The sequence below is a fragment of the Triplophysa rosa genome, unplaced genomic scaffold, assembly GCF_024868665.1.
Source record: "Triplophysa rosa unplaced genomic scaffold, Trosa_1v2 scaffold97_ERROPOS115763, whole genome shotgun sequence".
Taxonomy (NCBI): domain Eukaryota; kingdom Metazoa; phylum Chordata; class Actinopteri; order Cypriniformes; family Nemacheilidae; genus Triplophysa; species Triplophysa rosa.
In genome coordinates, this window is record NW_026634960.1 from 30,415 (window position 1) to 102,503 (window position 72,089).

Genomic DNA, 72,089 nt, shown 5'->3' on the forward strand with positions numbered 1-72,089 from the left:
TGTTTAGTGTCTGCACTTCCCTCATCACACCAACTGTATAAAGACTCACTCTGTTTGCCCCATCTTTGTCCGGTCTCGTCATTATTATTACGTCTATTTATGTGAATGTTTGGTATCTGGTTTTTGGCAGCAATAACTCAAGACACGTTTGGTGCACACAGAGATAAAAACTGCTCCATGTCCACAGTTGAATATATCAGCAGATCTTCATTGTTGTGGACCTACTTTATACCAGAGGTCCTAGACGTGTTGTTCAGATTCATGGCGTCATGTTTTATATCAAATAAAGAAATCAAAACCTGACTTGACAAACATCCAAATCATCAAGAAACGACTCACTGAACACAAAATCAAGATCCTGCCATAGCCATCCCAGTTCCCTGATCTGAACACTATAGAGAATGAGTGAGTGAACTGAAGAAGAGAGAGCGCCAACATTTGAAGGATCTGAAGAGATTCTGTATGGAGGAATTGCCATGTGTTCTCAAACCTCATCAGACATAAAAGAAAAGACTCTGTATTAAACACAAGGCTGTCAATCATTGTGGCCAACATGAATTGGAGAAAAAAATCCACAATGTGATTTTCCCCCACTTACAATTGTTTTACTTCAATGAAATGTTGGAATTTTATAGATTTTTTTCAAATAAAAAATCAAAATGTGAAACAATGCAGATTTATTTTTACAGCCTTCTTCGCTCATATTTCATACCAATATTTCTGCTCATGACTGTATGACTATAGTTTGACATTTGATTTGATGATTTATTTAGTTAAATAGATGAGAAATTGTTAAGAAGAAATTTGATCCTCATTTTCAATGATGTTCACAAAGAGACACACATTCATAAAATGTCATTTATAAACTCAGAAAGACTCTACAGGATGAAATATAATCAACATGTCTGTGGAAACACTTATTTAAATTGACAATATTAATATTGAAAATATGAAAAGATAACACATGCTTTTATTTGTTGGAATACAGTAATGAACTGTAATGTGTTGTGTGTTATAGATCAGTTGATCAGATGAGATCAGATCCAGAGTTCAGCTGTGTGTCCATGAAGAGTGACTGGTCTATGGATCCGCCATTAAACTTTAAGGCCCAATCCCAATTCTACCCCTTACCCCTACACTTTCCCCTACCCCTCCGTTTGGCGCGTTCACGTGAAGGGGTGTCTCAATTCTCTTTTGGTTGGAGGGGTAGGGGTAAGGGGAAGAGCCAGATAGCCCTTCAAACGAAGATTTTTCGGGACCTCACTTCAAACGAAGGGCTAAGAGAAATGTCCAACATGGCCGCTCACTCGAGCAAGCAGACCCAAATGTAAGTATTTTTTGCCATTAATAAGAATTTTTATGACAATTTTTCATTTTATGTATGTTACATTCAATCTTGTGTTTGCATTTACGGTGATGTTCTTTTAAGTTTGCAAGCGGACAGAACTGATTGCACGATATTAGTAAATATCTTTTTATGTCATATACCCGGTGCATCGGCGCTTGTCCTCTGACGTAACGTTAGGAGCTAGCAAACGATGTATGATGACGTATACCAGTAGTAGTGGTGTCCCATTTCTTAGCGGAAAATTTGTAACCCTTCCCCTTGCCACTTTGTTTCAAGGGGCATGTGGAAGGGGCGAGGGGTAGAAAATAGAATTGGGATTGGGCCGAAGAGTGGAGATACATGGCCTGATGTCAGGTATAAAATAGCTTTAAAATGTGATTATAGTTTTGATTTGATTTATTTGGCAAAAGAGATGAGAAATTGTTCTTATGATGATTTGTTTCTCTTCATTATTATACACGCTCACACAGAAAGAGCATGAACATGAATTCCCTCATACATGACTAATGTATGTCACATGACTAAACCAGAAAACAGGTTGTAAGAGAAAGTGTTAGCAGCAGTATGACCTAACAGTGATATCTGTGGAGTTTTGAGCTAATCAGCAAACCGAACGAGTTTATAGCAGTTAAATGTCATTTTTATTATTCAAATGTTAGTAAGAGGACGATCAGTTTCAGTATTCAGTTCAGTATCAATCTGGACATGTGATGGACATGTTCATTTGGTCGCTCCTTTGAAGTCCTGTTGAGTAAAACAGCTCTATGTGTAGTGAAGCACATACAAAAGACCTGAACCGCTTTCTGCATGTGACATTCGGCCTAAAGCCTATCAACACAACGATCAGAATTAGGCTTTATTAATAACTTACTTTCACAACAGTGTAAAACCTGTAGAGTTATTAAAGTAATGAGAAAACCCACTAATATCAAAGTGTCTGATTCTTGCTTTTTATTCATCCTGATCAGACCACTCGTAACAGAACCCGTCTGTAAGAAGATGAAGTTTGATCCGTCTGAGAATCAACCACAAGACTTCAATGAAGACATGTGTCCTGCTTTCAGGTAAATCATAAGATGAAAGAGTTCCCAGCATACATCACCCAATGGAACAGATCGTCCAAAAATAAAAACACTGTCATAACTTACTCACCCTAATGTCATCCCAGAATGTGTATTCTTTCCTTTAGATGAATTATTATAAACATATACGTCACTGTATAGGTCCCTACATCAGTGTTTTAGTGTCGTGTTAAAAAAATAAAAACAATCATATTACTAGATTAAAGAAAGTCAAAATGATGAAGAAACATGTTGGTTCTCATGTGTCTCTATTGTGGCTCATGTGATTATATCAGTGGTCTTCAATATTTTTTCACGAGAGCCACAATAATAGGACAAAGTCAATAGGGGAGCCACGGTTTTTTTCCCGAGCCAAAATCCACGCGATCTCAAAAGAAGCCTTGGTTAAACGTTCAGCTGTAGAAGTTGTCATGTGTATGAGCCTTTGTTGTCCATAAAGAGAGGAAGAAAGCTGTTCTATTTTTCTTTTCCTCATTTCACTTCCAGGCGGGTAACTTTTATTGAAATTTGGATGCGTTGTTTAGAAATGGCGCTCCCAATTACTGCGCTTGAAACCAGAGCGGGTTTGTTTGCATAGTAAACACAAAGGGTTCGATCCGTGGAGAACAAATAAAAATTCATCTGTCCACTTTTCTTGAAATTTTCTATGCTCATCTTGTATGATTCGTACCTTTCTCTTTTTAGCAGGTGCTGACTAGCCACAAACTCCGTCTCCATGTCATCTTTCTGTTGATTTGCGGTTGTTGCATGCTCCGAATCTTTAGTTCCCTCTTTTGTCATATTCACATTGCTTTGTTGCTGTCCACTTGGTGCAAGTGGATAAGAAATCGATCCATTTGTAGTCCGTGTATAACACAAGCTAACTAGCATGAAATGTTGGAAATAGCAGTAGCTAACGTCAAGTGTTAAGAGCTGGAAAGAGCGCCAAAAACCGGCAGCTGCGCAGTCAGTCAGTGTAACGTTAATGGACGTAACGGGAGAGAGAGTATCTTTTTTTATAAGTCTATATTTTCATATTTTATTCCGCTTTTTTTGGTACTTTTATATAATGATTTGTTATAGAGCAGACACAGAATTTTCTAATAGGTTATTTCTTGCTTATTTTTGTTTTTTTATGAATTATCTATTTTGATTGCGTGATCATTTCACCATATTATTTACTGCCATACGAGCCATGAATTAAAGCTTGGCGAGCCGCGGGAGGCTCACGAGCCGCGCAATGAGTAACACTGGATTATATGATGGATGCGTTTGTTTTCTGGTTCTTCGACAAGACGAAACCTATATAAGAAGATATAATGACAACAGTTTAAATGTGTTTTATACTGTTGTCTGAGGTCTACTTATGACGTTCGTGTGGGTTTTACATTAAAAAACATCAAAATCGACAAGTAATAGGCTGTTTTCAACCCGGGTTTTGAGGCCAGCTTGACAAACGCTGGGTTTTAATGGGCGGCCGCATTGAAGACTTGAAAGTAAACGCCCTCTGCTATGATTGGATAGAAGTTTGCGTAGTAAACTTAGTTGGAGCCTTCTGTGAATTTGGTTCGAGACGTAACGTTAGGTTACACATTCGCCCTATTCGCAGTTTTCGCACGGTATTAATATTATCTGGGGACCTCGTGTGATTTATAAATGACCTCCCCACATCTGTATTTCATGTGACGCATTCGCACGGGATAATTTAAGCCTGTGATTTTACTCAAATTTCCCAGATGTGATTGCAAGGCTTTGCGTATAGTTTGTATAGCCTATATGGTGTTTAATGATGTTTGATAATACCTGTCAGCATTTGAGACCCGTGGACAGAAGATCACCGCGATCGCGAGTCTCAAATGTTACGAGAGTTTCCATGATAAATAAACAAACGGGAGACTCCTGGTAACTTATGGACATCACGCAGCACCCGAAATAATACCAAAACACTTCAAACAGCCTCCATTATTCACAAACGGTGGCTAAAACCTTGAAAAATGATATATGAGCCCAGCAAATCACAGAGATGCCGATTCGCACGGGACTAATATTATCACAGGACCTCAGTGTTCGTCAAAATGGTAGGTCATTTGTGGGGGAATTTTTACTTTACAAATTACAGACATGGCCGATTCGCACTGGATTAAGATCACAGACAACCTCTGCAATTATTACAATTGACTAGAGGTCCCCAGGTAATACTAATCTCGTGCGAATAGTGCTCAGGGCACATCAAACGATCTCTAACAAAGCAATAGTGACGCATAGTACAAACATGTTTTACTCACATAAGATGAGTACTCACACTGCTTTTTTATTTTGTGATCTTTAACGGCAGTGTTTATTGCTTGCTTGCTCGCTCGCTCTATCTGGTTCTGTGCAACTTGTGTTACTTCAGTACTGTCATGCGCAAACCAGTGGGCGGGGCTAGAGAAGTAGTCGTTGATATTCTTCTGTGGAGGCGGTGTTCAGAGGTGCATTCCAGGACCTGGCGTTCGCTGGACCTGGTGTCAATAACAGCTGTAATCTCAGTAACAAGGGCGTTTTCAGTTCTGACACTTAATATTTAACTGAAGAAGTGATGTACATCTAAGATGACATGAGGAAGAGTAAACTATGAGAGATTTATCATTTATGTGTGAACAATTCTCTTAAACACATTATAAATAAACAGCATTTTATAAACCCTACAGAACAACACTGTATAGCCCTGCACGGGCCTTAAATCCAGGCCCTAGCCCGGCCCTGCCCCGAGACACTCAGGCCCGAGCCCGGCCCGACAAGCTTATCAGAATTCTCGGCCCGAGCCCGCCTAGAGCCCGATTTTTTTTGGTTTATTTTTAATCCCATTACACAGCCAATGCTACTGTTGCAGCCATTAAAATAGTTGACCAAGTGGCTAGCGGCCGATGGTGAGTTGACTACGTTTGATCAATTTAGTCTGTCAAATCAACACTTGGCTTGCCTGCAATAAAATCCGAAGATTTTTTTAAATAAAGAAAAAACTCAACAATTTAAGCATATCACAATGTTAGTTTAAACGTTTATTATCACCACAACAGTAAAAGAGCACTTTTTTATAAACTGAGGTGCTTGCAACGGCGAACAACGTGCTGAAAACAAACGAAAACGTGTAAAATCAAAACAATTTAAAATAAAAATAATAACAACAACATGCAGATTGTTTTACCTTACACTTAGGCAACAATTACTAATGAAAAAGTCTAATCCCAAACAGAAAACGAGACAGCCTCCTAACACAGGTACAGCCACAAGAACAAATCTCTTAAAGAACATCGTGTAGAAAAACAGCCCAGGAGTTTGCCTTTCCTCTTTGTTTTTCTGTGTTTTAAGTTCGCCATTTGTGATTTTTCTCTTTATGTTCTCCATTGCATGTGAGGTGAATAGTGGACGAGGGAAACCTGTGTGAACGCGCGTGCGCAACTGCACGCAAGCAGAATGTGTAATGTGTGTCAGCGTGATATGTAAACGTGTTCGATGTTTTAAATTGACCATCATCAACTTCTTATCACTTCTTCATTTACTGAATTTCTAATATATATTAGAAATATTAATGAATGTCTTATATATAAAAAGGACAAGCCTAAAACAAGCCCGAAGCCTGGCCCGCTTGTGAGCTATGACGTAAAAATTGGCCTGAAGCCTGGCCCGAGGGGCGTAAATAAGTCGGAACCTGTCGGGCCTGGGCTGAAATGCAGGGCTCTACAACACTGGTCCAGAAGCACTTCCTATTTCAACTTTTAGTTTTTCATTATTTTGCATAAATAGCTCTTTAAGATGTTTGTTTAACGTTTCATTTCAGTTTCTGAATGTTATGTTGGATGTATTTTGTGCTAACATTTGATTTGTTTTAAAACACTGAAACAGGAAGTGCTTCTGGACCAGTGTTGTTTTGTTGACATATTGCAAAGTGGTCTATAGATATGGTCTGTGTCTTATGATACAAAAACATAAACGCTGATTTGCTTCAGACGTTCACTTCTCTTACTTTTCTAACTGTAATAATCTGTTATTTTACAGCCATGAGTCTAAACCTGCTGAAGTCCTCGACACATTCAGATCAAATCTGAGGAAGAAGTTTGAGTGTGTGTGTGAGGGAACATCAGGTGAGAGAAACCCAACACTGCTGAATGAGATCTACACAGAGCTCTACATCACAGAGAGTGAAAGTGGAGAGATCAGTAATGAACATGAGGTGAGACAGATTGAGACACAATCCAGGAGAACAGCAACAGAGGACACACCCATCAAATGCAATGACATCTTTAAAGCTTTACCTGCACAAGACAAACCCATCAGACGTGTGCTGACAAAGGGAGTCGCTGGCATTGGAAAAACCGTCTCTGTGCAGAAGTTCATTCTGGACTGGGCTGAAGGGAAAGAGAATCAGGACGTCCACCTCATATTTCCACTTCCTTTCAGAGAGATCAACTTGATAAAGAAGAAAACACTCAGTCTTTTACATCTTCTTCATCTTTTCTTCCCAGAGACAAAAGAAATGGAAATCTCCAGCGGTGACTATAAAGTGTTGTTCATCTTTGATGGTTTGGATGAGTGTCGTGTGTCTCTGGATTTTCACAGCAGTGTGAGGTTGTGTGATGTCAGTGAATCAGCCTCAGTGGACGTGATGCTGACAAACCTCATGTTGGGGAATCTGCTTCCCTCCGCTCTCATCTGGATCACCTCCAGACCAGCGGCAGCTGATCTCATCCCCTCTGAGTGTGTGGATCGAGTCACAGAGGTACGAGGCTTCACTGACAAACAGAAGGAGGAATACTTCAGCAAGAGAATCAGCGATGAGAGTCTGGCCAACAGAATCATCTCACACCTGAAGTCATCCAGGAGCCTCTACATCATGTGTCACATCCCAGTGTTCTGCTGGATTTCAGCCACTGTTCTAGAGAGAATGTTGAGTGAAGCAGAGAGTGAAGGAGAGATCCCCAAGACTCTCACTCAGATGTACACACACTTCCTGATCATTCAGACAAACATCAAACATCAGAAGGACTATGAGAAGAAGGTGAAGAATGATGAAGACATGATCTTCAAACTGGCCAAACTGGCATTTGAGCAGCTCGTGAAAGGCAACGTGATCTTCTATGATGAGGACCTGAGAGAGTGTGGCATTGATGTAGCAGAAGCATCAGTGTACTCAGGATTGTGCACTCAGATCTTCAGAGAGGAGTTTGGCTTGTATCAGGGGAAAGTTTACTGCTTTGTTCATCTGAGCGTTCAGGAACATCTCGCAGCTCTTTATGCTCACATCTCCATCACAAACAACAAGAGAAATGTGTTCAAGAAAACTAACAAACTATCTCAAGGAAATAAGCTTTCAATATCTGAGCTGCATCAGAGAGCTGTAGACGAGTCTCTACGGAGTAAAAATGGACATCTGGATCTTTTTCTTCGTTTTCTTCTGGGTTTGTCGCTGGAGTCTAATCAGAATCTTCTACGAGGTTTGATGACACAGACGGTAAGAAGCTCTCACAGCAATGAGAAAACAGTCGAGTATATCAAGAAGAAGATCAGGAGCGCTCACTCTCCAGAGAAATCCATCAATCTGTTTCACTGTCTCAATGAAGTGGGTGATGATTCACTAGTGGAGGAAATCCAACATCATGTGAAATCTGGAACATTAAGTCAAACCAAACTCTCTTCATCTCAGTGGTCAGCTGTAGTTTTTGTGTTGTTGACATCAGAACACGAGCTGAAGGAGTTTAAACTGAGGGATTTTGTTAGAGGAGGAAACAAAGCTGAACAACTGAAGGTTCTTAAGAATCTGGTGCCTGTGATTCGTGAATCCAGATCAGTTCAGTAAGTGTGAACAGTCACTTCACTCTTTAAACATTACTCATGAAGTCTCACAAACTGGCGGCTGGTACACAATCTCTTGAGGGGACACAACAAACCATTTGACATGTGATGTAAACGTATCATCACTGCTTGGCTAAAAAAAGGTTTAACTATCAAAGCATGACGGTGTTTATTAACAGTAATAAGGTGCCAGTCCAAATGGAAAAAATATTGCAGTCTACTTTATAATGTATTACAGTAAACTGTAGTTAAATTCCTAGATGCTACAGTGTTTTTGAACCGTACCATAGTAAATATTAAGGTATAATACAGTATTTTCTAGTTTATCAATTCACTATTGTAGTGTATGGAGTGCTCAGGAAACTCTGGAATTGTCAATAATGACCATAGAGAGCGAGAGTAACCCTGTTCAGTGTTTTGTTGGCCATTCATCTCTTCCGTAACAAAATACAGAGTAACTTTTCAGATAGCTTTAGTTCAGTAAAGAATAATAACAGTCCATCTGGTTTCTCGTCATTTATATGTGTTGAGCTCTACAAGCACAACAACTATAGTTAGTACTGCTGAAACCTTTATAAAATCTATATGTAACGGAGGCCAGCGAGAGAGAGCTGTGCGAGTAAACCTCACGCTAGAAGCTGCGGTCTTTAGCAGTCTCCCATCCGGGCTGAGCCGGTTTGAGACCCGCGCAGAGCGGGGCGAGTAGAACCGTTAACATATATAAAGCTATAACGTATGTCAGCACCTTAGTTTACTAGTGTAAAACCAAAAAGTGTACTACAGTATTATAGAGAGTAAACAGAAAAAACAACAGGGATTTCTAACGCAGCGCAGAGCATTCAATGCAAATAGCATCACTGATTTTGTTGCGCTGCTCGCGTGCGGTCATGAAAAGGGGCCAGAGAACCCAGGTGCAGGCAACAAGGGGTTAACAAACAATATTTTGATTAAATAAAAGCACAAAAGAAAACCCACAATGGGGCAAAACAGGGATTCTTAATAAAGAAACAAAACACGAATAAGGGAAAGTCCGAACAGGAACACAGTCTTAAACAGGAGACACGAACGGGTGTAACAATGGCGTTTAACAAACAATGAACCGACACGGGACAGAGGGAACTGGGACTAGATAAAGGGAACGTTAACGAGGGAAGATTGAACGGGGACGGTGACGGACAGGTGAACAGGATAAAACACTAATGGGACACTAACGGATAACAAGGGGCGGGGCTAGAGGACGCGACACTGGAGAGAGAGCATGGCATTACAAAATGAAAACAATGCCATGCCCTTTTCCCACATAAAACACATGGGTATGTCATGATCCTGCCACAAGACCTGAAAATCATGACAAGGAGAGGCAGGATCATGACACGTGCACTGTAAACACTTTATTATAATAAGGGCGAGTAAAGATCATTATAATAAGGGCGAGTAAAGATCATCCGTTATCACTATTGTGGTAAATTTGTAAATCACGTTCATGCAGTCCACAGGATACTTCTAAACTTGTATTTAAACTTCATAATGTTCCGTACCGAGGTTCTGGGTGAGTAAAGGATTCTCTGAAACGGTTGAAAATTGTCCAATCAGATGAGGTCAAACATGTAAAACTCAATATTGATACGCTATCAGCAAAAGTAGGAGGGTCTGGGGCACACAGGCGAAGTTCTGACGCGAGCCAATTAGAGAGCAGCCTCAGGTCACCTGCCTGCCAAAAGTTTGTGTATCTATATAAACTCAGAAATTAACCAAATACAATTTGAAATAATACTTTTAATGAATGTGAACACAACTTCCAGACGAGTATAGTGTAGTAAATCTTGTCTATTTCAAAATTATTTTGCAATTTATAATATATGTTGAACTCGCGTTTAACAGTCTACTTCTCTGGATCATTTGGTGGCGATGCCACTGCTCACAAATGTGAAGTACTGCAGATGTCAAACAGAGTTTAGTGTTCAGTGGTTTCTGTCTTAAATCACTAGATGAAGAACATCATGTTACTGTATTTAAGTGTAAATGACACAAATCCACAAAACTTTTCTTCATTTCTCTACAGGTTGAGTCGGTGTAAGATCACAGATGAAGGTTATGTTGCTCTGACTTCAGCTCTGAGATCAAACCCCTCACACCTGACACATCTGGATCTGTCTGATAATAATGTAGGAGATTCAGGAATGAAGCTGATCTGTGATGTACTGGAGAATCCTCACTGTAAACTGGAGACACTGAGGTAAGATTATCTCTCTGATAGTCACACATGTACTGATTCTTAGTGAATCATCTTCTATATTCATGTTCATGGGTTGGTTGGGGGGTATTTGGGATGTCATAAAAAACACAAACACAAAAACCTTACATTATAAGTGTATTGTGATTGTCAAAACATTTGATAACAAAAATCAACATCATTTTATTACTTTTAATTTTAGGTGAACTGTCCCTTTAAATGTCGAGCACAGATCAGACATGGACCTTTCATACAATGGTTGAGAGATCTTGCCATAAAGAAAAACACTACAGAAATAAAGACAAATAAAGAAAAAGAGTTTCTCTTCTAGAATTTATTGTCAAATGATGCATTTAAGTATTATTAGAATTAGTAGAATAGATTAAGCACAACCAATAAACAAACTTTCAAAGCCACACAGTTTACTGGGACTTTCTAAAATGCTTCATGTGAAAACCTCTTAACGTACCCAAACAACGACCAGAAAAACTACATTTCTGTCAAATCTCACTTGTAATAAACACAAGCTGCTGTCAACAGAAGGAGTTGTTATTCCACAGATAAAGTGAATAATGTCAGTTAAGTGTTTTCTCCTCCATAGAAGTCCATTATAAGGACACAGTTTAATGTGGGACATTCACACACGCTTAACATGAAACTTTACTTGTTGTGTTTATATTCTGAGCTCATCACATCATCTGCACATGAAACACTTGATTTACACAACCGCTCGGCTCTGTCAACAGTCACTCTCGTCTTCTTTCATTTGATTGGTCACCTCACTTATTTAGACATTGAGGAGCGCTGTTAGACCACTGAGACGTTATCAGATGTTTGCAGCATTAAAACACAGTTCTGCTTTTAGACAATTCTGACACACATTTGATTACACACTATAGAAACAATGGTGCGTACGGTCCTGTGTGAGGAAACAGATGTGTGGTGTGAGAGCGTGAGAACAGCATTTTAATGATGAGGTCCAGATTTAACATGATGATGAATGTGATTCAGTGTAATATGTGTTTCATTCATGACATTCTGCTGAAGTGAGAGACTGAAGTGTGTGTTCTTGTTCTCTACAGGTTGAGTCGGTGTAAGATCACAGATGAAGGTTGTGTTGCTCTGACTTCAGCTCTGAGATCAAACCCCTCACACCTGACACATCTGGATCTGTCTGATAATAATGTAGGAGATTCAGGAGTGAAGCTGATCTGTGATGTACTGGAGAATCCTCACTGTAAACTGAAGACACTGAAGTAAGATCATCTCTCTGATAGTCACACATGTACTGATTCTTAGTGAATCATCTTCTACAGGCGTGGAAATAACATTTCTGTCACTTCAGACAAAAAGATGATTGTCATTTATATAACATGTTTATTTATTCATGACATTCTGCTGAAGCGAGAGACTGAAGTGTGTGTTATTGTTCTCTACAGGTTGAACTGGTGTGAGATCACAATCACAGATGAAGGTTGTGTTGCTCTGACTTCAGATCGTAATGTAGGAGATTCAGGAGTGAAGCTGATCTGTGATGTACTGGAGAATCCTCACTGTAAACTGAAGACACTGGAGTAAGATCATCTCTCTGATAGTCACACACACTGATCACACAACATTAATTCATCTTTATCAGTGTGTACTTTTAAAAGATAAATAAATAATACTGTAAACGGTCCATTAAATTCAGTTCTTTGACTAGACATCAAGCGATCAGTCAGTGCTTGAAGTACATGTGATGGAAGCAGAAGAATCAGGCGGTGAAAATATCTGAGTGACTCTGACAAGGGCCAGATAGAGATGATAGAGACTGGGTCAGCTCATGTTTAAAACACTTTGACCTGTCAGTGTCCCTCATTCCTGGTGAATGGACGTCAGGGTCAGAAGTGCCCAAGACTTACTGATGAACATGTGGAGTGAAGCCGAGCATGTCTGATCAGATCAGATGTGAAGAGCGTCTGGAGTTTAAAGTCATGAAAATCTTAATCACATTTGTTTAAAGAGCACGTTAAACACGATCCCATTTTTCAACCTTTAGTTAGTGTGTAATGTTGCTGTTAGAGCATAAATAATACCTGCAAAATGAAAAAGCTAAAGTTCAGTGCCAAGCGAGATATTGTCTTTAACAGAATTGGCTTTTCAAGGACTACAGAGAACAGCTGGATCGGACTACAGCCCTATACTTCCCAGGTACATGATGTCACTATTCTGAGTGCTTTTAATAACCTCCGCCCAAAGGGATACGACAGAAAATGTGCGAGGTCTTCCTTAGAGAAGAGGAAGAGCCGCTGGAGTAGTGTTTGGTTCTCAGAGATGGTGAACATTTGACTGAGCTGCGCGCTAAACTACTTTCACTTTCATCACAGTCCTCCAGCTGGTCATAAGAGTTCAGCGACACACATTCTAAGAGAACCAACGATCGAATAACAGCTTCATGACTTTACCATCGGCTGTGAAAGCTGTTCTGTGTAACACACTGATATTGTGTGCGTGTGCGCGTACCTCTAAAACACTTCTATCAAACGTCCTTTGAAGTCCTGCTTGCAAATGTCTCCTGGTCAATCTGCTTGTTTTATTATCCAACTCGGGTCTGATATAAAAAAGCAAAACTATTAATATGTTAATTAATATAACCGGTCTGACGCCATTCAGTCCGGTGTCATTCCCCTCGCCATAGTAGGAAAAAAATGTGCGATCTCTAACAAAGATTGACGTTTGCTCATGCACTAGCAGACCTCCGTTACACATCGATGGATCCGCATGTGTTTAACTGATGAAGTGAAGTTGACGCCATTGTTACTGTTTATTGCTAAAAGCCAAAGCTTATGAATACACGTGAGAGGGGCACCGACCAATCACAACAGCCTGAGAAGCGGAAGCCAATCACGAAAGACTTGGTCAGCTTTACCAATCAGAGCGTTTCAGAGGGAGGGACTTTATATAGACGGAAGAAATCCAGTCGTTTTGTTAGAAGTGGGACAGCAATGAACAACAGACTTGAAATATGTGAAATATAAAGCGTTTTTTTTTATTAGTAACATGAACACCCGTTGTTAAACACCCAAAAAACATCATCAAAGCCTCAAAACCAGCCAAAGACTGGGTCCTTTACTATCAGGTGGATGATGGGTTGGTCGGAGGCAGTGTTGATGTTCTGGATAATGTTCTTTTGGAAAGTCTTGGGTCCTGACTTTCATGCTGATGTTGTTTTCACATGAACCCCTCACCTCAGACCGTGTACATCCCTCAGTGACAGTGATGTTCTCTGATGACAGTGGGGTTTGTTACCAGGATATATAAGTGATCATTTTCTCTGCTATTTTAAATGTTACTCAAATTAGAAACCTACCCAAATTACACACATAGATGTTGTCCTAGCACTTTAATGATGAGATTCACATTTCTCTTACTTTGAACAAGTGAACGAGTATAATTTTGTGTCATGTTTGTTAGGGGTGTGTGATATATATCGTTTGTGATAATATCGTAATTCTTGTTTTAAAGATGTGGGAATTCATATAATCGAGTATGTCACCTGCTTTCAAGCACCAATAAAAACAGCGTTCATGAATACTGCAGTCAAGTACCGCGTGTGCACATTCAGAGCGTGATGTGTTGACTGCTGAAGAAAGAGTGGGATTAAAGGAGGAGTTCACCTTCAACATGAAGTTCTGTCATCATTTACTCAGACTCTTGTCATCTCAGACCTGTATGACTTTCTTTCTTCCGCGGAACACAAAAGAAGATATTTTGAAGAATGTTGTTAACAGCCCCCATTCACTTGCATTGGTTTTGTGTCCATACAATAGAAGTGAATGAGGGGCTGTGCTGTTCTATTACCAACATTTTTCAAAATATCTTCTTTTGTGTTCTGCAGAAGAAAGAAACTCATACAGGTCTGCCCACTGGTCCAATGACGGTATCCAGAGGCGTGGCGAAGGCTTCACACGTGTTCTTGTCTTCCTTTGTTTAGTGAAACAGTATTTGAATGAAAGCATATTTCATTTAATTACCTCTATTTTATCTGACTCCAATTTAATAATATCTCGACTTCTCATTTAGTTTACATTTAACTTTTATCATTAATAATTGTGAGATTTGACGGATGTCTGATTCCTCTGTTTTATTCAGAATAACACTCCTTCATCCGATTCTCAATGTCACTTAGAGTCTCGAGCCGGCCGGGGGCCGTTAATTTAACGTTGGAATCTCCACGGGGTTTCACAAAAAAAAACCTCGCCCAGTTCTTCCGGGTCCCACTGCCAGGAGGTTCTATTGACTAGTAATTTTTTCAAGAATGGGCCCGGTCTCCAAAAACCCCAGCATCTTCCTGGAAAAAACATATTAATTTGAAATCTGGTCCCCTTAGGATTTATTTAAAAAAAAACCTTAATTTAAAAGGAATGATGTTTTTCAACCAGAGGTCATTTTGACCCACTCCATAAAGAGATAAATAAGCGGGGGGAACCCAAATTTGCTTACTTTCCGTCTTGACGTAGCTTTAAAATAAAATCATGGCCATATTAGTTTTCCTATTTAAAACCACTTAGTTAGAATTTTAATATTAACCAATAAACCAGGAAGGGTTTGGGTTGGGGGGGACTTGCCCTAATTTTTAGATTGGTTCAGGACAAAACCATATGTTGCTGTTCTTAAAAAAACGGAGGACGATAAGCCCCCTACAGGTCTTTAATTTTACACTTAAAAAACTAATGGCCCAAGACAGTTTAAAAGGCCGGAGCTCTAAAAATAATCTCAGGCTTATTGGCCAATGATTGCTTTTTTCCAACCTAATACAGGAATTTCTAGGTCCGCTCACTAACGCCTGAAAAACATAAGATTTCGGTAACCAAAAGGGATAATTGCGTGACTTCTTTACTGTTAAAACCGTTTTATTAAAAACTTTTCAAGGGGAAATTAATTTTTACAGGAATTGAATTCCAAAAACAATAAAACAAATTTATTAAAGCAGGTTAAAAGCGCATAAAATTTTCAAAATCCCAATTTTCAAAGGTTCAAATTCCAATAATTTCAAATGGCAATTCCAATATAATTTCAATACAAATTAATAGAAAATCAATAAAGGGGGAAATAAAGGGGCCAAAAGAAAGGAAAGTTCAAATGTTTGGGCCATTACCTGGCGCAAAAGGAGACGGGACACACAGGAATTTGTGGGGGAGATCTGGCTACAGATTCCCTGATATTTTTGTCAACCTCTCTTAAATACCAAACCAGAACAAAGCATTATGTAAATATTCTTTAGAGTTGGGAATTTGGCTGTGATTGGGTCTTGTGATCCCTGGGGCTGTAATTAATCTGCATACAGTAGGTGATTGGTGAAAGTCACCAAATGTGTGAGAAATGTTCCAGCACTGAGGGAAGTTTGTTAAGTTCTTACAAAACTTTGTCATTACATTGTTGTTATGGGAGTGAGACCATTGTACCAGTTGCACTGAGACCTTTTGGATGATACCAAACATGTGTGTTTTTTGCGTATGTGCCGTGTTCTTTTCTTGTGTACGGTCCTTAGAGCTTTTGGGTGTCCTGCGTTGAGTTTGAAAGAGGGAAGGGAAAAAGGAAAACAAGTTTGGGTGGCAGGGTTTGAGGTCTGGCATTCTTGTGATTCACTGGTATTTTTTGCGTCGTTTTGAGATGGGGTAAGGTGGTTAGGGCTCGTAGGGAGTTTTGCTGTACTCAAACTCAAAACTTTCAACTTTATTTATATAGCGCTTTTACAATTTTCATTGTTACAAAGCAGCTGTACATGAGACATATTGACTATAAGCAAAATAATTAAAGTTGTACCTGCAAAAACAAGAAAAGGTTGAAAACACAGAAGACAGACATACCCACATACAAAACACTCCACACACACAATATGCACACGTACTAACACACATAGACATAGAGACACACACACACACACGGATGCGCACGCACACACACACACACACACACACACACACACACACACGTACGTACACAGACAAGTACGCACACACACACACGCTCAGTGAGAGCACACATTTAGGATAAAGGAGAGAGAAGCACAGGTCAAATATAACAGATAATAAATTCCTATATGCAATATTAATTAAGTAAAACTTTAAGATTCTAAAGCAGCCCCCCCGGTCAGGCAGATAGTGCAAAAACAGTATGCAAACGGTGGCGAGGAACCCAAAACTCTAATCGAGAAAAAAAACCTCAGGAGAACCCAGGCCCAACCAGGGGATTCCAGTTCCCCTCTGGCAAAAGCTGCTGCCTCTGCACAAGCTCCAGAGAACTTGCACAACAAGGCTAAATAAAATAAATAAACTTAATAATAAAATAAATTATAGTTTAAGATTATCATTAATAATCTAATAGCATTTGAAGTTTTGTGGTGAAGACATGTCAAGAGACCGCGTCCTTCTTTATCCAGCTCTATCATCTCAGCTCTTGTCAGGTCCCCACTTCCCATTCTCCGCTCTACCATCAGGTCAGGCCATGAACTGCATCCTGCTCGCTGTGGTAACCTTGGAACAATGAGACAAGACTGGCTGAGAGTAGAGTACTGTTCTGTACTCTTTGATGCAACAAGTACATCAGTTGTGTTTTTGGTTCCGGTTGATCTAACTAATGCAGCCTAAACCCTCAGAAGATTTATATTATGGAAGAGTAGTGTATGCAAGATTAAAAAGATGCGTCTTTAGTCTAGATTTAAACTGACAGAGTGTGTCTGCCTCCCGGACAGTGCAGGGAAGACTATTCCAAAGTTTAGGCGCTAGATAGGAAAAGGATCTACCACCTGCACTTGATTTTGAAATTCTAGGTATTAATTGCACACCGTTGTAATAAAAACCTAGGGTTGTGCTGGTTTTCTTCTATTAGTGATGAAAAGTAGGCGGATCTAGAAGTTATTAGGGCTTTCCTGTATTTTCGAATACTATCCTTCCATGCTGTACGAAATACCTCTAATTTAGTTTTCTTAAAGTTGCGCTCCATTTTTCGGGCCGCTTTCTTTAGAGCCTGAGTGTGTTCATTATACCACGGTGTGGGGCTGCCATTTTTAATCTTCTTTAAACGTAGTGGAGCAACTTTGTCTAGCGTTACCGAGAAGGTGGAATTAAAATTTTCAGTGGTAATGTCAAGATCTTCAACGTTATTTCTCATTATTTCTCTGTACTGGAGGGAGTCCGTTGTTTCTCAAAGGAAGGTGTCCTTTTGGCTCAGGTCTCTCACTGTACTGAGAGATGCTCTCTGTCCTTTTCCCGAGATGATTATCTTTTGATCAGGAATCGGTGTGTTCTTCTTTCAGGAAGGGGCACCCTTTTGGCCTAGGTTCCCCACTGTGCTTAGAACCATTCTTTGTTTCTCAGGAGAAGAATAGTCTCTGGTCGGGACATCTTGGCTCCGACCTTACAGTTTTAATTTTGGTGAACTGTCCCTTTAAATTTTGAGCACAGATCAGACATGGACCTTTCATACAAAGGTTGAGAGATCTTGCCATAAAGAAAAACAACTACAGAAATAAAGACAAATAAAGAAAAAGAGTTTCTCTTCTAGAATTTATTGTAAATGATGCATTTAAGATTATTAGAATTAGTAGTAATAGATTAAGCACAACAATAAACAAATTTCAAAGCCACACAGTTTACTGGGACTTTCTAAAATGCTTCATGTGAAAACCTCTTAACGTACCCAAACAACGACCAGAAAAACGACATTTCTGTCAAATCTCACTTGTAATAAACACAAGCTGCTGTCAACAGAAGGAGTTGTTATTCCACAGATAAAGTGAATAATGTCAGTTAAGTGTTTTCTCCTCCATAGAAGTCCATTATAAGGACACAGTTTAATGTGGGACATTCACACACGCTTAACATGAAACTTTACTTGTTGTGTTTATATTCTGAGCTCATCACATCATCTGCACATGAAAAACTTGATTTACACAACCGCTCGGCTCTGTCAACAGTCACTCTCGTCTTCTTTCATTTGATTGGTCACCTCACTTATTTAGACATTGAGGAGCGCTGTTAGACCACTGAGACGTTATCAGATGTTTGCAGCATTAAAACACAGTTCTGCTTTTAGACAATTCTGACACACATATGATTACACACTATAGAACGTCTTGGTTACGGATGTAACCTCGGTTCCTTGATGGAGGGAACGAGATGTTGTGTCGAACCGACAGAATAGGGTTTGTCTTGAGAACCTATCATCTTCTGAGTATTTAGAAAAGGCCAATGAAAATTGGCGAATGAAATTTGCATGATTTTCATTCATTCACCTTTGGTCTGAGGAGCCTAAAGCATCCTCCCCCGACCGCTGGGGTGGGCAGCCAGTGTTGTGGCATGAGGGACACAACGTCTCGTTCCCTCCATCAGGGAACCGAGGTTACATCCATAACCAAGACGTTCCCTTTCTGTCGGTCTCTCGACGTTGTGTCGAACCGACAGAATGGGGTTCCTATGGAAAACGCCACAGCACTGAGCCGCGTCACAATCTCTGCGGAGCGACGTTGACTGGCCTGGGCGAGTCAGACGAACACGCTAGCGCGAAATTATGACCTTCCAGTGGAGAGGAAGGGGGACCCAGAGCTTTCCACAAAAAGTTGGGAAGCCCCCTAACGCCGGCCGTCACGGGCGGAGGCCTAATTCTCTAAATGGCGAGAAGCCGCCCGGCACCGTACGGGCCACTGGGTAAGCATTATTCCCCCTGGGGGAAAAACGCTGCAGAGGCCACTACCTACCGTAGGGAGGAATTAGTGGAGACACCACATGGTCTCACCATCAGGGGAGAACTCATGGGAAAATGTGCAGACTGAAGGAGTTAACGCAAGGTGGGAACCATTCATGAGGATACATCAGACGGAACAGCCCACGGAGGGGGTGTTACACGTCTGGAGCACTAGGTCCGGTTAGAGCTATGTGGGAGATTACTCAACTGTTCCCCGGCCTAAGGGGGCAGGGCTGCTCTGCCCAGCCTGTCCCCTGGAAGGGAGCTTAGTGATGGATGGAATGCCTGTTCTTTACCCGAGGGGAAAGAAGTGAGGCTGGATCGCCACTGCTCCCCCCGGAGGGAGAAGGGCTTCCACAGGCATACGCCCTACCGGCTGCCGGTCCCACACCTTGCCAGGATGCGGGCTGACACCGGTTCCGCGCATAGGTATTAGAACCTCACGGAGTCGTTGGGCATAGCCCAACCCGCAGCTCTGCAGATGTCTGCTAGAGAGGCGCCCTGAGCCAGTGCCCATGAGGAGTGTGCCTCACTCCCAACGGGCAGGGGCGAATTGAGATCGGTATGCCCTAACGAGGGCATCCACGATCCAGTGCGCCAGCCTCTGTTTGGAGACAGCCCTCCCTTCTGCTGACCTCCGAAACAGACAAAGAGCTGCTCAGAGCTTCTGGGCTCTGCGTGCAGTCCAAGTAGAGGCACAGCGCGCATACTGGACACAACACAGAAAGGTTGGGTCTTCCTCCCCGGTGGGGAGCGCCTGCAGGTTGACCACCTGGTTTCTCGTAAGAGTGGTGGGAACTTTGAGCATGTAGCCGGGGCGGGGTCTCAAGATAACGTGAGAATCTCGGCCCCGAGTTCTAGGCAATCTGTGGACACGGAGGGTGCTTGCCTACCCTCTTGGAGGTGAGCGCCATGTGGAAAGCCTTCTTTATCAAGACTGAGAAAGAGCGTCAACCCGGAGAGGCTCGAAGGGGGCGGGGCCTCTTGAGGCCCGCAACCTAGGTCGCAAGAGGGTACGGAGCGCGGATAAGGTGGTCACCCTCTCGCGCCCCTTAGGAACCTAATGACCAGGTCGTGCTGTCCCAGAGGCTACCCAGCACTTGGGTCGTGATGAGCGGCCATAGCGGCTACATACATTCCCAGTGTGGAGGGGGAAAGGTTACTCCCCAGTCTCTCTTGAGGAAGGGACAGCTCGTACCCGACCGAGCAACTCCGCGTGTCTTCTCGCCGAGAAGAGCCCCAGGACGAGAAGAGGCACCACCTATGGGCGTATAGCCGCCAGTGGCCGAAGCCCTAGCCTGAGTGACGTCCCAACCGGACCGGGGGTAGGTCACTCAGGATCTCCTCGTCCCGTCCAGACATGGAGACCAGGTTTTGCCTGGGATGCCGTAACGTGCCCCTTCCCCTGGGGAAGCTGTCCGCCAGGGGGAAAGACAAGGGGGAGTTGTTGTCAGAGCCTCAGCTCCGAGAACCAAGTCCTGGTTAGGCCAAAGGGGCGTAACCAGAACCACTTGATGCTCCTCTTCCCTGGCTTTGCACAGGACCTGTGCAATGAGGGTCACTGGGGGGAAGCGTACTTCCGCTTGTCCCGCGGCCAGCTGTGCGCAAGGGCATCCGTGCCGAGGGTACTTCGGACAGGGAGTACCAAAGCGGACAATGGGTGGAGTCCGGGGAGGCAACAGGACCACCTGTGCCTGGCCGAACTGCCCCCAAATGAGCCGACTGCATGGGGAGGGAGTCGCCACTCTCCGCGAGGCGTCGACTTACGAGAGAGCGCATCGGCTGTCTGGTTCAGGACGCCTGGGATGTGTGTGGCTCACAGGGAGCTGATCACCTGCTGACTCCAGAGGAGGAGGCGTCGGGCGAGTCATGTTAGCTGCTGTGAGTAAAAGAATACGCCACAGCAGCTGTGCTGTCCGACCGGACCAGCACGTGCTTCCCTGCACGAGAGGTAGTCCTCAATGCAAGTAGCACAACCAACAACTCTAGGCAGTTGAATGCCAACGCAGGCGGGGGCCCGTCCACCGCCCGGACACTGCTTGCCCGTTGCACACGGCACCCCAACCTTGCAGGGAGGCATCCAAAGGGGACCCCTGTCCGCAAGAAGGTCATGGAGACCAGGGGGTTAGGGTGTGTCGTCAGAAAAGCGTGTGACCAACGCCTGCTGCCGGTGTGCCACGCTCTCCAAGGAACTTGACTCTGCAGCCAGTGTTGGAGCGGTCGTATGTGCATCGACCCGAGGGGGGCCACCCCCGCAGAGGATGCCATGAATCCCAGGAGCCTCCTGTTACAGGGGGACCGCTGACTGTCTGATCTCAGGCAGTTCAACACTGACCGGGCGCGCTCCTCGCGCCCCCCCCTGCGGGTGAGCGGGGCCGCTCGTGAGGACAGAGTCGAGTTCCATACCGAGAAAGAGGATGCTCTGCCCGGGGAGAGCTTCTCTTTTCTCAGTTGACCTGTAGACCAACCGATCTAGATGCCGGAGCACCAGGTCCCTGTGTGTACACCACAGATCTCGAGAGTGTGCCCACCTTGAGCCAGTCGTCGAGATAGTTAGTACCCGCACACCTCCTTCCCAACGGGGAAGGAGGGCGACTTCCACGACCTTCGTAAAGACTCGTGGAGACAGGGACAGACCGAAGGGGAGGACCCTGTACTGATATGCCCGTCCCTCGAACGCGAACCGTCGGAACGGCCGATGTCGAGGGAGGATCGAGACATGAAGTACGCGTCCTTAGGTCGATTGCCATGAACCAGTCCTGACGCCTGACGGACGCCCAGGATGCGCTTCTGCGTGACCATCCTGAAAGGCAGCTAGTGTAGGTGCCTGTTCAGAACACGCAGATCCAAGATAGGGCGCAACCCTCCGCCTTTCTTGGGGACAATGAAGTACGGGCTGTAAAACCCGCTGAACACCTCGGCCGGTGGGACGGGCTCGATCGCTCCCTTCACCGCCCGAAGTACGGGGGCATCCCTGCCTCTGACTGAGGTAAAAAAGAAGGCCCCGGAACTTGGGCGGACGTGTAGCGAACTGAATCGCATAGCCGAGACGGATCGTCTTCCTCAGCCAGCCTGACAGTCTGGGCAGGCTCCCAGAACTGTGACAGGGGGACTAGAGGTTGATCTGCTTCATTGCCCCCGCGGAGGGTGGTTCGATGGCTAGCAGTACGGATTCCTTGCCAGGGGAGGTCCCCCGGGGAGGAGATCGGCTCTGCCATATTTCCTGCCTGGGGACTGCGCAGCTCAACGCACTGTCTGACTGAGAGTGCTGAGGGCTGGTGTTTATACTCGACATTGCGCTTTGCCATGACGCAACGTTGAGTTTGCCGTTCACCGTCGTGCAGAGGGTGAGAGTGGCTGTGGTAACCCAGAGAGAGAGGAAACTCTCCTTTTTGAGAGTAATTGGGCGCCAGCCCCCCGGAGGGGGCCAGCAGATGGAGGAACGGGGCAGGAACCGTCCCTATCTGACCTCCCAGCGCTGTGGCTGGGGTCGGGCCCAATGGTAGCCTCGATCCCCCTGAGGTGTTCCCATGACAGCCGCTGCCCGGGCCTGCTGATGGGGCGATGGTCTCCTCTTCGCTGTCTCCTCCAGGGCCACTGGAGGGCGTTGAAGAGGACCAGGTCTGCTGGGAAGCATACAGTGCACGGGACTCGACGGCCGAGGCGGCCGAGTTGCGGCACGGAGGACTGCTTCTTACTGTCAAGAACCCTCCGGGGAGGCCGCGTGCGGGTCTCGCGCCCCCCCCCCGACAGGCGGGGGGTGAGCGGGGCTGCTGCGGCTCGACAGTAACACCAACCAGCCCCCCCTTGCGAGACGGGTACGTCGAGAAAGCGGACCTTCTCAGCGTTACTCATCTGCGCAAGTATCGGCCAGAGGAGTTTCTCATGGACCACAATCTGTGGACATTCAAAATGGACATCATCTGACCCAGGGCCCGCGTGGTCACCTTGGTCGCCCGTAGAGCGAGGTCGGTGACGGCACGGAGTTCCTGCATAAGCGCTGGGTCGGTCTTACCCTCGTGGAGCTCTCTCAACGCCCTGGCCTGGCAGGAGCCATAGCGTGGAGAGAGGAGGCAGCTTGGTCCGCCGCAATGTAAGCTCTCGACACCAGAGATGCCGAGACACCACATGCTTTGGACGGGAGTCTAGGTCGAGCCCTCCCAAGTGGCCGCCACCTACGGGCACGAGTGCACCGCGGCGGCATACTCCACCTGGGGGACACCGACGCATCCTCCAGCTGTCTCAACCTCGAGGGAAGAGAGGGTGACAGAACTTTGTTTGACGTGAAACGTGCCGGGAAGGGGCGTTTCAGGTCTTACAAAGTTCCTCATGCACTTCCGGTAAACACGGCACTGGGGGCGGACGCCCCCATGGCTCAACCCCGAGGCGCCATGTAGCCAGCCGCGAGCGCCGGGAGAGGCAGTGCGGGCACTGCAACCCAACACTCACGGCGGCCCGGGAAAGCATGGCTGACATCTCGACATCCGCTTTTTCCTGGGCTCGACCCCCCGAGGGAGGGAGCCCGAGGAATCGTCGGAGTCGGATGGCAGTACGTCACCCCCCGATGCTGCAAGAGACATCTCATCATCACGCATCGTGTCCGAATACGTGATTGAGGAATAAGACGGCGGACCATCTCCTGGGGAACGGTCAGACGAGCGAGACGAGGTGCGAACGGTCCGTGAGCCAGTGGCTGGCGGATTATCGCTCACAGTAATCCTCCTATCACCCTCGCTGCTTGCCGTAGCGGACGGCAGGGCCGTAGTCCTGCCGCCATTGAACGGGGAGCAAACGATGTGGTGGCTGAGTCCCGTGGGAACACAGCCACCCGTGACGCAACGTCTGAATCGTCACCGCCCGCAGTGCGGGCAGGACGTATCCACAACGTCTGCCCCAGCATGCTGGAAGCAGGCATCGTGTCCGTCCCCCTCCTCGATGAGTGTGTTGCACCCATGAGAACAGCGGGACAAGCCACGCTGGAGAAATTTGCTCTTTTAGAAAAGGAAATTTGCTCGAACACCTCCGGAACTGCCGAGACGCCCAGGGGAGAGTCACTGCAGGAAGGGACCATCCGCTGTCCACGTCGTAGATTCCAGCAGAAAGAATGATCACCCAGATCGTAGAGAAGCTCACCAGATGCGTAGGCTCTGAAGAAAAAAAGGTGAATGAATGAGCACGCCGGCTTCCCTCTTATACCCGGACATCTGGGGAGGAGTCCGGCATGCAAATTTCATTCGCCAATTTTCATTGGCCTTTTCTAAATACTCAGAAGATGATAGGTTCTCAAGACAAACCCCATTCTGTCGGTTCGACACAACGTCGAGAGACCGACAGAAAGAAACAATGGTGCGTACGGTCCTGTGTGAGAANAAATGACAAGAGGGCGTAAATGATGACAGAATTTTCATTTTGAAGGTGAACTACTCTTTAACATTTAAGCCGATTCGCTCTGTCTCTGTCAGCTCCGTGTCTGCTCGGATGTGAACACACAGCATACAGCGAGTGATGTTACTGGGGAGTTCTAGTGTTTCCTGATGAATACTATCAGATCAAAGATAAATCCATATAGACTTGATTTCATCCACAGCTCTATGCAGAACATTCAGGCTTAAGGCTGAAGCCGTTCGACTCTAAAAACATAACCATCCCACACAGATTGTTTTTGGTACTTTTGTTTATATGTCACCAGTTTGTGTTTCTTTCAATTTTTCAATGTAAAGACCTTTCTAAAGACAGTTCCACTCAAAATACATCCATTCTGTTCATTCAAATATAATTTATTCTAACATCTTTATTTCCCTTGTTGTGAAAACGCTGATGATCTTTCTTCTGCTGGAACACAAAAGAAGATATTTTGAGAAATATGGTTTTGTGTCCATCAATGGAAGTCAATAGGGGTCAGTGTTGTTGGCATTACACTTCGAAATATTTCTTTTGTCTTCTAACAAGTAAGAAAGTCATACAGGTTGAATGACATGAGGGTGAATAAATGATTTTGAAGAATTTGATGAAGAATCTTTAAAATCTATTGTTTCCATTAATAATAGTCAACAATCAAAATCATATTAACAAAGTCATACAGCATAATATGACTATACAATCTCGAAAAATGCAAAATGATCGCCGGCATTAGTTGCTCTGCAAAATTCCAGAAAATATCTAGAGATCGTTTCCTTCGTTTATTTAATAAATCGGTACATTCTGTGAATGTGATAGATGAAGTGTGTGTTACTTGTTCTCTACAGGTTGAACTGGTGTAAGAGATCACAGATGAAGGGTTATGTTGCTTGACTTCAGCTCTGAGATCAAACCCCTCACACCTGACACATCTGGATCTGTCTGATAATAATGTAGGAGATTCAGGAATGAAGCTGATCTGTGATGTACTGGAGAATCCTCACTGTAAACTGGAGACACTGAGGTAAGATTATCTCTCTGATAGTCACACATGTACTGATTCTTAGTAGAATCATCTTCTATATTCATGTTCATGGGTTGGTTGGGGGGTATTTGGGATGTCATAAAAAACACAAACACAAAAACCTTACATTATAAGTGTATTGTGATTGTCAAAACATTTGATAACAAAAATCAACATCATTTTATTACTTTTAATTTTAGGTGAACTGTCCCTTTAAATGTCGAGCACAGATCAGACATGGACCTTTCATACAAAGGTTGAGAGATCTTGCCATAAAGAAAAACACTACAGAAATAAAGACAAATAAAGAAAAAGAGTTTCTCTTCTAGAATTTATTGTCAAATGATGCATTTAAGTATTATTAGAATTAGTAGAATAGATTAAGCACAACCAATAAACAAAATTTCAAAGCCACACAGTTTACTGGGACTTTCTAAAATGCTTCATGTGAAAACCTCTTAACGTACCCAAACAACGACCAGAAAAACGACATTTCTGTCAAATCTCACTTGTAATAAACACAAGCTGCTGTCAACAGAAGGAGTTGTTATTCCACAGATAAAGTGAATAATGTCAGTTAAGTGTTTTCTCCTCCATAGAAGTCCATTATAAGGACACAGTTTAATGTGGGACATTCACACACGCTTAACATGAAACTTTACTTGTTGTGTTTATATTCTGAGCTCATCACATCATCTGCACATGAAAAACTTGATTTACACAACCGCTCGGCTCTGTCAACAGTCACTCTCGTCTTCTTTCATTTGATTGGTCACCTCACTTATTTAGACATTGAGGAGCGCTGTTAGACCACTGAGACGTTATCAGATGTTTGCAGCATTAAAACACAGTTCTGCTTTTAGACAATTCTGACACACATATGATTACACACTATAGAAACAATGGTGCGTACGGTCCTGTGTGAGAAAACAGATGTGTGGTGTGAGAGCGTGAGAACAGCATTTTAATGATGAGGTCCAGATTTAACATGATGATGAATGTGATTCAGTGTAATATGTGTTTCATTCATGACATTCTGCTGAAGTGAGAGACTGAAGTGTGTGTTCTTGTTCTCTACAGGTTGAGGGTGTAAGATCACAGATGAAGGTTTGTTGCTCTGACTTCAGCTCTGAGATCAAACCCCTCACACCTGACACATCTGGATCTGTCTGATATAATGTAGGAGATTCAGGAGTGAAGCTGATCTGTGATGTACTGGAGAATCCTCACTGTTAACTGAAGACCTGAGGTAAGATTATCTCTCTGATAGTCACACATGTACTGATTCTAGTGAATCATCTTCTATATTCATGTTCATGGGTTGGTTGGGGGGTATTTGGGATGTCATAAAAAACACAAACACAAAAACCTTACATTATAAGTGTATTGTGATTGTCAAAACATTTGATAACAAAAATCAACATCATTTTATTACTTTTAATTTTAGGTGAACTGTCCCTTTAAATGTCGAGCACAGATCAGACATGGACCTTTCATACAAAGGTTGAGAGATCTTGCCATAAAGAAAAACACTACAGAAATAAAGACAAATAAAGAAAAAGAGTTTCTCTTCTAGAATTTATTGTCAAATGATGCATTTAAGTATTATTAGAATTAGTAGAATAGATTAAGCACAACCAATAAACAAAATTTCAAAGCCACACAGTTTACTGGGACTTTCTAAAATGCTTCATGTGAAAACCTCTTAACGTACCCAAACAACGACCAGAAAAACGACATTTCTGTCAAATCTCACTTGTAATAAACACAAGCTGCTGTCAACAGAAGGAGTTGTTATTCCACAGATAAAGTGAATAATGTCAGTTAAGTGTTTTCTCCTCCATAGAAGTCCAAACAGATGTGTGGTGTGAGAGCGTGAGAACAGCATTTTAATGATGAGGTCCAGATTTAACATGATGATGAATGTGATTCAGTGTAATATGTGTTTCATTCATGACATTCTGCTGAAGTGAGAGACTGAAGTGTGTGTTCTTGTTCTCTACAGGTTGAACTGGTGTAAGATCACAGATGAAGGTTGTGTTGCTCTGACTTCAGCTCTGAGATCAAACCCCTCACACCTGACACATCTGGATCTGTCTGATAATAATGTAGGAGATTCAGGAGTGAGTCTTCTCTGTGAGCTGAGAGATGATCCACATTATAAACTAGAGTCAGTGTGGTGAGTAGAGCTCATTTAAATAAATGTTTCAACAGTTCAATAACTATAAAAACGTACTGAAATGACTCTGGTGCTGTTATAAGATCAGTGTCTCTGTTTTAAGACATTTCTCATTATTATTTTCTCATAATTTGCTTGTTAAAATCTTTCTACCCATCTCTACCCCTCTGCCTAGTTTATGTTTTTGTCAAAATACAAATATTACTTAGTTTAAGCAAACTTCATAAGTGTTTTTTCTGAGATTTTAGCCCAACTGAAAACAAAAAGGATATTTTGCAAAACAGTTTCTGGAGCACATATGAGTTGTGAATAATAAAACACAAGAGTAAATGTGAAGTGTGCAGATGAACACACTTGATGAAGTGCAGCACAATAAGAATTCAGTTCAATGAGTGTGATGAAGAGTCTGTTCACTTCAGGATTTAATTCTGTCATCTTACTCTTCTGAAACATGTTGTTATTATTATTATTTATCTGGAGGTTATTCTTTTATTTCCTGCTGTTTGTTTGATGGATGTTCACCTCAGTGTTTGTGCACACATGTTTTTATTTGATGCTCTTCATCATTATTATTGATCAAATCATCATCATCATCATCACACGTGTGCAGTGAGTGAAAGTCTTGAGTGCTTCAGACACTGCAAAATACTGACAGACAACACACAATATATACACAAAACATCTACACAATAAAGTGACAGATGAAACATATCATACAGGTTATAAGTTCAGCAGAGGAAGATTAAACTGAGTTTATTATTGTTGATATGTGTAGTGATGATGTTCATTAAGTGATTGTCTTTGTGTTTCTCTTTTAGGATTGACAGCTGGTGACAGTAAGGTGTGTGTTTGCAGGTGTGTGTGTGTGTGATCTTCAGTATCATCTGATGGAGAATAAGAAGACGACACTATAGTGACATCACAGACACACAATCAACACAGACTGAAGACACAATAACACCTCACACTGATAACACTGTTTGAAACAATCATTCACACATTCAGTTTCATAATCCTGTGATAGTCTTCATGAAGTGACTGAAAAACTTCTTCAACAAAAGAAAATGATGTTCCACAATCTTGTCAGGACAGTAAACACAGACAAATGTTGTATAAACTCCAGTAGATTTGACTCAAATAGAGGAAATCTAGTGTGTGTGTTCAGAGATGTCCAGTAAAGATCATCATGTGTGTGACTCACTTTATCACCAATAAAACAAATGAATTTAACCGTCACAACATCTGAAGAAGATCAGAAATAGAAAGAGTTTGAAACTTTGAGTCTGAATCCTGAAAGCATTGAAGTGATGACTTCATATCAACATTATTATTATTTTATTTGACTTTTACAAGAAGGTGACTAATGTAACCAAAATCTATGAGCTACACGTTTACTTCCATAAGTAAGATCATATTATTCAGTTAAGACAGGTCAAACATTAATTTTAGTCAGGGACTAGTCTTAAGCCTTGTCTGTGAAACTGGCAAATATGTCTAAAGGGATAGTTCGCCCAAAATGAAAATTCTCACCCTCTTGTCTTCTGCAGAATAAAAAAGAAGATATTTTGAAGAATGTCAGCAGCTGACAGTTCTGGGGCACCATTGACTACCATAGTAGGAAAAATGATTGTAAACATTTCTTTGTTCTGTTGAACACAAAAGAAGATATTTTGAAGAATTTAGTGAAGCAAACAGTCCTGGGACACCTTTGACTATCATTGTCATTTTTCCTACAATAGTAGTCAATGGTGCCCCAGAACTGATAGTTGCTAACATTCTTCCAAATATCTTTCTTTGTGTTCAACAGAACAAAGACATTTATACAGGTTTTGAGGGCGAGTTAATGACAGAATTGTTATTTTTTGTCAGACTTTCCCTTTAACAGATTTTCTGTCCAAACCATCAAACTGACATTATCAGAGATGGATCAGCACTTCAAAACAGAAGTATATTCACAGATTACACAGATGACATAGTCTACAGTTAAACTGAACAATTCTATTGATTGTGTATATTGTGTATGTATAGTATACGCTATGTGCATTTGTATGTATTTGTTTCATTTATATCGTCAGATTATTTCATATTTACATTTTTCAAAACACATTTCAAAATGTAAATATGTGGGAGAGCTTATGGTTAGAATATAAATACATGAAATAGTAAATAATGTAGAATTGTATTGCATGTATAATGAAGCGTTTGAGATATCACATGAGAGATGGAGAACAGAGAGAGAGAGAGAGATGCTGAAGTGGAGGAGTCCAGAGGAGAAGAAGAGCACAGCCAACAGAGAACCCAACGATAAACTCATTCTTCATGTTTGTCTGTGTCTGTCTTTCTCTATCACTGTTAAAAAACATGTAATTTTACAGGTAATGGTCTGTATTATTTTACAGAATTTTTCCTTTTTTCCAAAAAGTTAATGGCTGTTATTTTACGGATTTTTGCTGTACTAAAAATACTACTTATTAAATTATGGTTAATTTCCTGTAATTTTAAATTACAGAAATATTATGTTTTTTTAAAAGCAATTTATAGTATTTTTACAGTTCCCAAAATGCAATGAAGTAATAATTTACGGATTTTCTCTGTAAAAAATATGTAAATTGCAACTGCTTTGTCATTAAATGCAGTTTAAGGTCATTATATATTTAGGGTATTTTAGAGGTCAACTGGTAATTCTACAGACACGAATGTAATTTATTTTGACATTTATTTTTGTTCTCACCTAAACAACATACAACTTTGCATTTTGACAACTTAAATATAGTAAACTGTAGTAAAACTGCTAGATCCTATTACATTTTTTAAACTTTGCCTAACATTAAATATTAAAATAAAGTATTTACGAGTGCAACGGTTATCAATTCACTATAGCTAATACAACATACAGTATTTTAACAATTTGTAATAATTTCTGTAATATATTACAGTACGGCAGTATTTTTAATTTAAACAACAATATTGTAATTAATCTGCAATTAAATGTATAACTCCTTTTGGGCATATATATTTTAGTTGTGTAAGACTTCCGTCATCCAATCAGAGGCTGCAAATTTAAATTTGGCGCACTTGCGTCGTAACGGCTGTGAGTGGCGGTACTAGTGCGAGCAGCAGAGCCAGAGCGGGAGTTTTCAAACTCCAGTGGATTCCTATGGTAGCCAGGCAGGCACCGCGGGAAACATCTCTGAGAACAGCAGTGAGCAGTAGCGTGCGAGTAACAGTGAAGAAATTTCTTTTGCTCCGATGGAAATATATAACATGTAGGCTACATTTAAAGCGCCAATACTTTTGAAACTGTGAGGAAAACAACGCGCCTTTAGCGTCTGCTTCACCATGTCAGTCAGAGCAATCAGTGCTATTGTTTTATTATTTCATGTCGTGTGCTGCACTTTTTGTCTTAAAGCTAATTGTTAGCACTCTTCTGATAAACCTAGAGGCCTAACGTTACTGTAAGGTTAGCTATGGTTAGCTAAGGAGTAACGTTAACGTTAGTACATATATTCGAGTAATTTGTGTTCTCAAGATAAAAGTTTTTTTTTCAGAGACGTTTTTATGAACGTTTTTGCTTATAGAAATGTGTTTCCGATCCAGATAGATGATTATTACACCTGTAGGTAACGTTACACTGCAAAAAATGACATTCTTGCTAAGTGACAACAAATCTCACCCCATTGGCAGATTTTTTTGCCTGTTTTTACCATAAACGTACTTAATTCTTATATAATTTTACATAAAACAAGACTAAGGCCCGGTTTCAAAGACAAGGCTTAGCTTTAGCCAGGATTATGCCTTAGTTAAATTAGGCTATTTAAGTTGCTTTTATTAAAATGCAACAGAAAAAACATTACTGATGTGCATCTTAAAACAAAACAATGGCACTGATATATTTAAAAATTTCAGTTAAGACAGCTCAAAATTCATTTTAGTCTGGGACTAGTCTTAAACCTTGTCTGTGAAACCGAGCCTAAATACCTTTGGTCACTTTTCTTGTCAAGTAATTGTATATCGATTTAAGAAGTTTTAGATATTTTTAATAAAAACAAGACAAAACTGTCGCTTAGTAAGAATGGCACTTTTTGCAGTGTAGGTAAAAATGATCTAATGTTTTCCCTATACATTTTGTTTTAATTTCATAGCAATATCTTAATTTTCTTGTTGATGTTTTGTATGTCTATCTGTGGAACTTGTGCTTTGTATGTGTAAATGATAATACAAACAATTTATTTTTAATATTTTATTTTCAGGTTCTGGGGATCTAATGCTTGTGATAATCTACAGCAGGTGACCATGACAATCCAGGTATGGAAAAGATTGGACTGTTTATAATCTAAAATCTACCTTGTACGTGTGAATGTAATACAACTTATTTTAAATATTTTCTGGTTCTGTGGATCGACTGCTTGTGCTAATCTACCGCAGGTGACCATAACAATCCAGGTATGGAAAAGATTGGACTGTTTATAATCTAAAATCTACATTGCCAAAGACGGACAAGTAATTTGATTCCATAGGAATTTGATTCCAATGATTCCATTGCTTTGACAGTGGCAATAAATTAAATTTGATCTACACTGTATCATTTTCCTATAATATCCATTATTAATAATTTGTGTTGTCCTTGTGGGTCCACTGTGATTGTGCAAAATTGGTTATTGCAAAAAAAGTGAAAGTGACCTATTAGTCAGATATGGTGACCCATACCTGAAATGTGACCTCTGCTTTTAACCCATCCAGAGAGTAGTGAGCACACACACAGCAAGTGGTGAACACACTTACACCCAGAGCAGTGGGCAGCTATCACTGCAGCGCCCGGGGAGCAAGTAGGGGTCAGGTGCCTTGCTCAAGGACACCTCAGTCGTTACCCGCCGGATCGAACCGGCAACCTTCTGATCACGAGTCAGACTCTAACCATTAGGCCACGACTGCCCCAAAAGTAACTCTTGGGAGGTTTTGCTATAAGAAAGTAAACTGAATATAGTGTGTAATGTACATAGAGATTTGCAGTCAAAGTATTTTGCTGCGACCGTTGATATCTGAAAAATAGGTTTACCTGATGCCATCTAAGATGTATGTTTTTCTTTCTTCATCAGATAACTTCAGGATTTTTAGAAGGCATATAATGACAGTGAGCGGGACCAAAACTCTGACAATCCAAGTCACCTATAGGTACAAAATAAAGTACTGTTTTTTTATATTGCGTATTATTTTACATGTAAAGAATTTAACAGGAAATTATTGTAGGCCTGTGACCTGAGAGTTTCATTATAGATTCAAATAATTAATAATTACTTTTAATTAGCAGTATTTTAGGTTTTAAATGTAGCTACTTTTGGTGTATTTTAATAATATATATCTTTATTATAACTGGTAAATGTACAGACATTTGGTTTTTATTAGTAGTTTCTTAGTTATTATACATTTAAAATGTTTTTTAAAAGTGAATTCCTTTGTAGATTGACAGAGAAGCTTAATAAAATTACTTAAAAATTCCTAAATTTACAGAGATTACCCTGAAAAGAAGTTGCTTTTTAATGTATTTTGATATAATTTATCTGTTTTTACAAAGTTTAATGAGCAATTATCAACAGTGCTATTCTGTAATTTAACCAATTTTTACCGTAAAATTGGCTCTGTATTTTTACAGCTTATTTCATGTAATTTTGTGAAACAGTTGTTTTACGTAATTTTACGGAAAATGTCTGGAAACTCTGCTGCCAGACTTTTTACCGTTTTTTTACAGATTTTTTTTAACAGTGTATATTGTCAGACTGTGATCATTAAATCTGGTTTTGTTGAGGATCCGTTTACATTGAGTCATTTAGCAGACGCTTTTATCCAAAGAGACTCACAGAGAGTTCAGGGAGCAGTAAAGCCACATGTCATACAGGAGCAATAAACCTAAACCTAACCTTACAATAAAAACAAATATGAATCAACTGAAGAGCGCATGCCCAGTGGAGTCTGCTGTGTCCCTTCTAGTCAAAACTCCTGCTGGCCGCCTGCTCACTTTGAAAACTAATGACTTCCTGCCAGTTTGACGCTCTCGCTCATTCAGTTAAGACTAAATTAAGAATGTGCGTGGTCTCTTAGCCATGTGATTTCTAAGAAGCCTGGGGGTTGTTCATAAAGAAACTCAGCAGCACTAAATGGTTTTTTTGACAATGTAATAACACTAAAAAGTCATGCGATCAGTAAGTCATGCCAACATATATTTTTACATCACAGTAACACATCAACTTGTTACAGCCACTTTCTGTTTAACTAGCCAAAATGAAAAAGATTAAATTAAAATTACATGTATAGTCAATTATATTATATATAGTAATAGTAGTAAGTCTATACATGTAATTGATAATAGATTATATAATAATGAATTAAATTATTTACAGTAATACGTTTTGGTTGCCATAAAGTTATGTCATTACTATATTATAAAACAAACCAACCAAATGTTTTTGTCATGTGCAAAACCGCAATTTAATCATTACCGATTAGCGCCACCTTATGGTATAATTAAAAATATCATTTGACAACTGTGCCTATGTATAATTCAAGTGTAGAAATTATTGTGAGCCAAATCTATACGTCAAACATGAAAACTCTTTTCCATGTGTACAGCCAGTGCAAACCATAGAAGCTAAGACAGTTAACAGGAAGTTTACCAGTAATTTATTATTATTTATTAATTCATTATTAAAATTTGATTAAAAAGTGTAAAATCAAGACATTTAATTCCACCTTCAGATAGCTCATTTCCAATGACATTTTCTTGATCTTATGAGGTTTGTTTCTCCAGATAAATCCATAAAGTATTTTATTATAACCATTTGTTAACAAATTCCTTTGGGGCGCTAAGTGAGGTCAAGAGATAAGCTGCTCTTGAGAGACCTTCTGCTATACTCAATAGAACTCTTCTATGAATAGAATGATCTCTAGCTAGCCATGAGTTAGATTTCTTTTGCATTTTCTCAATAACAGGCCTAAATTTGGACTCTCCTATTATTTGAGCATTTATAGGAATTCTGACACCCAAACAAGTTACCGTGTCTTTAACAGATATATTACACACAGTGGATAAATTGTCATTCTTAAGTTGTAAAATCTCACATCTAGCCAAATTTAAATTTAACCCAGAAAACTTTGAAAATCTATTAATAACATTCAAAGCCAAAGGTGCCTCATCACTATCTCCAAGAAAATTAGTTGTGTCATCACCAAGTTATGTTATTTTAATTTGTTTTTCATGAATTTGAATACCTTTAAAGGCAGGGTGGGTGATCCTGTCCAGAAACATTTTTTGTCATGTTGGTTGGAAATCTCTTTACATCCTGATAGCAATCAAGAAGTATAGTTGTCAAATAATATTTTTATAATAATATATCGTCTGTGAAACGCGCAGGACCAAAATACGTTCGCCCAATCAAAACGTTCTGGCCGAACGCTGTGGATTATGAAAGAGGACAAACTGGAATTAACGTTAACATTAACCTTTACATGATGGAGACAGCTCCGGCAGGCAAAGGGTCTGAAAGACAATACCAAGGTTGCTCTCTTTCTTTTGGACAGGTATGTACATTCCCTCGAGAAGAATTTAATGGATTTAGTTTGTAATTTGTTATGTGGATTTAAATAATACATTCATGTGTTTGGAGGAGGCGTGGTTTTGGACGGCGAATCGCATAGAGGGTGGGATTATAATGTCAGTGCTAGCAGGCTAAAGTTAGCACCTTTCCAAATCAACCTCCCCACCTTTAAAGGAGTGTTGGTTCACCATATTACTTAAGAACTGGGCTACAACTAAAGAAAGAAATGCAGAAATTGGACAGCCTTGTCGGATACCCCGGTTCATCTCAAATCTAGGTGATGTTCCATTTTCAAGTTTTACAGAGCTACTGTATTACTACCGAAATATAATGTTTTAACACTTAATTTTACATTCATGCATTAGGCAGACGCTTTTATCCATTCTATTTTATTTAATAAAATATTGTCCAAAACCATAAAATTCTAAAGACTCAAATATAAACTTATGGCTAACGGTGTCAAAGGCTTTTCTAAAATCAAGAAAAAGTATCAAGCGATCCCCATCAAGTAAGTGATTATATTGTACTAAATCAATAACTAAGCGAATATTGGAGATTAATTCCGTTTTTGCAGTATTCATTTTGCCGTGGAGCGCTGTCACACCAAAAATCCTGACCTGGCTTCAGCTTCTCGGTGACTCACTGTTTCCCATTCATTCCTAATTCGTCTCGCCAGTGTTGCTAAATTAGCAACTCTTTCACTAGTTTTAGTGACTTTCAGTAGAGGCGCATACAGACAAACTTAGAGTCTTTTTTCGATAAACTTTAGCATTCATTCAGTGGGAAATTGTCGCAGTACTATTGCCCCGCGAGCACAAGGTGTCACTTTTCCGGAGTAGGGATCACCTCTCGGCATCTAAATTACTACTCTGAGAAGGGAGAAGCCAAAGCCACTAGATGTTAAGCCTACAACATTTAGCCAAAAAATCATAACGGCTAATGCTAAAGCCTTGGCTTCAGCAAGTCAAAAGAGACTTTGCAATGATATCATGGATAACATTACTATAAAGTAGTTAGTAGATCTCAGTCAAACTATATAGTATAAGGCCGTAAACCTGATGTCTTTACATTGTTGTAAAAGAATGAAAGAAAAATCCAATCAAGTCAAAGTAGAACATAACCTTTGAACAGACAGTTGTGCTTTCACCTCATGAGAAAAATTCATTCAGGGCAAATAAAAGAAAGTCAAAAGTCAATCTCATTCTTGATTATGATAGGACTTGGATGAAGGTTATCTCTGGTGTAGTGACAGGATGTCATTAGCCATACATCCCAAATATAAACACCAACATCCTGAAAAGCCCACCGCAGAATTCTGTCCAACTGCAGAGAATACCAGTCGCTGGTAAACATCCTGTTACAAAGACAGAGAAACATATTATTTATAAACATGTATCATGTGCATGTGCCCCAATCACAATGGCAAAATGGGTTTGATTCACAGGGAGTGGACATACTGATAACATCTAAAGCCTTAATGCCTGCCGCCATGAATGTAAAGATAATGTTGAATCAATTTTAAATCGACATTAAATCAACTATCTTCAAATGTGTCTCACATGTGTCTCTGTTTTCCTCCTGCCTTGTATAGTTGTATAGATACATATAGTTATCTTCAACTCACTCCCCAATAACATCCAATAAAAGAGTACGTTTTTTCACAACATTAAAATACAGTATATTCATGTAAAGCCAATTTAAATATCATATATAAATCAAACAAACATAATTTAATCTCACAAAATCTTTGCTTCTTGAGGGGTCATAAAGTTGATGTACTCTCCAAAGGAGTGGTATACTCGAGCACCGCATGGCAGAGATTTAGGTTTCTGGCAGCGCCATTCCTCTCCAGTGTGAGAATCTTTGTATTCACAACAGCAATTTCCATTTTTTATCCTCTCCAGTCCATTCTTCTCCCACTTCACACTGCACTTTACGGTTTCTTTTAGCCTATTTCCATTTTCCCCAGGTCCTTCAAAGTATCCGAGGAAAGACACTCTGTCAGATATTACTTATCGGACCAAAGACACGTGAGCAGAATATTTCGGATTATAACCTGCAAATTGAAGGCTGCACTGTTACTCCAACAAATACAGTTAAAGACCTCGGCGTTATATTAGACAGCAACCTGTCATTTAAAAATCACATCTCAAATGTCACAAAAACAGCCTTCTTCCACCTTAGTCTTTGGTCCGATAAGTAATATTTCTGTTTTCTTGTTTTTGCAGGTACAACTTTAATTATTTTGCTTATAGTCAATATGTCTCATGTACAGCTGCTTTGTAACAATGAAAATTGTAAAAGCGCTATATAAATAAAGTTGAGTTGAGTTGAGTTAGAAATGTTGCCAAATTATGAAATATTTTATGTGTTGCTGACGCAGAGAAGCTTATTCATGCATTTGTGTCCTCAAGACTTGACTACTGTAATGCACTTAGTGGTTGTCCTGCATCATCAATAAACAAACTACACTTAGTTCAGAACGCAGCTGCCAGAGTAATGCTAAATAAACCACCGGGCGACTGCATTTATTAGATATTATTTACTAGAATAATCTTGCTTGTTCTATAAACACTGTGCTGTGCTGTGTTTGACCTTTTTTGTGTTTTTCAGTTTTTCTTATTTTCTCCTGTAAAGCTGCTTTGGAACGATGGACATTGTGAAGAGCGCTATATAAATAAAATTGAATTGAATTGAATTGAATTGAACTAGGACTCACCAGAAAGCTTATCATTCCAAGGCACATTCCAGTAAAGAACTTCTTAAAACATGGTCTTTCCCTGTGAACTGTGAAAGCAATTCTTTGTGAGTGACGTGAGATTTCATTATATAGTTCATAACATTTTGAAAAAATAACTAATGTATTTTAGTGCCACGTTAAAACATATAACAAATTAAATCATTTTAACAATAAAATCTTCACATTACAAGAACAAGTCATTGTGATTAAAGCAAGTCGTAATGTCAAGAAAAGTTTTACAATTAATGCGTCATACTGCTTGAATAAAGTATAAATATTTCAAAGTTGAAAGGTTTTCAAACTCAATAGCGTTAGTAAATAATAATTCCTACATTATTATAATTTGGTGAAGGATTTATTTAAATCCGATGTTTAATGATAGATAATGTCTATAAATCACCACTAGACACAATATATTTAGTAGGGGTGTAAATCTGTAACAACCCATGGACTAGACCCCCCATAATCCTTTGCACTTGTTCATCACCTTGATTTCACCTGCACCTGACACTCATCACCTGGACCCTATATATGTTTTCATTTGTCTTTGTTCATTGTCAAGTCTAGTTGTCCTATTGTTAGATGTTTCATGGTTGCGTCTAGTTCTGACCATTTTGTACCTGTGGATGTTATTTGTGAATCACCTGCTGTGGATGTTTGCTTACCCTTGGATGTTGACTGTTGGATTATCACCCATCGTTTGTTCACCCGTGTATGAAATCATCAGTTCACTTAACTCTGTGTGTGTGGCATCGTCCGTCCTCCCGAAGTGTGACCAAATCGGACAGTTCATCACGATACGATGCAATATAGTTTTTTTCCACCAGCGATTCGATATTTGCAGATACCTCGAAAATGTTTGCGATTCGATTAATTTAATCAATATTATGATATTGCCTAGTTTACACAAGCAGTTACATTTTTAATAACTCACAAATGCAACCAAAATATATAAGATGAACATTTAATTAAACTCTTTGAAAGCTGCACACTCTCTGTACAAATGGGACATTTACAACAATAAACTATACTGCTTCTGCTAGGATTTTATGAACAGTGGGGCTGGAGTATGAAGGTAAAATCATATGAAGGTAAAATAATATGAAGGTAAATTCATGCCTAAAAGATTTGCATGCGCAGGATAACATTGGTCAAGCGTACGTGACACTGCAAGCATAAAATAAATTTGCATTCGCAAAACAGTTTTGTAAAGGTGTAAATCAAGCTGCAAGCGAAAGAAAACAAGTTTTGCAGCATTGTATCATTTTTCGTAAGCGTAATTCATGTGTTGTGAAACGGCAACTTCATATTAGGTCAAATAATTATGATCTGTATTCTTCTGACCTCCGTTTCTTCCACGCTTACACTTTTGACACGTTTTTTGCGCTGAAATACGACCAAAAAATGCTGTGGAAAACTTATTCAGGGCAAATAAAAGAAAGTAAAATGTCCATCTCATTTTTGATGATGACACGACCTGGATGAATGCTCTCTTTGTTGTAGTGACAGGCTGTCATTTGCCATACATCCAAAATATAAACACCAACATCCTGAAAAGCCCACCGCAGAATTCTGTCCAACTGAAGAGAATACCAGTCGCTGGTAAACACATCCTATTACAAAGACAGAAAAACACCAAAGGCATAATACCAATCATAAAAATGTACTATTTATTAAAAAAATGTATCTGTAGTTATGTGTGTAATGTATGTATCATAATAAGATTGTTTTAATTGAACATTAACAGATAATAAGTGTCTTCTTTCTGTAGTGTTTATATTTTACTTGCAACAGCTTTCTTACCTTAACGCCAGTGTTGACAGTTTTGACGATAACAGTAGTTTCTGGTGCTCGCTGTAGTAAATCCAGGACAGCTCTTCGAACCCTCAACACTCTGTGGGTGTAGAAATCCAAAGGAAATGATGTGAAGTGGATCCCCAGATGAAATACAACAACAGTGTGAGGTCCTCCCGTCAGATCCTCAATCTCATTACTGATGTAGTGAAGATTTGTAAGTTCAGTTTTCCGACACCGCAGAGGAATACCGTGAGCTCTCCAGTGTAAGTCAATGTTGTTCCCCACATCCACTGCTAGAAGAGGTCCTGCCTGATATAAAACATGAAGATTCATCCGCTTCAAAGCTGCAGTAAGAAAACCCAACAGTGATGATCCCAAAATGACTGCATCCATCAAACTTATTTAATTCACAAACAAGCCATTACATTACAATCACAATAAGCATCACTCATGGCATTTTTATTAATTGCAAGGAACTATCTGTCTCACTTGGTACAGCTTTCAGCAAGAACTCAAACCACTGTCTCACTGTAGAGTCTCCCATCATGTAGATGTGTTTGTCTTTCAGGCATTGTGTTGTTGTTTGAGTAGTAAATTGACGAGTTTTACACACAAAGGACTTCCCATATGACGGTAAAATAATATGAAGGTAAATTCATGCCTAAAAGATTTGCATGCGCAGGATAACATTTGTAAAAGCGTACGTGACATTGCAAGCGTAAAATAATTTTGCATTCGCAAAAAAGTTTTGTAAAGGTGTAAATCAAGCTGCAAGCGAAAGAAAACAAGTTTTGCAGCATTGTATCATTTTTCGTAAGCGTAATTCATGTGTTGTGAAATGGCAACTTCACATTACGTCAAATAATTATGATCTGTATTCTTCTGACCTCCGTTTTTTCCACGCTACACTTTTGGCACGTTTTTTGCGCTGAAATACGGCCAAAAGCATTGCGAGTCTGTAAACAGAGGTGTGCGTGCAAAAACAATGGTGTTATGAACTGCAAAACGGATTCATCGCGCAGAACCTGTCTTTGTGTGTGCAAAATAAATCCGTTGCAAACGTCTTGCCTACGCAGGCGAAAACTGTTTCTTGCAATAAACCGACGTGTACGGTTCCGTCTCGCGCTTACACTTTTGGCACGATTCTCTCACTAAATTGAGTTTGCAAGCGTGAAGGGGGAGGCGGGGCTACCTTCTTGTGACCAATCAAATGAGGTTCCTGATGACTCATCGTTTTCTCTTATCTGATTGGTTCAATAACGCGCCAGTCAAGTAGACATCAGACACTTTAATGCATGCACCCAGACGATCATACATATCTAATACTTAATATATACGATTCTTTAATCATTTAGCTGATTGACATGTGTTGATACTGAATTCTTAGCTGGTGTCTTGGACAGAAAATCTTGTTTAAAATGTATTGAATTATCAGTGCTATAAATTCTATACATCATGTAAATCTGCTTAAACCATGAACTATAATTATACAATCTACAATTAAAACAGTTAATACCAAGTTTCTAGGTCTCGCGTTTATGCAGTGCTTCTTCCCAACATCACCAGAAGCCATAATTTACTGCAAATGGCTGAGATTTGGGTGACTCAAGTTCTCAACACGTTTTTATATTTTTAAACTATTTATGCAGGAAATTTATAAAATGTGCATAGTATGCTAAATCCTGGGAAAACCTATAACTCCAATAAGTCTTAATCAATTGGTTGTGGACTAAGCAGGTGGGACAGTTGCAAATGAAGCCTATCCAATACAGCATCCATCATCAAATCCTTAAGAGACAATAAAATTACAGTGTAAATTCTCATACATTTGGAATTAACAGTTTTAATTATAGATTGTAGCATCAGTTCAATGGTTTAAGCACATTTTCATGATGTACAGAATTTCTATCCTTATGAAATTAACCATGTTTTTGTAGTAGCAACCATGGTGTTAGGATTACCGTTGGCAAACCCAGTTTTACTGTGGTTAAACAATTATTTTTTAATTTTCGTAAGGGTATATAGTAGTAATTCAACACATGTCAGTCAGGTTAATGTTTAAAGAATCGTGTACAAATGAGATATCTATGATCGTCTGGGTGCGTGCATTAAAGTGTCTGATGTCTGCTTGACTGGCGCGTTATTGAACCAATCAGATAAGAGAAAACGATGAGTCATCAGGAACCTCATTTGATTGGTCACAAGAAGGTAGCCCCGCCTCCCCCTTCACGCTTGCAAACTCAACTTAGTGAGAGAATCGTGCCAAAAGTGTAAGCGCGAGACGGAACCGTACACATCGGTTTACTGCAAGAAACAGTTTTTGCCTGCGTAGGCAAGACGTTTGGAACAGATTTATTTTACATACACAAAGACAGGTTCTGCGCGATGAATCTGTTTTGCAGTTCATAACACCATTGTTTTGCACGAACCTCTGTTTACAGACTCGCGATGCTTTTGGCCGTATTTCAGCGCAAAAAACGTGCAAAAGTGTAAGCGTGGAAAAAACGGAGGTCAGAAGAATACAGATCATAATTATTTGACTGTAATATGAAGTTGCCGATTTCACAACACATGAATTACGCTTACTAAAAATGATTACAATGCTGCAAAACTTGTTTTCTTTCGCTTGCAGCTTGATTTACACCTTTACAAAACTTTTTTGCGAATGCAAATTTATTTTAGCTTGCAATGTCACGTACGCTTTTACAAATGTTATCCTGCGACATGCAAATCTTTATGGCACGAATTTACCTTTCATATTTTTATAACCTTCATTGATTTTACCTATCATTACTCCAGCCACTGTTCTTATAAAATCCTAGCAGAAACACTATAGTTTATTGTTGTAAATGTCCCATTTGAACAGAGTGTGTGCAGTTTTCAAAGAGTTTAATTAAACGTTCATCTTAATATTTTGGTTTGCATTTGTCGAGTTGTTAAAAATGTAATGCATTGTGTAAACTAGGCAAGTAATATCAAAATATTGATTAATTAATCGAATATCGCTAACATTTCCGAGGTGACGGCAAATATCGAATCGCTGGTCGGAGAATATCGATACGGCATTGTATCTGTGATGAACTGTCCGGTTGTCAACACTTCGTGAGGACGAAGGACGGACTGCCACACACACAGAGTTAGGTGAACTGATGATTTAATACACGGGTGAACAAACGATGGGTGATAATCCAACAGTCAACATCCAAGGGTAAGCAAACATCCACAGCAGGTGATTCACAAATAACATCCACAGGTACAAAAAGGTCAGAACTAGAAGCAAGCATGAAACATCTAACGATACAACAACTAGACTTGACAATGAACAAAGACAAATGGAAAACATAGGGTCCAGGTGATGAGTGTCAGGTACCGGTGAAATCAAGGTGATGAACGGTTGCAAAGGATTATGGGGGGTGTAGTCCATGGGTTGTTACAGATTTACACCCTACTAAATATATTGTGGGTCTGTTGGTGATTTATAGACATATTATCTATCATTAACATCGGATTTATAAATCCTTCACCAAATTAAATAATGTGTTTAGGAATATTATTTACTAACGCTATTGAGTTTTGAAAAACCTTTCAACTTTGAATATTTATACTTTATTCAAGCAGTATGCACGGCATTAATTGTTTAAAACTGTTCTTGAATTACGACTTGCCTTTAATCCAAATGACTTGTTTCTTGTAAATGTGAAGATGTTTATTGTGATAAATGATTTAATTTGTTATATGTTTTAACGTGGCACGTAAAATACATTAGTTATATTTTCAAATTTATGAACACTATTATTGGAAATCTTACGTTCACGTCACAAAGAATGTCAACATGGTAACAGGATAAGACACAATGTGTTCTCCAGAATCATTTACTTTGCATAGTTGTTGTGTTGTGAATGATTAACGCTCACAACTTCGGATCTATTCAATTGTCAATTCAATTTTATTTATATAGCGCTTTTCACAAGGCTTGTCAACAGCTCGGAGAAAATAAGAGAAATGAACACAAAAAGGTCAAACACAGCACAGTGCATGGTGTTTATAGAACAAGCAAGATCATTCTAGTAAATAATAAATATTACTAATAAAAGCAGTCTCCCGGTGAGGGTTTTATTTGTCGACCTGTTACTCTGGCAGCTCATTCTGAACTAACTGATAGTTTGTTTATTTGATGATGCAGGACAACCACTAAGTAGTGCATTACAGTAGTTAAGTCTTGAGATCACAAATGCATGAATTAGCTTTCTGCTCAGCAACACATAGAATATTTGAAGTTTGGCAACATTTCTACCACTGAACCAAGCTGTTTTTGAAAGCCATTTGAATGTAGATTTTCGAATGTACAGAGTAGCCTGTCATCATAAGCCGAGGTATCTGTATAACGAATAATTATAAGTTGTATAACCTGCATAAACAGTTCAGAAAATATTCTTACTGAGCAAGCCTAAGGTGGAAGAAGGCTGTTTTTGTGACATTTGAGATGTGATTTTTAAATGACAGGTTGCTGTCTAATATAACGCCGAGGTCTTTAACTGTATTTGTTGGAGTAACAGTGCAGCCTTCAATTTGCAGGTTATAATCCGAAATATTCTGCTCACGTGTCTTTGGTCCGATAAGTAATATTTCTGTTTTATAAGAATTTAAAAGAAGGAAATTGCAAGTCATCCGATGTTTTATATCGTCGATGCACTCTGCCAGTTTGGATAGCTGGAAGGAATCATCTGGTCTTGATGAGATATATAGCTGAGTATCATCTGCATAACAGTGGAAGCTAATTCCATGTTTTCTAATAATGTTTCCAAGGGGCAGCATGTAAATGGAGAATAGCAAGGGTCCTAAAACCCATCCCTGGGGTAATCCATAATTTAGTCATCCGAATTTTATAAATCCTCCCTGATCATATGTGTGTCCACTTTTTTATGCGATATACAAGTTTTATATATATAGGCTACTGTATGTGTTATGAACTTGTTTTACTGGTTTTGCTAAATGTTGTTTTTGGAAGTTTTGTATAATGTGTGTTTAAGTATGTGTGTTGTTTTGTAAATGTTGCACATTTATTCCATGAATTATAAAAATAAATGTTCATTCTGAAAAGTGTTATGTATAAATGACTGCTGATGCTGACTGCTAATAACATCTTGTACATGTTTGTAGGTGATATGGTCTTTTGTGTTTAAAGAAAGAGAGAAACAACCTCAACGCAGCTTTTTGTCACAGTCACCAAGAATCTCATTTTACTCTGAATTTGGAATCAGTTCAGAACGTTACTCCAGTTTACAGCAGGCTCTCTACTGGGCTGGACCAGACAGATCAATTACAAATGTGTCCATGAGTACAAGTCCCGCTCACTCCACATTCATCATTCACAACATGAAAGACAGCTACCAAATAGGAGAGTTGCTTTATGTTACCATCCATGCGAGAGATTTTAACAGTAATCCCAAACCTTATGGAGGGGTCTTCTTTCAAGCCAAGCTGTTCTCATCCAAAACTCCTAAAGAGGTATCTCTCCGTTCTATTAAAGTGTATTGTGTGAGTGGTGTGTGTTCTATTGCTATTTAGGAATGTTCTTGTGTCACAGGCCAGTGTGTTTGGGGTGGTGGACTTGCTCAACGGCTCTTACTCTGTGCGCTTTCTTCTGCCGTGGGTGGGACAGGCACAGGTGCTGTGCGTCTGATCCACTCCAGTGAAGCTGTGCAGGTCCTCAATCATCACAAAGAAACTAATTCTGACAGAGTGTCTTTCCTCGGATACTTTGAAGGACCTGGGGAAAATGGAAATAGGCTAAAAGAAACCGTAAAGTGCAATGTGAAGTGGGAGAAGAATGGACTGGAGAGGATAAAAAATGGAAATTGCTGTTGTGAATACAAAGATTCTCACACTGGAGAGGAATGGCGCTGCCAGAAACCTAAATCTCTGCCATGCGGTGCTCGAGTATACCACTCCTTTGGAGAGTACATCAACTTTATGACCCCTCAAGAAGCAAAGATTTTGTGAGATTAAATTATGTTTGTTTGATTTATATATGATATTTAAATTGGCTTTACATGAATATACTGTATTTTAATGTTGTGAAAAAACGTACTCTTTTATTGGATGTTATTGGGGAGTGAGTTGAAGATAACTNAGGAGATATACACATCCCTCTTTTTTAAGGTAAGTAAAACTTTTGTTTTGGGTTCTTAAATGAACTAAATTACAATTAGCATAAATAATACTTTTTTGTTTACTTTCAGAGTCGCTGAACTTTTATGTATGTAACTTAGCACAGCTTTCATGTTTATCTTTAACAGTTTGTTCAATGAGTTTTGTGTGTGTGTTACTTCCTATCGTTCTACATTCATGGATCTATTCTCTTAATTAGTGCCTGCACTTTGCTTCTAAATATTTCTGTTTAATGCATTTTTTTAAATAAATAAAAACACGGCCTTTGTGTCGATGGTTCAGACAGATGTAATTATAGATGCAATCTATTGTTCACGTGTTGTTCTGGGGTGCACTTTCCAGTTCGCCAAGTGGGGATCAACATCATTATTCGATTCCCAGAGAACACAAACACTAAATAACATTGATAGCTTGAATGCACTGCCAAATGCATAAATGTTGGGACAACAATTATCAAATTCATACAAAAAATAACGGTAACACTTTACAAAAAGGTATTTGTATTTGTTAAGTTAGCTAACAAACAATGAACAATACTTCTACAGCATTTATTTATCGTAGTTCATGCTAATTTCAGCATTTACTTATACATTGTTTAAATAAAAAGTTGCCACTGTTAACATTAGTAAACGCACCATGTACTAACATGATTAATTGTATTGACGTTAACAAATAATTGTATTGACATTAACTAATATTAACAGGAATTATTAATACATTCTGAAATAATTCATTTTAGTTAATGCATAATAATAAATACCTTAATACAAAACCTTACTGTAAAGTATTACCAAAATAACATCTCAACTGGTCTGTTTGCTGTGTGTGTAATGTTCAAGAAATATAACAGGCATACATCTTTTGATTTCCCCAACATTTTATCTGAATTTACACTATTATACATGTTTTACACAGTAAGTGTTGATAAAAAGGAAACCATGCAACCTTGATAGTGACCATAAATACTTAAAATACAGAAACAGAAGAAAGAATGTGTTTTTTCTTTGCCAAAAATAAAACAATCTCATATGGAAATGAATACTAACAGCATAAACACATTCGACATTATAAAATGTATTACAGTACATGTCCTCGTCCGCATGAGGAGGGAAAAATAAACAAATGCGATAAAAACCATTTCACGTCATCAATAAGATTATCCATCCAGTAATATATGACATTTCATTCTTTCAATACCACTTTTTTGACGACTGAAAACAATCTGCACTCACACAATCTTTTCCCACGATACAATTCTTTCATCTAGCACCTCTGGATATAAAGTAAAATTCTCATTTGGAAGAATACCATCATAGCAGAAATATACAACAGACTCTCGCTACCTATTGACAATATTCTACCAGGAATTATCAAAGCAGTGACAACAGAAGTGCTTATGAGTTTCAAGTACACTTTAGGAGAAATCCAGAGGAGAGGTAGAGGACAACCACTCCGAGTCACTGTGTGTCTTTTCCGTGCCCAAGCGATGGAGGCACCAAATCAAACCTCGGAACTGTCGTTGTTTTCGGGAACTTGTCTCATCATGGGCTCTGTGCTGCTGGAGCTTTTCGGGGTCTCTGTAACGTTCTTTTTTTGCCTCGATCGCACTACCAGAACGACAAGAATAATGAGCAAAACGGTGAAGAGAAGAGCGACCAAAATTCCTACGAATACCACAAGCCGACCGTCGCTGCTCTCCCTGCGATTCAGTTCTCTGGGAACAACACCCTCGGCTTGGGATTCCAGGTCAAGATTGAGATGCTTCTGAGAGCTGTGGTCCAGTGCTATATGCAAGATGTTTGTGCCACGGTTATTCTCTGCACCGATTCCCTCAGCCAAATCTGGAACGCCATTGGCTGACCTTCTGCTGCGCCATTGGCTGGTGGAAACGGAGCGTGTCAAAGACTGATATTCTACGCTTCTTTTCCCAATGCCTCGGTTAGCATTATCTCTGGATCGGACGGTGTAAATAGTGTGAATGAACCACTCTCTTCCCACTGATACCTGGAGAGAGTTAGAACACGATCATGAACGTTACACTTAATATGCTCGATGATGATGATGATGATGATGTTGTGCTACAGGACGTTCATCTTTACCTGAAACAAAGCTGTGGAGTCCAGTCTGAAGCCATCAGAGCCCGGCTGTCTCACTAGAGCCAGCGCTTGAGGATCATCTACAGCAAGATAAGCATTGAAGCTAATGCTACCCAATGTTCTCGCTTGAGTCTCTGGCTGAGCTTTGTCCTGTGAACAAAAGATAAGAGTGATAAGTTGGACAACATCAAGCTCGAGCGTTCGAGTCCCAGGGAAACTGGCTGGCCATACTTACAATGATCTTAAACCTGTACAAAAGAGACGGTGAGTCAGCCAAGCAGCCAAACTCAAAGTTGTCAGGGTTGTATTTTGGAACGTATCCATCGGCCCCTGTACAGAGGAACACCTTCTCAATGTTACAGATAAATGAGTCTCCCAGATTCTGAACAGGATCCACCATTATGCGGCCATAGATGACATCCCCTGAAGAAAAGAAAGAGATCCAAATATGACACCTATAATAATACATATATATGATATTCTATCCAGTTATGATCCAGTTAAAAAAGGTTTACACACAGTTCTAAGATATACCTGAAAAGAACACGACAGGATTTCTTCACGCTCCTCTTGGTTAAACTCAAGTAGTGCTCTGACTTCAGTAATTCTGGTGTTTTAATAAATCGAACATTATTTATTCATCTTATTATTTGTATTTATTTATCTATTTATTATTTGTACCATTTTTATTTCAATCTAAATACTTTTGTTTATTAAACAAGTTTGGTTCATGCTTAGTACATTTTGTGAACCTGTAAGTAATACAAGTAAAAATACATGTGATATACGGTATGTTTAATTTAGCTACTAAAGAGATAATATAATAACAATTATAAAAATTAAGTTGCATATATATATATATATATTATATGAATATATATTTTTTATGTTTATGATTTAACAGAAGGTTCTTAGTAATGAATGTTTACTGAAAGCAGCACATTTTGTTTAATGCATATACAGCCGCAAAAAAAGAGACAAATTTCATTTCAAATCAGGATTTCTAGATGTATTGTGGCCATTAAAGTCTAGTGTTTGATAGATTCAACAAAATCAAACCTCAGTTGGGACAAAGACCTCCAACAGCACGTGAAAGACTGACAGCATAAAAAGACCCATGAAAACTGATTAAAATCCATCACAAAAACATTTTCTAAATACATGTATAAATATGACTGTTGTATTGCTTAAAAGTGAATATGAACTCGTTTGCAGCATTTTCTGTTATTTAAACCTGTTCCTTCAGTTTTCTGTTTCTGCAAATAGAAATAATGTTTTTATTTGCAATTTGGGAGAAATATTGTTAGTAATTAAAAAAAAAACTTTTCTCTGTATACTGTGGCGGGCTATATGAGAGCAGTTTTCTTTTATTGCACTTCTGCTTTTGTTGTCCTCATGTTGTTCCATTGTTTCCCTCATCTGTAAGTGGCTTTGGATAGAAGCGTCTGCTAAATGACTAAATGTGAATGTAAATGTAGTAGTTCACAGAATGAAACAAAAATGACCATTTTACCTAAACACAAACGTACAAATAGTCAATTCAGAAAAACTGAAATGGTGCTTTGAAATGGTCTCTTAATGCCGCGGCTGTAGAATGCATGCAGTATGCATGTAGAAGTTTTGTTTGGCGTTCTTCACCTTCTGAGAAAGCAACATCACTCTCCTGGCCGAATCCCATGGAGCCGTCGGACAGCCAGAGAGCTCTTTTTGAAAGCAGGAGCATCTGTGTGTTCAGACTGAACTCTGCTGCGACCGGATCACTGACCTAAAGCCACAAATAAATCATTTCATTTTCACCATGACAGTGGCTTTAAAAACATTCGTTGTTATAAAAGTCATTTTCTTCAATATACCCGTTACAAACCCTCACTTCACTATACAAACATTCTTGTGATCCCCTTGATGAGTGAGTTAATACTGACCTGCTGGAAGCGAATGTCCAGATCAAAGGTCACCGGCTCTCTGGGGTGGCACACAGGAGGTAACGTGTACTCCACATTGAGAGAAGCCGTGCAGGGAAGCAGTTTCACCGTGTACGTGCCCGTGTAGTCTCGCACCTATAGAAATGTACTTTTCATGAGGGACACCAACGATAAAGCCTTTTTTACTCATAAACACTTACAGCAAAGTCAGAGATGAAGGTCCACTGCTGCATGGGCTGGTTGTATGTGGGCTCACTTCTCACCAAGCTGAGGTTAAAGGTCAGTCCAGGGTGCTCCGCGCACATGACCATGGAGGTAAGAGGTGTGGCTGTGTTGACACAAATGTGTGAAGGAGAAATGTGAATGATTGCACATGGACAAAACCAGATGATCCGCATTCATGTTGTCTGTTGATCAAACCTGAGTGCGCAGTGACAAAGAGTCCTCGAAAACGCGCCTCTGTGCGAAAGTTGACAACCAAGCGGCCATGTTCGTTGATGCGCATGCTCGTGGGATACAGGGAGCCTGAAAACACATTCAGATATCCACATCAATCCATTTATTCTCTGTACAGCTTGTGGGGAGCGATGGAACCCATCCCTGCAGTCCCGGGCAACACCCTAGACAGCTCCATTAACTCATCCAAATACATACTATAATATCAAACTGAATATGGAAATCACTTGCCTTGTAATTCTGCCTCTGCTGGACTGCCAATGCCATCTCTCCATAAAATGGCCGTGTCGTACACAAACGTGAGCCGCAGCTCCGACTGCAGGTCAAAGTGTTGCCAACCGCCGGCACCAACAGGCGAATGAAACACGTAGGACACGTGCAGCGGCACACGCAGGGTGACATACGACTGCACCAGGTTCAGAACCTATACGGACAAACAAAAGCTTGCTTTCACATGATTTAAATCCTTCTTACAGAGATCAAAATAACAATTCCGTCACCATTTATTCACCCTCATGTCATTTAAAACCTGCATAAGACTCTTTGATCTGTGAAACAAATTAAGATATTTTGAGAAATGTCTTTTGTGTCCATACAATGGAAGTCAATGGGGTTCAATGTTGTTGAAAATATCTTCTTCTGTGTTCTACAGAAGATAGAAAGTCATACAGGTTAGGCATAACGTGAAGGTGAGGAAATGATGAAAGAATTGTCATTGTCACTTTAACTGTAAGAATCTGCTTGAATGGTTTAAGCAAAAGGCGACTGGCAAGAACAAAACTTCAAAACATGTCGGGTATTTGAAATGGTTTATATTAATGCCTGTGTATAATTTGGAGAATCACATCACAATAGTACAGCAGGCTCACGGACCATTGGGTCTGGAATATACGCCGTACATGAATCTCACCAGTAGAAGGCGATGTTGGACCTTTAAGTTAGTTTGCAGAGGGCAGGTAAACTTTACTTTAACCGTACATGTAGTCACTAAAGAAAGAAATACACAACTCTTCAGATCACTGCCTTTAAAGTAAAGCCGACAGAGAACTTCATCTAGGAACTTTAAAGTGAAAAGGACAAATACAAAAGAGGCATATAATGTCCGGTTGAATTCCTAGAAAGTGGTTATTGTGCCATTTTAACGGCTGTGGAAGTTCAAGACCTGTTGTTAAAAAGGATAAGGTAAACACAACTGACCTGCCCATCAGTTCCGATGGTTCCTCCGCAATCACTGAGCAGTTCAGACATGTCATAGTAGCTGACAAACTCCCACAAACAGGCCTCCAAGTGCAGGTTTCTATAGAAGCGCAGTGTTTTCTGGCCTCTGAGGGATGAGCTGTACTGGTAAGGTGCAGTTCCGCCGATGGCCTCTGGGTTGCGTGTGGCATTAGTGATGAAACCATAGCGCGTTCGCACCTCTGTGTGGTCCAACAGGTTGGAGCAGCGATGGTTGCCTACACGTGTGCCATCTGGACTCAAGGTCAGCTCGAAGTTAGAGAGGGGACGAGTGGAGACCACAGGTAGCATACCTGTCAAGAGAACGAAGCAACGCTGATTTAAAGGGATAGTTCTCCCAAAACATCTTTCATCATTTACTGTAGAACCTGTATGACCTTTTTCTGCAGAACACGAAAGAAGATATTTCGAAGAACGTCGTAACCAAACATCACTGGCCTCCATCGACCGCACACAAAACCACGGAGACATTTCTCAAAATATCTCTCGTGTTTCACGGAAGAAAAAGTCATATGCAGGTTTTGTAGTGAATGAACTCAAGTATGTGAGTGTGCTGACCGTCTATATGAGGCATGGTGACAGTGAGCTTAATGAGGTTCGGATGATCCGGATCTTCTGCTCCAGTGTAGCGCAGTCTGGCAGAGAAAGGTTCAGCTCCAACTGTGCCCACAACCCGGGGCTGGCACACACCTAACCACATGACACAAATCCAAGAGCTGCATTGGTCATATCTGAAACATTGTTATTTTCAGAAGCTAAAGAGCCGCTCGCAACCTATTGACGTGAGGTTTGGACCAAACCACGGCATTCAATAAGGACGGCACGATGCTTTATCACAACGTGTTGGTGTTCTGTCTTCACTCACCGTCCTCCAGGCTGATGGAGACTATGGGGCTACTGAGCTCCAGACCTTCATCTCCATTGGAGTTCACAGCCCGGGCAGCGCACTGCACCCGTGAGCCGGCCTGGAAGTACACCGAGTCTAAAGCGATGGTTTTGGAGGAGCTGAAGAAGGTGTCAAAGTCCACTTCCTTCATGGGGCTGGTCACCCCATCCGGTCCCGTGGGGGCGCTGACCATCCAACGGTATCGGGTCAGCGTGTTGTTGATGTGCTCGGCAGCACAGATGGAGCCCGTCCGGTCAAAGTCAGGGTACTTAGGGTTGCACGACTTTGGAAGAAAGAAGTGAACAGAAAAGCAAAGTTAGGGAATGCTCATTTGATGCAAAAAAGAACGGACCTTTTTTAGCGTAACATTAAAATAAAATCAGATTTTTGGGCAAGCATTTGTCCGGGTGATAAAATGACATTACAGGTTGTAGAACTAAACGCACTGATTTAGCCTCGGGTGACAGATGCCTACCGTGACACAGACTGCAGGATATCCTGCGACCAGCCGAGCGTCTCTGCTTGTGTCATCGTACTGCAACAGTGACACCACCACTGGCACAGACGGGAAGGTGACGTCAGCCATACTGTTCGTCTCCTCAATGTAGATGATGGCTTTGGTCACCTAAGAGTTTAGAAAAGACACGATACAGATTTACAGATGTGTGTGGATTGTCCGAGGGCAAACCTATTTTGAAGTGGTACCTGAATCTCTGCTACCATGTTCTCATCAGGTCTCAGGTGGACTGTGAAAGCCTCCCTCATCTCTCGCACGCCATCATATAGAATTTCCACCTGCACAATGTGTTCTGTCTCTCCCTCTTTAAACTCCACATCTGTAGATGAGAATTTGTCATTCTTAAGTCTAATTTAACTTCAAGGGACAGTTCGCCCTTTAAGGTGCTTGAGGAGATTCCCACTTCCATTCAAAGCGCTTTGAGTACCCAGAAAAGCACTATATACAGTAAATGTCACAAATTATTATTATTATTAAAAATACAAATTTTGTCATCATTTACTCACCCTCGAGTTGTTCCAAATCTGTACACATTTCTTTGTTCTGGTGAACACAGAGAAAGATTTTTGGAAGAATGCTCGTAACCAAACAGTTCTTGGCCACCATTGACTCCCATAGTAGGAAAAATGACAATGGTAGTCAACGGAAGTGCTTTCCTACACTCTTCAAAATATCTTCTTTTGTGTTCAACAGAGCAAAGAATTTTATGAAACACATTTTCCTACTATTGTAGTCAATGGTGGCCAAGAACTGTTTGGTGACGAGCATTCTTCCAAATATCTTTCTCTGTGTTCATCAGAACAAAGAAATGTGTACAGATTTGAGACAAAGTGAGGTTGAGTAAATGATGACAGAACTGTTCCTTTAACAACTAATAATTCATGGTATTATTGCATATTCTCTATGAATGTACCAATCCAGCTTCTACATGTTTTCTATATGTCGTTCTGTTCTTTTTAAGATGGAAAGGTGTGTCTGGTTTGATATGACACATGTTGTCTATCATACTAACTGACTGAATGGACTATAGTCTCAGAAAACTATTTGATTAGGTTACAATCTATTTATAACAAGGACAATAAAAATGTGCAATAATACTATGCATTCTATTTTATATATGTTCTATAGATGGAAAAAAGAAAACACGGAAAACCGGACATTTGTTCAATAGAAAGCTGCTTTTAAACAATACAACACTGAAAGAAAGAGCTCAATAAAAAAACACATTATACATTTTTTGGGGGGCAACTGTCCATTATATTTTAGTCTGTCTGTTTACAAATTACTTTTTAGAACAAAAATATGACATTTCTGTGAATTTGTACTTAAAACAAGCAAAAAAATCATCTCCCAATGAGGTAAGAAAAATAATCTTGAATTTGGTGAAAAAGGTAAACCTTAATTCAAGATTATTATTTTCATACCCCATTGGGAGAGTTTTTTTCTTGTTTAAAGTGAAATTTCATATTTTTGTTCTAAAAACGAGACTTATTTTCTTGGGTCGCATCTTGATTCAAGAAGTTTTAGACATTTGTACTGGAAAACAAGACAAACACACTAAGTAAGAAAGTCATTTTTTGCAGTGCACACATGAGTTTATTCACACACAAGTGAAATGTGGTTGCATTTGCGCTGACCTTCTGAGACCGGGTGGTAATCGACTCAAGAAGAAGCCGAGCCATCCTTAGTGTGGACTCGAACCACAGACACTTTGGATGTGTCTCCAGCCCTCTGCACCGGGACCCTCACCACTGACAGCTGACCGGACTCGCTGGGCTCGCTCACGCTGAACTTGGTTGCGCTGAATCTGATAATGGCCTCTGAAGTGTGGGACGAGGAGAGCGGTCAGCGTCGTTTACAGCTAAAGTGCTCAAAACATCCCAACCTAGAAGCTCTAACAACATTCTGTAGCCGTAAACAACGGCGTCTCGAGGCTTTTATGTTTCAAATCATAGTCATTAAACTTCATCTCTGTGCTGTTAAACTGAGAAAGTTCTGTCTGGGACACTGGCAGAAAACAGCAATTAGAAGTAAACACAAACTCTTACTGTCGGCGTCATCTTTAATCTTGATGAGCGTCTCATTCCGAGTCCCTACGGACGCACCGAACGGAGACTCACTCTTGGGACTTCCAAGCACCAACCTCAGTTCCTCCTCTTCCTCGTGTTCCGTGTCGTCCACAAGGACCAGAACGCACGGTTGCTCCACCTCTCCTGCAAACAATGGAGTCCTTTAATAAGAAGCATATTAATGCCCGTGATCGATCAATCACTTCTACTCTGGATTTCTACAACAAAAATGTGGCAAAATTAGTAAACAAAAGAAAACGTGACCCCTGTTTTTTTCTGTGGAATATGAACGGAGAATTGTGCAGGTCTTAACGATTTAAGAAGAGCTTCGAAATTCTCCTTTCGGGTTTCATGAAGAGATCAACAGCACTAATGAGGAAGAGTTTTATTTTTGAGTGAACTTCATAACACCCACAAAGTGTACCTGGTAAAAAGAGGACGGTGGAGACGTCCGTGTTTGGTCTCTCGTTGAAGTCCATCATGACTTGAGCCGAGCCCTGGAGACTGTAACAGCGTACGGTGGACTTGTAGCTCAAATCTCCACTGCGGTACACGATCGCAGATATCTGTCCGTCGTACTCATTACCCGTGTATGACGCATCTCCAAACTGCACTTTGGGCACTGAAAACAAATGACAAAATACAAATGTATAGTGTTAAATTAAACTCACTGTACGCTTAAGCTTCAATTAAAATGCACAATTTTCACAACTTGAACGATAATATTGAACACAAAAATGTATTGTATGACTACTTACAGTCTGAAATCGAGTCATTGATGTAGATAGTGGCTTTTCCTGGTTCTCCCAATATGCCGTTCATGGGCATACGGAGGACCAGCTCAAACTTCTCCGCTCCCTCCAGCACGGGTTGTCCGAGGTCATCCAGAACGGTGACTCTGAACGTCTGCATGTTGACGCCGGGGGCAAAGTCCAGGTTCTTACTAATCCCAACATAGTCCACACCAGCTGCAGAAACCAGCTCAGAAATATCACTCACGTCTGACAGGTGTTTAACAGTGGACAAATAAATCACTTTTTGTGCTACGTATGCTTTAAGTATACCTTACTAACTGTGTTCTCTCTTTTAACACGGTCAGTTATGTGGACAACATATAAACACAGTCTTTGAAAGACCAGGAGCAGTGCTTCATCGTCTGCACATGGCCCGGTTGATTCTACAACATTGAGTCATGTGTAGATTATGTCACTTACAGGCACTGAATCAAAGTCCCGTCAGGTTTACATTTGCCTGTTGTGCATAAAACCCATTTGGGGACTGTAGCAACATGCGTGTTCTCTCGAGCTGAATTTCTCATTAAGCGACACGTAACAGCTGATAAAAGCTTCTTTAAAGCATGTGATGTTAAGAGCTAATACAGACCTTCAGCTGAAACTGGGTCAGTTTTTCGAGACCGCACCGTGACCGTTCCGGGTTTGGAGAGGTCACTTCCTGTTCGCCAAACACGCACTTCGACATAACCGTCGCTCTCATCCACGTGGTGCTCCATGTCACCAAAATAGAAGACTGGTGCTGTTGGAAAACAATGAGACTTTTTTGACATTAGGTGTATAAATACAGTCATGTAGTGTACATGAAACGTTATGAATTCTTTGTACTTTGTAAATGAAAAAAGAAAGAAAAAGTCATTGATGCTTTAGGCCTTTGTTTGTTTGTTTGTCTGTATTATATTGAAGTTTAAATCAATTGAAAAATGCATCAAGTATGTTGTGCATTCTCAGCCGTGACGTGAGGGGGCGCTATATCGGTCTTATCAAAATAATCTACTTTTGTGCTGTGCAGCAGTGAGTTACACAGAAAATCTTTACGTGCTGTTTGCTACAGAAAGCTGACGGGTTCAACACAAGCTGGGCTCTATTGACAGCATTCGCGGCAGAATGTCAGTTTTTAATGACATTTGAAGGCAGAAACACACGTTTGAAGGTAAACCGGGTCAGTGGTCAAGAGGGATTGATGGCCGAAGTGAGAACGCTAAAAAACTATGGTAAAATCTATCATTTGAGCTGTGAAGTCGTCTCATCGTTTATGAGCTGGAAAACAATTTGACATGGACAAACTTAACCCTCAAATAGATATACATGTATTATGTGAAATCTAAACGATGTGATCTGGACAATCCGTTGTTTTGTGATGGTACTTTTAAGACAGCCATGCATTTGATGTTTCCCTCTGTCCATGTGTGCTCCCTAAAGAAAAGAGTAAAGTATTTCCAGTGGTCATCGATGCCAGAGATCCTGTCAATGGACTTGTATTGACCCGACTCGACGAGAGTCATGTGAGGTAAAGTCAACAGACGGTACAGAGGATGGGAAGATAGACGGGCTAGTCTGGAGCTGTCGCTCTGCAATCAACACCCAACCTGGAATTCCTCCACAGCCCAAACCAGCATGCGCTTTCAAACCCTTGCTATGAACGTAGCTCGCAAAGCCCACGCCGATGAAAGGCAAATGTCACTCTTGCCTTGCAAATGTGTTTTCTTAAAAACAAAGTGAGTGTTGAAAGAGTTTACGCTTCTTTGCGTTCACCGTGGGAAGCAGAACTGAGCCCAACTAAAACGGACCTTTTTCTTGTTCTTGTGTGGTCAATCTCCCAGACACAAGGTGCACAAGGTGATGATGCTGCGGGATGTTGTCACATCTCAATGGAATGCACCGTCGAGGTCTCGCAAGGGTTCACTGCACTTTTTTACTGGAGAAAAGCTTGACATTGGGCTAAATAAAGCCGTACATGTCGCCAACGGGTTCAACTTAAATGATCTGAACTAAACAAACACGCCATATCACAACACAACCAGAAACCCCGTCTTTCATCAGTAAGCCACACATGTTGTGGTTTCATTCATGTCTGGAACACAGACAGTCCTGGGTGAAACAAGACAACTTTTAATACTTGAGGTTGGAGGGCCATTTTTCCCAGTTTTAATGTGTGCAAATGATTAAATTCACCTGCGTTTACAATCAAAGACTCCAACAGAGATGCATGCATGCTCGCAATACAAAGCTGTGAAAAACTGCTCACAGGGCCAGTTTGTCTTTGGGCGCTACCTAAAGGGTTTCCGTCCAAGTGCAAAAGTACATCACACTATAAAGTGCACACTTGAGAAAAGAGACGGTTATCTCCGGCTTTACCTAGGTCTTGGACACTCAATAATAACATGATGTGTCCTGGCAGTGGCGGTTGTCCACTCCTGCAAAGAGAAAAGAGTTGTGGGATATATCAGGAGGGCGATAGGAACGGATTGCTTTGGTTTTGTTGGTGTGTGTCCCATGGCTGACACAGTCAGATACAGTTCATTTGTAAAAAGGGCAAACGGTGAGCATCAAAGCATTATATCCCATTATCAAAGACCCAAACCACTGGCGCTGTGTTGAGTGGATCAGGTTACCCATGTGGCAAGCTGCCACGGTGCTGGTGGCCTCAATTAAAACTACTATTTATGTGACGTTATGAGGTTTGGTACACTGATGCATATCATCTTTCCCAAGTCTCGCCTGTACAAATCACTGCGCTCCGACAGCAACTTCTACTGATACGTTCTTTTCTTGCATGTTCAGGCACTAAAAAGCTTTTCGACGTAATACAAAAGCTACACGGATTTGAATGCAAAGGTCATGGTTTTGAATACAAGGGATTACAAATCCTGGAAAAATGTATTTAAGGGTATGAATACTTATGCATTTATTTTTAATGAATTTGCAAAGTTCTAAGTCACAAATCTGTTTTTGTTTTGACATGATTGTGCATGGAGTGTAGATTAATGTAGAAAAATAATTGAAAGTAGTTTAAGAGAAGGCAGCAACATAACAACATGTGAATAAAATGAAGGGGGATGAATAGTTTTGCACGCCACTGTTTACTGTACAGCCGTGGAAAACATTAAGAGACCATATCAGAGATGGCTTTTCTCATTTTAAAATGGACTATTTATAGGTATGCGTTTAGGTCAAATCAACATTTTTGATTCATTCTGTGAACTACTAATGTTTCTATTTGCATTTATTTTCAGAAAATGAAAACTGAAGAAACTGCTCAAAATAACAAAAGATGCTCTGTATACTTTCAGACCTCAAATACTGCAAAGAAAACAAGTTCAGATTCACTTTTAAGCAAAACAACAGTAATAATTGTACATGTATTTAGGAAAAGTAAGAAAAAAGAGATAACCTGGATTTTGATCTTAGTTTTCATGTGTCTTGTCATGTTCACATGGCTGTGGGATGTCTTTATGTCACTCCTGAAGTTTGATTTTGTTGAAATTCAACAAACACTGGACTGAAATGGCCACAATACATTCAGAAATGCAGATTTGAAATGTATATTCGGTGCGGTCTCTTAATTCTTTCCACGGCTATATATTTACATAATATACACATACTGTATATTAACAGTATATTATTCTACCATGATTGTATTTTATATTATGAATACATACACGCTCACAGATGTCCTATGGCGTGAAAAAAATAAACGATGGAGATAAATCGCCCTCATGCTATTTTATATTGTATAAATATTTTATAGATACTAATATAGTAAAATAATATATTATTAACAGTTTGTTTTGAAATGTTTACTATGTCACACCATAGGACACATGTACAGTATATTTGTCAACTACTCACTTATATACACAATATAACAGTCTAACATATTAATACTACACTATTATTACATGTATATTATGAAAGAAGAATATTCCCGGGAGGTCCGGTGAGACTTCACACAGACAGGTCATCGCGTCTGAACTCTCTTTAGCATTCCCGCAGTGCAACAGCCGTTATAAAGGGTAAGATAAAACCTCTGGGTTTAACACGTTAGCACAGCTGTAAGATGATATTGTACACATTTCCACAGGAGCCTCAAGTGGTCTGCTGTCATTTTCGTCAAATAAAAAGACACACAAACTTCAACATGAAAGATAGGCATGCGTGAAAGGTGTCCATGGTTACAGAAGAGAGGCTAACGACGGTGCAGTCGTCCACGCGTGAGCTGTGATTGACAGTCCGTGATTATAACGCTGCTGTTGTTTCTTAAATGTTACATCTTCTCACAGAACATCTCTTTACGTTTATAACATGACTTATACGTGAAGTGGGTGATGAATGAAAATACGTTTTTTACGTTCAAAAACAAGCCCTGAGACTGACAGTTAAATATATTGTTAGTAAAAATGTCCATGCAACCCTTCAGACTGACATCATTTTAACATTTACATGTAAAACAGTGAGACTGAGTTATTACGTATTTGAGCATCTCACCAAGTGACTAATATTAATGTGACGATAACCTGAAACGTATTCGCCATCAGCGCCATCTACCGTGCGGGCGACAAATAGAAGAAAGCAAACATTCGTTTTGTCGTTGATATGAAAACTTGGTTCGTCGGGTATTCGTTTCGCTTGTTTCGCATCAACCACAATCTGAACGGACTTTAATGCTGGGTTCACACCAAATGCGAACAATCGCGTTCCACGCTCTTTATTACCCGCGGGAAAAGTTCGTTATTTTTGCGTGAGTGACGCAATCTGGAAAATATTTTCAACCTTCGCGGAAGACAAGATTGACGCGCGGCAATCGCGCCGCCCGATTCGCGTCATTCGCACCGCCTGCCGTGAGTCCGTGTCTGTATACGCGTCTTTGCATTGACTTTTTGTATAATTTACTCGCGCAAAACGCTGATCTTGGCGTTTGGTGTGAACCCAGTGTAAGGATGAGAGAAACTATTATGGCTCTTAAGGCAAAACGTTAAACAGGTGCTGAATTATTTACGATATTATCATTTGTGTAGATTTAGCACGCTATTGGTTATCGAGGTTTTAAATATCACAGTTATTTGACACCGGTATCCTAGTGCCACAGGAACGCAAGAACGCAGGTATCTACGGCAAGCATTTATGCCTATATTGGAAAAAAAAAGCTCATTTAATTCTGAAGTCAAAGACAATTGAAAATTGATCCTAACAGGATTCTTTCTAAGCCCAACGTCTCCAGAGGACATCGGATTGTATCTACACTTGTCTCTGGAGTCTCCCTTCACAAGTGCTTTCTAATCACAGCTTTATCATGCATGATGTAATCAGAGTCTGATCTACATGTGCTCTCATGTTTTACAGTTTCAAGAACTCGCACGGGTTTCCCAGCACACATGCGATGGGGTGATTTACTGTCACTACGGCATGAAGGAACTCGTCCCCACCGCACACCATCAACACAAAGCTTTCCTAAATATAACTTTATCAGCTGATTCCTGTTACCAACGCAATAACAACTGATAATAATTCTGTATGTCTGTGTGCTTATATCTGATCTTTCTCTCCAAATAACGGCCGAAGCAAATACAACGACATTATAAACTGTATATTTCTGGAAAACTTTACGATAAGGTTATGTTTGTTAACATTAGCAAATGCGCGTCATTCAATTGACCAAGTTGCAATGTGTAATGATCTGTGTTGTCAAAACTCTAATTCTCACAGCTCCAAACACAAGAAAAGATGTTGCTTGAGTGAACCCCAGACTGTTTTTGCTCAACTGCTTTATTTTTACCCAATGTTGTTGAAGTCTGTGTTCTGAGCGCGATAAGTAGGTGGCGGCGAGACGATGTCATTTCTAAAAAACACTCGATCGGGTTTCAGGTGTGTGCGTCTATAGCGAGGGCGAACAAGCGCCGCTGACAGACAGCAGCTTGGGGCCATTTTCTCTCTCTCCAAACGGCTGCCAAGAATCTGGATTTTAAAACTAAATAACAATAATATGCAAATAAAGCCGCATAGTATTGAGTGGTGTTCTCCACCCTGTTTTTGTGTTTGAGAAATCACCCGTAAGAACCAGGATCAACCTGTGAATTGATATGTGTGAGAGGGAACACAACTGACACCAAGTTTCTCTCACTTCACACTGTAGAATTTGGCCCACTTTGATTTGGCCATCGAGATCTACACTGAAAAAAATAATTTTCCTACTTGTCCAATTAACTTAATTGAAACATGTTTATTCAATAATATTTTAAAAAAAATGTCACAACATGATTTTTTCACGTTCAGTCATCTAACTTAATCCATTCAAGTTGGGATTACATGAATCATTTGTGTTGTGTTAAAACAGAATTGTTGAAACTGGGCAGAAGTTTTTCAGTTCCCAGCATGCTTTGCATAAGACTGCATTTGGAGGGTAATTTTCTCAGTTAAGTGTTGCTTTATAAATGTTATTTATACTAAACATTTAGATCTGTCAGCTTTACTTAACAAGTGTTTGACTGGAAAACTTAACAACACAAAATTGTTGAGTTTACTTAATATAAACTGAAAGAGTTTACGCTTCTTTACGTTCACCGTGGGAAGCAGAACTGAGCCCAACTAAAACGGACCTTTTTCTTGTTCTTGTGTGGTCAATCTCCCAGACACAAGGTGCACAAGGTGATGATGCTGCGGGATGTTGTCACATCTCAATGGAATGCACCGTCGAGGTCTCGCAAGGGGTCACTGCACTTTTTGACATTGGGCTAAATAAAGCCGTAGATGTCGCCAACGGGTTCAACTTAAATGATCTGAACTAAACAAACACGCCATATCACAAAACAACCAGAAACCCCGTCTTTCATCAGTAAGCCACACATGTTGTGGTTTCATTCATGTCTGGAACACAGACAGTCCTGGGTGAAACAAGACAACTTTTAATACTTGAGGTTGGAGGGCCATTTTTCCCAGTTTTAATGTGTGCAAATGATTAAATTCACCTGCGTTTACGATCAAAGACTCCAACAGAGATGCATGCATGCTCGCAATACAAAGCTGTGTAAAACTGCTCACAGGGCCAGTTTGTCTTTGGGCGCTACCTAAAGGGTTTCCGTCCAAGTGCAAAAGTACATCACACTATAAAGTGCACACTTGAGAAAAGAGACGGTTATCTCCGGCTTTATCGGTCTTGGACACTCAATAATAACATGATGTGTCCTGGCAGTGGCAGTTGTCCACTCCTGCAAAGAGAAAAGAGTTGTGGGATATATCCGGAGGGCGATAGGAACGGATTGCTTTGGTTTTGTTGGTGTGTGTCCCATGGCTGACACAGTCAGATACAGTTCATTTGTAAAAAGGGCAAACGGTGAGCATCAAAGCATTATATCCCATTATCAAAGACCCAAACCACTGGCGCTGTGTTGAGTGGATCAGGTTACCCATGTGGCAAGCTGCCACGGTGCTGGTGGCCTCAATTAAAACTACTATTTATGTGACGTTATGAGGTTTGGTACACTGATGCATATCATCTTTCCCAAGTCTCGCCTGTACAAATCACTGCGCTCCGACAGCAACTTCTACTGATACGTTCTTTTCTTGCATGTTCAGGCCCTAAAAAGCTTTTCGACGTAATACAAAAGCTACACGGATTTGAATGCAAAGGTCATGGTTTTGAATACAAGGGATTACAAATCCTGGAAAAATGTATTTAAGGGTGTGAATACTTATGCATTTATTTTTAATGAATTTGCAAAGTTCTAAGTCACAAATCTGTTTTTGTTTTGACATGATTGTGCATGGAGTGTAGATTAATGTAGAAAAATAATTGAAAGTAGTTTAAGAGAAGGCAGCAACATAACAACATGTGAATAAAATGAAGGGGGATGAATAGTTTTGCACGCCACTGTTTACTGTACAGCCGTGGAAAACATTAAGAGACCATATCAGAGATGGCTTTTCTCATTTTAAAATGGACTATTTATAGGTATGCGTTTAGGTCAAATCAACATTTTTGATTCATTCTGTGAACTACTAATGTTTCTATTTGCATTTATTTTCAGAAAATGAAAACTGAAGAAACTGCTCAAAATAACAAAAGATGCTCTGTATTCTTTCAGACCTCAAATACTGCAAAGAAAACAAGTTCAGATTCACTTTTAAGCAAAACAACAGTAATAATTGTACATGTATTTAGGAAAAGTAAGAAAAAAGAGATAACCTGGATTTTGATCTTAGTTTTCATGTGTCTTGTCATGTTCACATGGCTGTGGGATGTCTTTATGTCACTGCTGAAGTTTGATTTTGTTGAAATTCAACAAACACTGGACTGAAATGGCCACAATACATTCAGAAATGCAGATTTGAAATGAATATTCGGTGCGGTCTCTTAATTCTTTCCACGGCTATATATTTACATAATATACACATATATTAACAGTATATTATTCTACCATGATTGTATTTTATATTATGAATACATACACGCTCACAGGTAGATGTCCTATGGCGTGAAAAAAATAAACGATGGAGATAAATCGCCCTCATGCTATTTTATATTGTATAAATATTTTATAGATACTAATATAGTAAAATAATATATAATTAACAGTTTGTTTTGAAATGTTTACTATGTCACACCATAGGACACATGTACAGTATATTTGTCAACTACTCACTTATATACACAATATAATAGTCTAACATATTAATACTACACTATTATTACATGTATATTATGAAAGAAGAATATTCCCGGGAGGTCCGGTGAGACTTCACACAGACAGGTCATCGCGTCTGAACTCTCTTTAGCATTCCCGCAGTGCAACAGCCGTTATAAAGGGTAAGATAAAACCTCTGAGTCCCTACGGACGCACCGAACGGAGACTCACTCTTGGGACTTCCAAGCACCAACCTCAGTTCCTCCTCTTCCTCGTGTTCCGTGTCGTCCACAAGGACCAGAACGCACGGTTGCTCCACCTCTCCTGCAAACAATGGAGTCCTTTAATAAGAAGCATATTAATGCCCGTGATCGATCAATCACTTCTACTCTGGATTTCTACAACAAAAATGTGGCAAAATTAGTAAACAAAAGAAAACGTGACCCCTGTTTTTTTCTGTGGAATATGAACGGAGAATTGTGCAGGTCTTAACGATTTAAGAAGAGCTTCGAAATTCTCCTTTCGGGTTTCATGAAGAGATCAACAGCACTAATGAGGAAGAGTTTTATTTTTGAGTGAACTTCATAACACCCACAAAGTGTACCTGGTAAAAAGAGGACGGTGGAGACGTCCGTGTTTGGTCTCTCGTTGAAGTCCATCATGACTTGAGCCGAGCCCTGGAGACTGTAACAGCGTACGGTGGACTTGTAGCTCAAATCTCCACTGCGGTACACGATCGCAGATATCTGTCCGTCGTACTCATTACCCGTGTATGACGCATCTCCAAACTGCACTTTGGGCACTGAAAACAAATGACAAAATACAAATGTATAGTGTTAAATTAAACTCACTGTACGCTTAAGCTTCAATTAAAATGCACAATTTTCACAACTTGAACGATAATATTGAACACAAAAATGTATTGTATGACTACTTACAGTCTGAAATCGAGTCATTGATGTAGATAGTGGCTTTTCCTGGTTCTCCCAATATGCCGTTCATGGGCATACGGAGGACCAGCTCAAACTTCTCCGCTCCCTCCAGCACGGGTTGTCCGAGGTCATCCAGAACGGTGACTCTGAACGTCTGCATGTTGACGCCGGGGGCAAAGTCCAGGTTCTTACTAATCCCAACATAGTCCACACCAGCTGCAGAAACCAGCTCAGAAATATCACTCACGTCTGACAGGTGTTTAACAGTGGACAAATAAATCACTTTTTGTGCTACGTATGCTTTAAGTATACCTTACTAACTGTGTTCTCTCTTTTAACACGGTCAGTTATGTGGACAACATATAAACACAGTCTTTGAAAGACCAGGAGCAGTGCTTCATCGTCTGCACATGGCCCGGTTGATTCTACAACATTGAGTCATGTGTAGATTATGTCACTTACAGGCACTGAATCAAAGTCCCGTCAGGTTTACATTTGCCTGTTGTGCATAAAACCCATTTGGGGACTGTAGCAACATGCGTGTTCTCTCGAGCTGAATTTCTCATTAAGCGACACGTAACAGCTGATAAAAGCTTCTTTAAAGCATGTGATGTTAAGAGCTAATACAGACCTTCAGCTGAAACTGGGTCAGTTTTTCGAGACCGCACCGTGACCGTTCCGGGTTTGGAGAGGTCACTTCCTGTTCGCCAAACACGCACTTCGACATAACCGTCGCTCTCATCCACGTGGTGCTCCATGTCACCAAAATAGAAGACTGGTGCTGTTGGAAAACAATGAGACTTTTTTGACATTAGGTGTATAAATACAGTCATGTAGTGTACATGAAACGTTATGAATTCTTTGTACTTTGTAAATGAAAAAAGAAAGAAAAAGTCATTGATGCTTTAGGCCTTTGTTTGTTTGTTTGTCTGTATTATATTGAAGTTTAAATCAATTGAAAAATGCATCAAGTATGTTGTGCATTCTCAGCCGTGACGTGAGGGGGCGCTATATCGGTCTTATCAAAATAATCTACTTTTGTGCTGTGCAGCAGTGAGTTACACAGAAAATCTTTACGTGCTGTTTGCTACAGAAAGCTGACGGGTTCAACACAAGCTGGGCTCTATTGACAGCATTCGCGGCAGAATGTCAGTTTTTAATGACATTTGAAGGCAGAAACACACGTTTGAAGGTAAACCGGGTCAGTGGTCAAGAGGGATTGATGGCCGAAGTGTGAACGCTAAAAAGCTATGGTAAAATCTATCATTTGAGCTGTGAAGTCGTCTCATCGTTTATGAGCTGGAAAACAATTTGACATGGACAAACTTAACCCTCAAATAGATATACATGTATTATGTGAAATCTAAACGATGTGATCTGGACAATCCGTTGTTTTGTGATGGTACTTTTAAGACAGCCATGCATTTGATGTTTTCCCTCTGTCCATGTGTGCTCCCTAAAGAAAAGAGTAAAGTATTTCCAGTGGTCATCGATGCCAGAGATCCTGTCAATGGACTTGTATTGACCCGACTCGACGAGAGTCATGTGAGGTAAAGTCAACAGACGGTACAGAGGATGGGAAGATAGACGGGCTAGTCTGGAGCTGTCGCTCTGCAATCAACACCCAACCTGGAATTCCTCCACAGCCCAAACCAGCATGCGCTTTCAAACCCTTGCTATGAACGTAGCTCGCAAAGCCCACGCCGATGAAAGGCAAATGTCACTCTTGCCTTGCAAATGTGTTTTCTTAAAAACAAAGTGAGTGTTGAAAGAGTTTACGCTTCTTTGCGTTCACCGTGGGAAGCAGAACTGAGCCCAACTAAAACGGACCTTTTTCTTGTTCTTGTGTGGTCAATCTCCCAGACACAAGGTGCACAAGGTGATGATGCTGCGGGATGTTGTCACATCTCAATGGAATGCACCGTCGAGGTCTCGCAAGGGTTCACTGCACTTTTTTACTGGAGAAAAGCTTGACATTGGGCTAAATAAAGCCGTACATGTCGCCAACGGGTTCAACTTAAATGATCTGAACTAAACAAACACGCCATATCACAACACAACCAGAAACCCCGTCTTTCATCAGTAAGCCACACATGTTGTGGTTTCATTCATGTCTGGAACACAGACAGTCCTGGGTGAAACAAGACAACTTTTAATACTTGAGGTTGGAGGGCCATTTTTCCCAGTTTTAATGTGTGCAAATGATTAAATTCACCTGCGTTTACAATCAAAGACTCCAACAGAGATGCATGCATGCTCGCAATACAAAGCTGTGAAAAACTGCTCACAGGGCCAGTTTGTCTTTGGGCGCTACCTAAAGGGTTTCCGTCCAAGTGCAAAAGTACATCACACTATAAAGTGCACACTTGAGAAAAGAGACGGTTATCTCCGGCTTTACCTAGGTCTTGGACACTCAATAATAACATGATGTGTCCTGGCAGTGGCGGTTGTCCACTCCTGCAAAGAGAAAAGAGTTGTGGGATATATCAGGAGGGCGATAGGAACGGATTGCTTTGGTTTTGTTGGTGTGTGTCCCATGGCTGACACAGTCAGATACAGTTCATTTGTAAAAAGGGCAAACGGTGAGCATCAAAGCATTATATCCCATTATCAAAGACCCAAACCACTGGCGCTGTGTTGAGTGGATCAGGTTACCCATGTGGCAAGCTGCCACGGTGCTGGTGGCCTCAATTAAAACTACTATTTATGTGACGTTATGAGGTTTGGTACACTGATGCATATCATCTTTCCCAAGTCTCGCCTGTACAAATCACTGCGCTCCGACAGCAACTTCTACTGATACGTTCTTTTCTTGCATGTTCAGGCACTAAAAAGCTTTTCGACGTAATACAAAAGCTACACGGATTTGAATGCAAAGGTCATGGTTTTGAATACAAGGGATTACAAATCCTGGAAAAATGTATTTAAGGGTATGAATACTTATGCATTTATTTTTAATGAATTTGCAAAGTTCTAAGTCACAAATCTGTTTTTGTTTTGACATGATTGTGCATGGAGTGTAGATTAATGTAGAAAAATAATTGAAAGTAGTTTAAGAGAAGGCAGCAACATAACAACATGTGAATAAAATGAAGGGGGATGAATAGTTTTGCACGCCACTGTTTACTGTACAGCCGTGGAAAACATTAAGAGACCATATCAGAGATGGCTTTTCTCATTTTAAAATGGACTATTTATAGGTATGCGTTTAGGTCAAATCAACATTTTTGATTCATTCTGTGAACTACTAATGTTTCTATTTGCATTTATTTTCAGAAAATGAAAACTGAAGAAACTGCTCAAAATAACAAAAGATGCTCTGTATACTTTCAGACCTCAAATACTGCAAAGAAAACAAGTTCAGATTCACTTTTAAGCAAAACAACAGTAATAATTGTACATGTATTTAGGAAAAGTAAGAAAAAAGAGATAACCTGGATTTTGATCTTAGTTTTCATGTGTCTTGTCATGTTCACATGGCTGTGGGATGTCTTTATGTCACTCCTGAAGTTTGATTTTGTTGAAATTCAACAAACACTGGACTGAAATGGCCACAATACATTCAGAAATGCAGATTTGAAATGTATATTCGGTGCGGTCTCTTAATTCTTTCCACGGCTATATATTTACATAATATACACATATATTAACAGTATATTATTCTACCATGATTGTATTTTATATTATGAATACATACACACTCACAGGTAGATGTGTCCTATGGCGTGAAAAAAATAAACGATGGAGATAAATCGCCCTCATGCTATTTTATATTGTATAAATATTTTATAGATACTAATATAGTAAAATAATATATCATTAACAGTTTGTTTTGAAATGTTTACTATGTCACACCATAGAACACATGTACAGTATATTTGTCAACTACTCACTTATATACACAATATAATAGTCTAACATATTAATACTACACTATTATTACATGTATATTATGAAAGAAGAATATTCCCGGGAGGTCCGGTGAGACTTCACACAGACAGGTCATCGCGTCTGAACTCTCTTTAGCATTCCCGCAGTGCAACAGCCGTTATAAAGGGTAAGATAAAACCTCTGGGTTTAACACGTTAGCACAGCTGTAAGATGATATTGTACACATTTCCACAGGAGCCTCAAGTGGTCTGCTGTCATTTTCGTCAAATAAAAAGACACACAAACTTCAACATGAAAGATAGGCATGCGTGAAAGGTGTCCATGGTTACAGAAGAGAGGCTAACGACGGTGCAGTCGTCCACGCGTGAGCTGTGATTGACAGTCCGTGATTATAACGCTGCTGTTGTTTCTTAAATGTTACATCTTCTCACAGAACATCTCTTTACGTTTATAACATGACTTATACGTGAAGTGGGTGATGAATGAAAATACGTTTTTTACGTTCAAAAACAAGCCCTGAGACTGACAGTTAAATATATTGTTAGTAAAAATGTCCATGCAACCCTTCAGACTGACATCATTTTAACATTTACATGTAAAACAGTGAGACTGAGTTATTACGTATTTGAGCATCTCACCAAGTGACTAATATTAATGTGACGATAACCTGAAACGTATTCGCCATCAGCGCCATCTACCGTGCGGGCGACAAATAGAAGAAAGCAAACATTCGTTTTGTCGTTGATATGAAAACTTGGTTCGTCGGGTATTCGTTTCGCTTGTTTCGCATCAACCACAATCTGAACGGACTTTAATGCTGGGTTCACACCAAATGCGAACAATCGCGTTCCACGCTCTTTATTACCCGCGGGAAAAGTTCGTTATTTTTGCGTGAGTGACGCAATCTGGAAAATATTTTCAACCTTCGCGGAAGACAAGATTGACGCGCGGCAATCGCGCCGCCCGATTCGCGTCATTCGCACCGCCTGCCGTGAGTCCGTGTCTGTATACGCGTCTTTGCATTGACTTTTTGTATAATTTACTCGCGCAAAACGCTGATCTTGGCGTTTGGTGTGAACCCAGTGTAAGGATGAGAGAAACTATTATGGCTCTTAAGGCAAAACGTTAAACAGGTGCTGAATTATTTACGATATTATCATTTGTGTAGATTTAGCACGCTATTGGTTATCGAGGTTTTAAATATCACAGTTATTTGACACCGGTATCCTAGTGCCACAGGAACGCAAGAACGCAGGTATCTACGGCAAGCATTTATGCCTATATTGGAAAAAAAAAGCTCATTTAATTCTGAAGTCAAAGACAATTGAAAATTGATCCTAACAGGATTCTTTCTAAGCCCAACGTCTCCAGAGGACATCGGATTGTATCTACACTTGTCTCTGGAGTCTCCCTTCACAAGTGCTTTCTAATCACAGCTTTATCATGCATGATGTAATCAGAGTCTGATCTACATGTGCTCTCATGTTTTACAGTTTCAAGAACTCGCACGGGTTTCCCAGCACACATGCGATGGGGTGATTTACTGTCACTACGGCATGAAGGAACTCGTCCCCACCGCACACCATCAACACAAAGCTTTCCTAAATATAACTTTCTCAGCTGATTCCTGTTACCAACGCAATAACAACTGATAATAATTCTGTATGTCTGTGTGCTTATATCTGATCTTTCTCTCCAAATAACGGCCGAAGCAAATACAACGACATTATAAACTGTATATTTCTGGAAAACTTTACGATAAGGTTATGTTTGTTAACATTAGCAAATGCGCGTCATTCAATTGACCAAGTTGCAATGTGTAATGATCTGTGTTGTCAAAACTCTAATTCTCACAGCTCCAAACACAAGAAAAGATGTTGCTTGAGTGAACCCCAGACTGTTTTTGCTCAACTGCTTTATTTTTACCCAATGTTGTTGAAGTCTGTGTTCTGAGCGCGATAAGTAGGTGGCGGCGAGACGATGTCATTTCTAAAAAACACTCGATCGGGTTTCAGGTGTGTGCGTCTATAGCGAGGGCGAACAAGCGCCGCTGACAGACAGCAGCTTGGGGCCATTTTCTCTCTCTCCAAACGGCTGCCAAGAATCTGGATTTTAAAACTAAATAACAATAATATGCAAATAAAGCCGCATAGTATTGAGTGGTGTTCTCCACCCTGTTTTTGTGTTTGAGAAATCACCCGTAAGAACCAGGATCAACCTGTGAATTGATATGTGTGAGAGGGAACACAACTGACACCAAGTTTCTCTCACTTCACACTGTAGAATTTGGCCCACTTTGATTTGGCCATCGAGATCTACACTGAAAAAAATAATTTTCCTACTTGTCCAATTAACTTAATTGAAACATGTTTATTCAATAATATTTTTAAAAAAATGTCACAACATGATTTTTTCACGTTCAGTCATCTAACTTAATCCATTCAAGTTGGGATTACATGAATCATTTGTGTTGTGTTAAAACAGAATTATTGAAACTGGGCAGAAGTTTTTCAGTTCCCAGCATGCTTTGCATAAGACTGCATTTGGAGGGTAATTTTCTCAGTTAAGTGTTGCTTT

General features: G+C 40.2%; 2 protein-coding genes across 7 annotated transcripts; one reads left to right on the forward strand and one right to left on the reverse strand.

The window, feature by feature from the left end:
* Positions 1 to 1,022: 1,022 nt before the first annotated feature.
* Positions 1,023 to 29,205, forward strand: LOC130551349 (NACHT, LRR and PYD domains-containing protein 3-like). 6 transcript variants are annotated; one of them, XM_057328914.1, is made up of 9 exons: positions 1,023 to 1,327; positions 2,317 to 2,412; positions 6,448 to 8,241; positions 10,304 to 10,477; positions 11,557 to 11,730; positions 11,914 to 11,972; positions 25,541 to 25,619; positions 27,625 to 27,798; positions 28,617 to 29,205. In XM_057328914.1, the coding sequence occupies exons 1-9, from the start codon at positions 1,032 to 1,034 to the stop codon at positions 28,630 to 28,632; spliced, it is 2,862 nt and encodes a 953-aa protein (XP_057184897.1). In that variant the 5' UTR covers positions 1,023 to 1,031; the 3' UTR covers positions 28,633 to 29,205. The 6 variants fall into 6 exon arrangements, with proteins under 6 accessions (XP_057184897.1, XP_057184898.1, XP_057184900.1 ...); XM_057328918.1 differs by lacking the exon at positions 1,023 to 1,327 and adding an exon at positions 1,592 to 1,702; XM_057328915.1 differs by lacking the exon at positions 25,541 to 25,619 and having other exon boundaries at positions 11,914 to 12,048.
* A 16,917-nt stretch (positions 29,206 to 46,122) lies between these two features.
* On the reverse strand, positions 46,123 to 66,397 carry LOC130551351 (FRAS1-related extracellular matrix protein 2-like). The gene is given in 22 exon segments (XM_057328922.1): positions 46,123 to 48,099; positions 48,195 to 48,341; positions 48,427 to 48,614; positions 49,830 to 49,956; positions 50,114 to 50,248; positions 50,314 to 50,441; positions 50,534 to 50,638; positions 50,801 to 50,993; positions 51,767 to 52,098; positions 52,364 to 52,495; positions 52,671 to 52,974; positions 53,167 to 53,316; positions 53,397 to 53,527; positions 54,846 to 55,028; positions 55,257 to 55,421; positions 55,702 to 55,899; positions 56,036 to 56,245; positions 56,661 to 56,810; positions 64,906 to 65,013; positions 65,294 to 65,491; positions 65,628 to 65,837; positions 66,253 to 66,397. Coding segments are annotated over 22 exon segments (4,125 nt in total). The 5' UTR covers positions 66,380 to 66,397; the 3' UTR covers positions 46,123 to 47,595.
* Between the last annotated feature and the right edge of the window lie 5,692 nt (positions 66,398 to 72,089).

Coding starts and splice junctions, on each gene's coding strand:
- LOC130551349 (XM_057328914.1), top strand. CDS start 1,032: ATGAGATCAGATCCAGAGTTCAGCTGTGTGTCCATGAAGAGTGACTGG. Junction 1,328..2,316: donor TCGAGCAAGCAGACCCAAAT/GTAAGTATTTTT, acceptor CATCCTGATCAG/ACCACTCGTAACAGAACCCG. Junction 2,413..6,447: donor GACATGTGTCCTGCTTTCAG/GTAAATCATAAG, acceptor GTTATTTTACAG/CCATGAGTCTAAACCTGCTG.